The sequence below is a fragment of the Sycon ciliatum genome, chromosome 9, assembly GCF_964019385.1.
Source record: "Sycon ciliatum chromosome 9, ocSycCili1.1, whole genome shotgun sequence".
In the NCBI taxonomy this organism is placed as follows: Eukaryota; Metazoa; Porifera; class Calcarea; order Leucosolenida; family Sycettidae; genus Sycon; species Sycon ciliatum.
This window is the reverse complement of record NC_088651.1, coordinates 24681602-24753429: the sequence shown is the minus strand read 5'-3', so window position 1 is coordinate 24753429 and position 71828 is coordinate 24681602. Positions and strand designations below refer to the sequence as shown.

Sequence of the window (71828 nt, the reverse complement as noted above, 5' to 3'; positions counted from 1 at the left end):
TCAATGGAAGTGCACAGACCTTCACGAACTAAGATTAGAACTCCTCCATATGGGTGTGGGTCACGGCTTGTTGGGCAGGCTGGGTCTGGGTACTACTTGGACTTGTACCTTGTGGTGTTGCAGCATGCTGGGTGCGTACGGTATTACTGTAGGACTTCGCAGCTGGAGGTCCCATGGCCACGTTTTGTTGGGATGTGTACGTGGGTACGGTGTGTGGTAAGGGGTCAGGGATGGAACACTTCTGTTGACGAAGCTCTACTACTTCACGCCTCAGCTCTTGGATTTCCAATTTCAGGGCCAACATTGTGCTGTCTCTATCTTCCCTCGACATAACAATCTCCTTGGACAGGGTTGAAACACATGATACAAGGCTAGACAATTGTTCCAACGTACCGTTTGGACTTGCTGGCTGCGGCAGCACTCCCACGCCCATCTTCCGGAGTTCTTTGACGAGTTCCAGCGAGAAAGGCTTGATGGTTGGTCTACTGATTTCCGCTCGCCCAGGTCAATTAGGTCCTTGAATCCCACCAGGGCTAGGTCTAGATTCTCATCAAGTGACATCGTAAGGTACACAAAGGTTTGGTCACTGCTTAACGGATGCTGTAGGAGTGCCGCTGAGGCTGATCCTCAGAGCACGAAAACCGCCAACCGTCCCCAAAAACTTCAAATTTTGATATGACCGAGTTGACAGTCCAGAAATTGCGTACGCGTGCGACAGCCTGCGAAAGTGCATACTTTGCAACGACCTGATACTTGAAAAATTGACTGAAAAGTTACTGCGTAACCGTTATCTTTATCGGTTAACCGTTAATTCTTCGTAACCGGTCTGCAACCGGTTAATCGGACTAACCGTTTGAGCCCTAATTAAATCGCCCATATGCAAATAGTACTTGCCTGACCAGACCTTAAAAAAAACATTTTTTTATCACATTGCACATACCTACGGAAGAAGGGGAGACAAAACGAAGAAAAACAAAAAACAACAATGGGTGTGCAGGCGCTACATGAACTGCGCTGGTGAGATACAGTGGACTTCCCGACCAAGGGTCTCGGGCCTCATGGCACACGTTTGTGTAGAAGTAATCTCAGTATGAGCACTGCAGATGTGAAGGATGAGGAATAATTCACAGCTGACAAGAATTTTACTCACCTTTGGGTCCGGCATACTGGCAGGTGTCTCCGTAGTGCGAGTCGTAGCATAGACAAATGTAGTTAGTGCCCCCTGCAGGTACGCACTCCCCATGGCCACTGCACGGCTGGCTGCTGCTGCAGCCTAGAGGAATATCAGATATGCATTCACATGTAGCCGGACACATACATGTCAGCATCTTGCCCGCCCCCATGTACGTACACATCAACACAACATACATGTATATCCACACACACAGAAGTGTGTGTAAGGATGAACACCACACAAACACCACATCTTGTTTAGCTGCTAAGCAAGACACAAATTGTTTTTGGGATCTTGGAACTAGTCAACGAAAATATTGAAATTGTCTTCGGCAACGCGTTTACAGCTCCATTGCCTTATGCAAATGGAAGCGTGTTGCCGAGCAGCATAGTTAATATAATGAGAGAGAGAGGAGAGAACTTAGTGGTAGAGCAGCAAGTCTCTATTATTATTATTATTATTATTATTTAAAATCTTGTAGGACGCATCACGCAGCTTCATAAGTAAAAATTGGTTGTGAGCAACACTGGCTCACACTCAAATAACTGCTTTTCACCAGAAAAATACTATATTTCAACGTTTCGGTCATGAAATAACCATCATCAGGAATGAAGTGGGCACACCGGTTAGGATGGGTTAATATATGAGGAGCGCTGCGAACTGATAACAAATCACACCTGCATGCACTATGACGAGAGAGAGAACAAAAGGACAAAACATCACCAAAAAAAAACCAGGTATAGAAATAACGCAATACGCGACAACTCTAAATATGGCACAGGTACAAGCAACAAACAGAATGTACATGTGCACTAGGTGCGTGCAGACATGTAATTGCAGGCGCTAGCAACAACAGTAGTAGTAACAGTGCACTAGTGCAAGGGGTGCAAAAACCACCACTATCCAGGAAGAGCGAGTATCAGGGCCAGAAATATGTACAAGGCGGTACTTCACCAGAGAATTCACAGGAGGTCCCATCCTGCGTTATTGTTTATGCTGGGGCTCGTGTCGCGAATTTGTATTGCTTCGCGTATTCTCCTCCTGGCCCGATCCGACTCAGTGGCAAGGACGCGAACCTCTGTGAATGCCGACTCGCCAAGCGGCAGTACCTCGCCGCCATGGTGAAGTCGGTAGTGCTCGCCCAGGGCTTTTCCAGACGTCTTGTTGCGTGAGTTATCATTGTGTTCTTTTGTTCGCGTTGCTACACTGCGGCCAGTCTCTCCAACATACTTCTCCGAGCACTTGCAGGTCAGACGATAAACCACGTTGCGTCTTGTGCATTCTACCTCGCTCGATTGGCATGCAACGCAGGCGGCTTTAGGCCTTCCTCGTCGCCTCGGGGCAGCGGGATCCACCCACTTACGGCAGCAAGGTCCAGTGAGGCTGGACTTAGTGACGCTGTTGGAAAGCCTTGCATTCTTGTAGATTATCTGTACATTTAGATTGTATTTGTTTAGAAGACGGTGGACCCTGTAGTGGATGGCATCCGTTTTGAATGGTAACTTCAACGTGGATCGATAGTCTTTCTTTTGTTTAGCAGGTCGTCTGGCTCGTTCATGAGCAGTCGCGATAACTTTGTCAGGAAAGTTGTTGAATTTTAATGTGTCAATAACCTTTTGCTCACTTCGCTGGCGGGCTGCAGGATCAGAGGAAAGGCGGGCCGCGCGGAGGAATTCCGAAGACGCGATGGCGAGTTTTTGCTGTTGCGGAACGCACGAGTTGAAGTCTGAGACGAGGCCACTGTGGCAAGCTTTGCGGAACAGCTCGAATGATATTGCGCCCTCGGAGGAGACATGAATAGTCGTGTCCATAAAGTCCACCGACCCAGTTTCCTCCGAAGATTGATACGTGAACTTGATGCTCGCATTGGCGGTATTGAAGTATGCAATCAGCTGGCGGAGAAGCGCGGCCCCCAGTGTCCACAGCATAATGATGTCATCAATATAACGCTTGTAGAGTACGGGAGCACCAGGCGAGTTTAGCAACAGCGAGGTTTCGAGGTCATGCATGAAGATAATCGCAAACGGGGGCGCTAGGTTGTTACCCATGGCGATGCCTTCCCTCTGGTGGTAGACCTTCTCACCAAATCTGAAGTAATTGGATCTTAGAACGAAGGTTAACAGCTCTTCGATCTGCTCCACGCTTAAACCAAATGTGTCAACAGACTCGATGTGCTGCTGCAGGACTCTAGCGACCGCATCCACCCCCTCAGCGATAGGGATACTTGGGTAAAGAGCGACCACGTCCATTGTAACGATGATGGTCCCCGCTGGGGCTTGTAGGTCGGGATACACTTGCCGGATATCCTCCAGTGCTTCCAGCGTGTTTTTAAGATGTGCTGGGACATATTTCAGGCATTGGTTCAGTATACGCTCCAGGACAATAGAAATATTGGTCACCGGGCTATCAACAGCTGACACAACTGGCCGAAGCGGTACCGTGGCTTTGTGGTCTTTAGGTAGGCCATACATCTCCGGAAACCTGTTGTCGCCAGGGAGTATGGCTTGGTACAGGTCCTTCTCTAGTGTACCACCACAGACGCGTTGAAGGATGGTGCGCGTTTGCTTCTCCCAATCATCGATGGTGACATTGACGGGTGTGAACTTTGTCCCATCTGACAGGATAGTCTCGGCCTTATCAAGGTACGTTGCCATCTTCATCGCCACAAACTTATTGCTCTTGTCGGACCTCTTGACGACCACGGAATCATCGTCGCGGAGGTCGGTAAGCCGCTCGCGGTCTGTTCGAGACATGTTAGGCCGGGGAGCTGACGCTGTTCGGTAGATATTCATGACCTCGCGCTTGAAACTGGCCAAGCCGAATTCTTCTTCCCTTGGCAGCTTTGGACCCTGTTCAAAACCGTGGGCTTTGATATGCCAAATTTTGCTGTCGAATGTGTCCGGTTCTGCATTGGCCTGGTTCTGCTGCTCCACATTTGCGTTCGCCCACCACCGTAGCGAATAGGCCATTCTCTCGACTCCAACCTCCACATCCTCCAAGTCTCTCTTCCCCACTCGGCCAGTGGATGGCACAAAGCCAGGGCCGTTCCGCAGCACAGCTACTGTCTCATTGGGTACGCAGTGATCTAAGTCGAGAACGCACGCTGACCGGTCCTGGCCAGCGTCACCCGCTGCTGTCTCCGCCCTAACTCTCCCTGCACGAGTTCTCGTCAAATCAGCTTGCTGCCTTAGCCAGTCCAACTTCCTGGATAGGCGTTGTCTCGAGCTGCGATACTCCTTGTTGCGAACGGCATCACAGAGATGTCGGAGCCAAACGTACTCTTGCTTGGAGTATGGTCGGAGTTCAGCCCGGTAGGTGGTGAAGCTCCCGTAGCAGAGAGCTCTCCAATTGAACTTATCTTCTATGGCATCATTCAGCAGGCTTCGCACATACTTCTCCCGGCGAACCACTCTGGAGTGACGGGTCCCACATGCCAGAGGAATTGAGTGCTGGATGAACACTGGCGTAAGTTGTTCCCTGCGACATTGCAAGAGAAAGTTGAGTTGACATATAGTATATAGTATCCCTATCGCTGAGGGGGTGGATGCGGTCGCTAGAGTCCTGCAGCAGCACATCGAGTCTGTTGACACATTTGGTTTAAGCGTGGAGCAGATCGAAGAGCTGTTAACCTTCGTTCTAAGATCCAATTACTTCAGATTTGGTGAGAAGGTCTACCACCAGAGGGAAGGCATCGCCATGGGTAACAACCTAGCGCCCCCGTTTGCGATTATCTTCATGCATGACCTCGAAACCTCGCTGTTGCTAAACTCGCCTGGTGCTCCCGTACTCTACAAGCGTTATATTGATGACATCATTATGCTGTGGACACTGGGGGCCGCGCTTCTCCGCCAGCTGATTGCATACTTCAATACCGCCAATGCGAGCATCAAGTTCACGTATCAATCTTCGGAGGAAACTGGGTCGGTGGACTTTATGGACACGACTATTCATGTCTCCTCCGAGGGCGCAATATCATTCGAGCTGTTCCGCAAAGCTTGCCACAGTGGCCTCGTCTCAGACTTCAACTCGTGCGTTCCGCAACAGCAAAAACTCGCCATCGCGTCTTCGGAATTCCTCCGCGCGGCCCGCCTTTCCTCTGATCCTGCAGCCCGCCAGCGAAGTGAGCAAAAGGTTATTGACACATTAAAATTCAACAACTTTCCTGACAAAGTTATCGCGACTGCTCATGAACGAGCCAGACGACCTGCTAAACAAAAGAAAGACTATCGATCCACGTTGAAGTTACCATTCAAAACGGATGCCATCCACTACAGGGTCCACCGTCTTCTAAACAAATACAATCTAAATGTACAGATAATCTACAAGAATGCAAGGCTTTCCAACAGCGTCACTAAGTCCAGCCTCACTGGACCTTGCTGCCGTAAGTGGGTGGATCCCGCTGCCCCGAGGCGACGAGGAAGGCCTAAAGCCGCCTGCGTTGCATGCCAATCGAGCGAGGTAGAATGCACAAGACGCAACGTGGTTTATCGTCTGACCTGCAAGTGCTCGGAGAAGTATGTTGGAGAGACTGGCCGCAGTGTAGCAACGCGAACAAAAGAACACAATGATAACTCACGCAACAAGACGTCTGGAAAAGCCCTGGGCGAGCACTACCGACTTCACCATGGCGGCGAGGTACTGCCGCTTGGCGAGTCGGCATTCACAGAGGTTCGCGTCCTTGCCACTGAGTCGGATCGGGCCAGGAGGAGAATACGCGAAGCAATACAAATTCGCGACACGAGCCCCAGCATAAACAATAACGCAGGATGGGACCTCCTGTGAATTCTCTGGTGAAGTACCGCCTTGTACATATTTCTGGCCCTGATACTCGCTCTTCCTGGATAGTGGTGGTTTTTGCACCCCTTGCACTAGTGCACTGTTACTACTACTGTTGTTGCTAGCGCCTGCAATTACATGTCTGCACGCACCTAGTGCACATGTACATTCTGTTTGTTGCTTGTACCTGTGCCATATTTAGAGTTGTCGCGTATTGCGTTATTTCTATACCTGGTTTTTTTTGGTGATGTTTTGTCCTTTTGTTCTCTCTCTCGTCATAGTGCATGCAGGTGTGATTTGTTATCAGTTCGCAGCGCTCCTCATATATTAACCCATCCTAACCGGTGTGCCCACTTCATTCCTGATGATGGTTATTTCATGACCGAAACGTTGAAATATAGTATTTTTCTGGTGAAAAGCAGTTATTGGAGTGTGAGCCAGTGTTGCTCACAACCAATTTTTATTATTATTATTATTATTATTATTATACGCATTCCCGCGGCAGCGTCAACCAAGCAGTTATGCTTGATCCACACGTTCGCTTATGCTGGACATTGAAACAAAGCAGATGTAGATAGCTTCTAGAGAATGGGGCTCTCCAAAACCAACGATCGAAGTTAGTACTTCAGTAACATGGAGCGTCATAAAATTGGTCTCATTGGGAAAAAATGTCATCATTATTGTGTCCTCATGTAGCATCATGGTCAATGGGACCATGGTGCAAGTACCACGCGTAATTTGCCTGGATAAATAGGTCACATGAGTAGGCATTGGCGGACTATCCTCGGCCAATCGTCAAATTATGCTTCTGGTTATGCCACAATTATGCCAACAAATATTTGGAATTATGCTCGGTTCCACTATGTATTCACGCTCTACATAGTGGATTGAGAAACCACGCATACACACATGGCCATGCCCTAAGCATCATTTTTGTCTAAACCGAAAGATTATGCCGACCTTACACGTTGGAATCCATATATTATGCCGGAGCATAATGTTTGGACGAAATCCAAAGATTATGCCAAATATTTTCCCGGCATAATCCGCCAAGGGCTATGACAAGGAGTCGTAACTGGGGTATTTAAAAAATAAACATCTGCAGGCTTTCTGACAAAGTTGTATTATGGCCCTAAGCATAATTTTCGTCTAAACCGAAAGATTTTGGAATCCGTATAATTATTATGCCGGAGCATAATTTTTTGACGAAATCCCAAGATTATGCCAAAATTATTATATTATGCCGGCATAATCCGCCAAGGGCTATGACAAGGAGTCGTAACTGGGGTATATAAAAAAATAAACATCTGCAGGCTTTCTGACAAAGCTGTATTATGTTCCTAAGCATAATTTTTGTCTAAACCGAAAGATTATGCCGACCTTCAACCTTGGAATATTATGCCGGAGCATAATTTGTTGACGAAATCCCAAGAGTATGCCAAATATTATGCGGCATAATCCGCCAAGGGCTACACATGAGTAGCATGTACGGTGTGTACGTGAATCGATGACATATGATCGATTCATGATCGATCCGTAAAACCTTCGTAACTCCATCATTTCTTGTCCGAATTCATGAATCGAAGGGTCTATTTGGTAGCGGAAACTCCCAGCTTTCCAATGCCAATCGCCGAAGAGCTACGATGTACGAACCCAGAGATATCGCGCGCCGTTTTCTTGTCTCGACAAATTCAAATTTTTTATCGATCTCTTCGCCATTTTAGGGGAAAACCCCTTTTCGTGTGCTCTTTGACCAACTCAGCACCTGATAGTGACGTAGTTGGCTGAAGTTTGAATCGCCTCGAAAAGATTTGAGCATTCTGCGATAGAGGAGAGTGGAATGGCGTTCATGGGGAAATTTGCTCGCATATTGGGCTTGGAGACGACGTTGCTGTGTTCCTGCGCCTGATATGTGGCAGCTAGTTGATGGAGCCTGGTATCCTGGCGTTGCTCTCGCCAGGAGATTGAGCCCAAGATTGTGGAAATGAGATATGTTCAGCAAAAATTTCAAAACATACGACATTATTTCGTTCGCTAATCTCCGCTACTCGTCGTCTCACCTGGCTTCAGAAGATGTTACGAGAGATAGGAGAGTCTCCAGCAGGCAGCGCATCCATCTTCGGGAAGTGGAAAGAGCAAACGGCATGGTCCTTGGTTGAGGTAAATGCTGAGCGTTTGATTTGTCCCAACCAAGATTTCAGCACTTGGTTCGTCACGATTTTCGCTTGCCAGCTAACGTCTCCGCACTCCAGCTTTCCCCTGTCGGTGTCACGTCCCAGTACACAACGGAGAGGACTACTAATAAACAGTTCACGGCACTAACAGCCTTGAACACAGTACTTCTTTCACTTCGTGAATACAAGAAGACAACTGAAAATGACACAATTCTTCAGTGATCGACCTTCTCTCTCACGGAGCTAAGCAAAATGTGCGTCATCACCTGTAGTCGCCATGGAAACGGGATCAGGAAATCGGCGATATGGCAAGTTTCCCTTGCCGTACGCAAGCGAGAGATATACCATCGGAACCGATATCCAACTGTCTTTCATCTGAGCCCTACTTGAAAAATCGATGCACTTCCCCTTTAAAGGGGAAGTTAAGGCAAAAAATAAAATTTCACCAGTTGTAGTCTTCGGGGTGCTGAGTCGAATGGTCGTGGTCCGAGGAAGCTGAGACGCTCCCTTCCTACTTGAATCCCAATCGAACTCGCGCACTTCCACCGAAACTGGGTGACTGCGCCCTACTAGATGGGGATTTGTATGCAAAATGTCACTAAAAGCGCCATTTCGTTCTTATAAAAGCACGGATGACCGCGATTGGTCCATATGTTGTAGTCTTTTGGACGCTGAGTCGACTGGTTTTGGTCCGAAAAGGCTGCGATGCAGCGTTCCTCCTTTATTCCCAATCGAACATGGTTGAAGAAGCGGTCACGTGGTCCTGGGTGCCCAAATCACCTGGTCACCACGCCAGCAGGTGACAACTTTCACACCAAGGTTCAACTCGAGTTCAACTCGAGTGACAGGACTGCACCCAAAAAAGGTCAAACAGGCTAGTAAGTTGTACCCTGCAGGCACGGTGACCAGGTGACTGGTGTACGCAGGAGCACGTGACCGCTTCTTCAACCATGTTCGATTGGGAATAAAGGAGGAACGCCGCATCGCAGCCTTTTCGGACCAAAACCAGTCGACTCAGCGTCCAAAAGACTACAACATATGGGCCAATCGCGGTCATCCGTGCTTTTATAAGAACGAAATGGCGCTTTTAGTGAGATTTTGCATACAAATCCCCATCTAGTAGGGCGCAGTCACCCAGTTTCGGTGGAAGTGCGCGAGTTCGATTGGGATTCAAGTAGGAAGGGAGCGTCTCAGCTTCCTCGGACCACTACCATTCGACTCAGCACCCCGAAGACTACAACTGGTGAAATTTTGATTTTTGCCTTAACTTCCCCTTTAATTCGCCAAGTACGGTCAATGCGGATGAACGAAATCAGGCACTTCGCGGTCCACTGACAGCTCAAAGGTCTAGGGCCGCGCTAACTGAAAGCGTTCTTGACACACGAGATCGGATTTCAATGAGCAGCACAGTACATGTGCATGGTAGGTAGGCCTTGACGGATTATGCTAATATTTTCGTGAAATTATGCTTTTCGCATTGCTGAAAAAATGCAGAATTATGCTATTTTTATGCTAAAAGTTATCATATTATGCCACATTATGCTCACATACCTTACTATCTCCAATATAAGCACGGTCCTTTATTTTCAATGTACCTCCGCCCCGTGCTGTTAATGGAGACGTTCCTTTATTGGAGACTGTTCCATTATTATTTCAACCTCATTTCAGAGGCATGTTGCCATGCCAAATTCATGTATGACACACACATTTCAGGGTTTTTTTCGCCGGTACTAGGCCTTGACGGATTATGCTAGCATAATTTTTCGCATAATTCCTACCAAAATCGAATAAGCGCATAATTCGAGGCAAATTGCATACGGATCGCATAAATTGGAATAATCCGACTGTTCGCATCAAATTCCATACAGTTGTACATGTTTTACAAGTACAAGTACAAGTAGACACACCAGGAAGTCGTAGGTTTACGACTCCATTGATAACATGTCCAGTCCACTACAATCAGTGACCCGGGTGACGGTCGTAGCTAGGTCGGACGGTGCGTTGACCCCGTTGAACTTTTGCTACTACAGTACAACGCCCTCTACAAAAAAATTCCCCTGTTATTTTGCACAGAACCATCATATACATTAGCAGCATATGTGAGCATGATGCGCATAATATGATAACTTTTAGCATAAAAATAGCATAATTCTGCCATTTTTTCAGCAATGCGAAAAGCATAATTTCACGAAAATATTAGCATAATCCGTCAAGGCCTAGCCGGTACAGATAATGAATTTACACAGTGTGCTTATAATGGAGACCGAGCACTTTATTTTTTGAATGCCGCCCCAAGGTGTTCTATTATTGAAGACGTGCTATTATTGGAGACTGTGTTTATATATTAGAGATAATACGGTATGCTGCTAATGTATATTATGGTTCTGTGCAAAATAACAGGGGAATTTTTTTGTAGAGGGCGTAGTACTGTATTAGAACAAGTTCAATGGGATCAACGCACAATCCGACCTAGCTACGACCGTCACTGATTGTACTTCCCGGTGTATCTACTTGTACTTCTAGAACATGTACAAATGTATGGAATTTGATGCGAACAGGCGGATTTTTCCAATTTGTGCGATTCGTATGCAATTTGCATCGAATTATGCGATTATTCGATTTTGGTAGGAGTTATCCGAAATAATAATATTATTATTATGCTAGCATAATCCGTCAAGGGCCCAATGCAGTAATGGTAGGTCTACACCCGCGCAGTGCAGTTCACAGTCGCTGTAGATCCTCATTCTTGACTACCAGTAATGCAGTATCCGGAGTCCTGTACTGTACTATGGAGATCTAAAGCGCTCTTTCGAAAGTCCGTACATCTAGCAGAGTTTTACGGATGCAACTGATGCATGCCTTCCACCTTGACAGCGACATGTCACACCGTGACATACATGTATTCATACTACTTCTCTGCCTGGAAAAGTGCAAATTGTGACGCAAACCTGTGCGTCATCCTTCAAGTATTTTTAGCCTAGGGCAGATATTGTGGACATCAATCATCAGGCTTGCTTTGCAGCCCCTACTCTACCTGCTGTTTGTGATTGTATACTCTGTTGTCTTCTCTAGGCATATGCGGATACTGCCGGCAGAAAATTGGCAGAATTCGGTACTTTTTCTGGTAAGTTTCATGCACGTTTGGTATGTGGATAAAGAAATGGAACACAATTCGAGGAGTTGCCCGCCATAAGGTTTGTATGGTTCTGCCATTTTCACTGCTTTTCGAGCAGAATCTGCCACCTTTTCGAGCATTATCCGCACATCCCTAGACTCGCCTCCCCTTCTGACGAGTAGTGAGACCTGTCCTTAGTGTTTTTTTAAATCGCCTGAGTTACAGGTACATGACATTGTACGCATGTCTGCAGGACACACAGCAAGTCAGTGAAACTACGTGCATGCCAGCGCATAGTGATGCACATGTATAATCCATTCTTATAAATTAAGGATAGCGTCACGAGCATTGCACTCCAATACAATCATGGTCAAGTGCTGTCAGTGAAAGAGCCGTGTGTGTGTGTGTGTGTGTGTGTGTGTGTGTGTGTATGTGTGTGTGTGTGTGTCCCATATGGTGCAGTGGTATGTGCAGCGATTTCCAATCGATAGATTGCGGGTTCGATTCCCGACGATTATGGTCACACACGTCTTTCTTCTCTTTCTCAGACTCTTCCTGACTTTTCTTTCATTCTCCTGGGTGGTTACCAACAGCCAGTGCATGCCGGAGTATGTGGTGTGATGTGTGTGCGGGAAAAAAAAAGAAAAAAAAGAAAAAAATGAAAAAGACCAAAAAAGGGATTCACTGGCCAGAAAATGTCACTCCAAATAGCTGTATGGTGTAGACCAGGCTGAATAGTGACGGTCAATTCTTCAGCCTTGCAAGCTGTTGAATGGTGTAATCCCAGCACAAGTTGCTATGGCTTCTGCCGTAGCATTGCTATCATCGCCTCCGGCGATGGGCGTCAAAGGTCAAAGGTGTGTGTGCGTGTGTGCGGTGTGTGTGTGTGCGGTGTGTGTGTGTGTGCATGTGTGTGTGTGTGTGTGTGTGCGGTGTGTGTGTGTGTGTGTGTACGTGTGTGTGTGTGTGTGTGTGTGTGTGTGTGTGTGTGTGTGTGGGTGTGGGTGTGGGTGTGGGTGTGGGTGTGGGTGTGGGTGTGGGTGTGGGTGTGGGTGTGGGTGTGTGTCTGTGTGGGTGTGTCCGTCAGCTTTGCAAGACGTTAAAGGGTGTAATCCCAGCACAAGTTGCCATGTCTAGCATAGCTTGTTCGCTATCATCGCTTCAGCAATGGGCAGGAGAATGAATATGAGTTTGTGTCCAATGACCTGCAAACACCTCCATCGCCGAACAAACTCTCGGCTGCACTAAAACAATACAGTACTGCCAACATTTCGCCCATTGGGCATTATCAGAGCGAGCTTTAGGGACACGTTTAATTCCCGTAGCTATGCAGAAGACCTTTACTTCAGTAACGTCTGGCGCTAGCCAGGGTCCACACAGCTTTAATTTGGTATTTGTTTGTTTGTGTGTTTGTGTCACGCCTGGCGCTATCCGTATCTGACGGATAGAAGGCATAGGATGTTATAAATTTTTCAATTCTCCAATTTTTGTTCAGGCCTACATGCATTCCCCCATACACTTCGCATTCATACCCATTCTTCCAAGTTGCTTCACGTTATTATCTTGCGTTTGAAAGCCCTATTTGAATATTGCGGGCAGCTAGAAGGTGTCGTATTACCCTCGATCGTACCTGTCCCGTACCTCCTGTCCCGTACCTATCCCCTACCGTACCGTGCCATCAAAGACGGCTGGCCACAATGCATATTCAAATAGGGCTTTCAAATGCAAGATCACAATGTGAAACAACTTGGAAGAATTAAAAAAAAGGATTTTTTTAAAGAATTTATAACATCCCTATGCTTTTTTTTGTCTAGGTCATCAAGGCAAAAAAGCGAAGCGTAGGGCCCTGAGCTTCCAAGCTCTCTCGTTCATGACTTCCTAACTCATCGTGTAGGAATGAACGGTATTAGTAAGAAAAATGGTGAGGAAAGCAGTGAGAAGTGATGAGGAGTACAGTGATCTGCACTTGTCATGACCGCATGGCAATACTTGGCTTGTAATATTAAAAATGTACTTAAAAATTGCTGACATTGTTGATAATAATACTGCAAGCGTCATATTCTGGAAAGATATTATCTTGGTGGCTTCTATCGAAAGCAGATACATGTAGATATGAAGAAAACGTGTTTAAAATAATGAAATAGTTAAAGGATAATCAGCAGCATTCGGCACAGGTTTGTCATCAACCACCATGCCGCAAATGCGCTCTCCAGTCACCTTCGACACGACGTTGAAATGGGTAAGTATGCGTGCGCATGAAGTATAAAGAAACAAACGTAGAATACAAGGCGATGAATTCTCTCGCAGGCCATGGAGTAAAACTGTCCACTTGCCATTAAGTCTATAACAATGACAAAAGCTATCGCGCACAATTGCAAGCGTTTGTAGTAAATAAAAAACCGGTTGAGGTACGGTACAATACTAAAAATGTAACACTGAGTAGACACAGTGCCCATATTGTGAAGCATGCAGAAAACTCCAGACTGATCTGGTGGTCAGTTTGCAGAGTACCGGATCTATGGACACAAATAACAGACTAAAACGTGACTGGCTAGTTGTGACTGTGAGTTGTTGACCCCAAGGCAACTAATATCCACTAAGCACAGCCAGAAATGTGTGTGAATCGTAAATTGTGTGTGCCACTGCATGCAGTATGATTGAAAAACAAAAACCTATGAAGTAGCCGTGCGGTTGTGATCTCTGTCAAGACAATCACTCTAGTGCAATTCAGTAGACAGTCTAACGTTTTGGGTGAGGTCAGGTTCTCACACATCAGGACACAGCGCGAGGGTGTCCGAGTAGGGGGGTGGTTCGGGCAGGCCTGCGTCTGGGTCGGCTGGGGCTGTCGGCATGACACGTGGCTGGGGCAGACCTGCTTTCGAGTCGGCTGAGGCCGTCGGCATGACACAGGGCTGGGGCAGACCTGCTTCCGGGTCGGCTGAGGCTGTAGGCATGCCGGGTGGAGAATCGTAGGTGGGTGTGTATGGTGGAGGACTGAGAGGTAGTTGGGTCAGTGTGTCCGCTGCGCACACAGTTGGACTTCTCTGGGTCGGTGCATTCAGGGGCGTCATGGTGTGCATGATACCAGGTGCCACGGCTGCAGTCACCACCACCGTCGAGGTCGGGCGGGCAGCGCTGCGGGCCGGATTGCACTGAGCCACGGCCACCACGTGGCAACGCCTGGTCGCTCTCGCCGTAGTTCTAGCGCCAGCCGGACGGCCTGCGGACACAGTGTGCACGCGACGATATTGATTGTACCTGTACCGGCGCGCGGCTACCATGCAGGGAAATATGAGGACAAAGAAGACTACAGAGGCGACGATGCCTCCCACACTGCCGCCGGAGAGACTGTCACTGTCACTGTCGTCGGAATTGTAATCGTAACCATTGTCTGCACAGAGCAACACAGCAACGACAGGTAGAGAAAATCAAATGTTAAACCCATGTGGCAAGGAGTCCAGGCCTGGCGTCTGGGTGCAACCCTTGGGTGTTGCAGTGCAGGGCGTGCAGTGGTACGAGGAATGACAAAACTAGTGTAATAACTTCTCAGCGTCAGGGTGGGGACAGAACATTTACGTTTCTCAAAATTTGAACCTGATACAACCTCGACGTAGTGTATCATGAATACACGGATCATATTAATTATTAGAATTACATGTACTTGTACAGTTTTGCTTTTCATTGGGCCATAAGAATTCCAATCTCTCCTTATTTACGGCGAAGCAAGAGTGATTGTTGTATAAATGCATTTAGAATTAAGGTTGAAAGTTTGCACTGAGATCTCGAGTTTCGGTTCTCTGGTTTTCTCCGATCGAATATTTGAGTATTTGAGAATTTTTCTTCTTCTCCTAAAAATGTACACCAAGGGCCTTTAAAACCACATGATACAACCCTGATCGAACCTATTGACAGTCATGTTTCTCGGGTATACTGGTTGGTGGGTCATTTGGGCTCTCTCTACACATGTACAACCGTTCACAATCCGCATATTAAGATCTGATCACTGCTGCTCTGAAACTGCAGATTTCTGTTGCAAACGCGTGTACGATGTATGAACGGATACTCTAATCTATTCCGAGTATGATCATTTTTTTTTAAATCGAGCAAGTGCTCGAATATTCGGCATAATGGCCCGTATATAATGCAGTACAGAGAGTACCCGATGTTCAGTATCTGATGGCTCTGTGATATTAGGTAAAAAAATCTAAAATCTAAATGAGCCAGGGACGATAGAAACCGCCCTACAGCGTTTGATAACAAAATCAATTTATGACGTTTCAAAGTCACGTGACTCAACGTTACACGAAGCGCAGAACTCGTCACTTTTGTTTTGACAAGACTCAAGAGCTGTCCTCTTGTTATTTTGATTCGGTGTTCAGTGAAGACAATAGGATTCCGAGCGACTGTGGAGTAACTCAAGAGGCTCCACTTTCTTTGATTGATTATGGCTACAGCATCTAGGAGACGACGCAGCTCGATTCTTCAGTTCGAAAACGAAAACGAAAAAGTGCTCCAAGCAGTTTGTTCTGGGCGCACTGATTGGAAGTATGCGAAAGTCGATGACTGGTGGTGGTGATCGATTTTATTTCCGCTTTCATGTACGTGATTACGAGTTGTGCAAAGACGTGTTCATTGCAGTTAATGCTGTTGGAAGTCATGTAATGAAGCGCCTTCAAAAAAAGGCAAACAAAGGAGTCGGTCAACTGGCACACCATGGCTTGACTGGAGAACACCAGAGCACTTAGCCATTTCAGCAGACATAGAGCAGGATGTAGTGCAGTTTATTTATTCATATGCTAACATGTACGGTCTACATCAACCTGCAGCGGAGCGAGGTCGTGCTGAGGGCCCTCCAGTATACTTACCAGCATCCAAGAACAAGAAGTCTGCATACAACATCTATACCAAGGCCGTCACACAGTATCACCTGTTCATTACAGTTCATTTTGCCGCATTTGGAGGAGACAGGCAGCACACATCAAAGTGATGAAGCCAAGGACAGACGTATGCGCACTGTGTGACAAGCTGCGGGACAAAATTCGTGTCGACCATACAGAGGAAGAGACGGGATGCAGTGTCCAGGCCCTGTGTTCGCACACATCACTTGCACAAGAGGAACGGCAGTACTCCGGAGATTTAGTGGACGGCACGAAGGCGTCACTGGATGAAGCTTGGGGCATAGTTCACTATACATTTGAACTGCCTAACTAGCAAGAATGAAGACATACAAAGAACATTACAAACTGTGTACATAAATTTGCTCTATATCGCTCAATTTACATGACATTATTAAATAGGTGGTTAGGCACATTTTACCATCGCAGATCAACTTGAAATTTTGTTTGAGCACATAACCATACCATACCAACATTTTGAGAGAAAACATTTTTTTCCGCCAAAAGTGCCATAGGCTGGTTTCTGTAGTCCCTGGCTAAAATATTAAAAATATGCTGCACACAGTAGCTCACCATCCGTGAACTGACACTGGCTCCCGTAGTAAGCCGCATTGCATGCACATGTTGCGTCTCCCGATGTATCCGTACTGCAGACGCCGTTGTAGTTACAATAGCCAGGCGTGCAGGCTACATAATAAACACAGGACAAGCATCATCACCAAAAATATTATGGCAGGCAAGGAATTATCAGAAAAAGGGCAAGAGTGCAATTGTAGTCATCGTCTGCACAGGGCAAGACACTACCAAGAAGTACAGACATCAACGGTTGAAGACATGTGGCAAGATTACAGGCCTGGTGTCTGGGTAAACCCCTTGGGTGGTGCACTGCAGGGTGTGCACATCAAGTACAGTTCATACTTGCAGACCTAGATGAGCCAACATCACATCATCATCAAATCAGATCCGTCACAAGGAACAAAGGGCGAAGTCGACGCGATCACTTTGAGGGCAAGAATGACGGCATACTCACCGTCGCTAGAGACGTAACCATTGTATGCACATTGGTCACCCGAATAGCCGGAATAACAGGCACATGTCTGGTCTCCCATTAAATCATAACTGCAATCACCATTGAAGTTACAGTAGTCGTTGGAAGTACATGCTGCAGACAAACAGACCAATGCCAGGAGAGGGTGGTATAACAAACTGTGTGAGAATGGGGGGGGGGGGTAGTCAGCATTATTAGAACTCCTTGAGGCTGGCTCTGACAAAGCGTTTAAGTCGTCTATTAGCAAAGAGAATGATCTAAGGCAACAGGATACTGAGTAGGCTCTGAGTACTCCATTCCTGAGGAACACGTTGATGATGGGAACATTGACTACCCATATGGTATGGGACTAACGAAGCAGGTGAAGATTCAAGGTGTCAAGGACCTCGAGATTTCCCACGATCGTGATGGACCAGAATTCCACGCCACTCATAATAATAATAATAATAATAATAATAATACGTATTCGCATGCAACGACGCAAATCCACACAATTCAGTAGACACTTTTTCTATCAAACGTTCTCTATATAGTTATGTGTATATAGTTCTCTATATAGTTCTCTATATAGAGAACTATATAGTTCTCTATATAGTTATGTGTTTTTCTAATTTCCAACATTCCCTGTACTATCCTGAAGAGAAGGGAAAGAAAACGTTTGATAGAAAAAGTGTATATAGTTCTCTATATAGTTCTATATAGTTCTCTATATAGTTATGTGTTTTTCTAATTTCCAACATTCCCTGTACTATCCTGAAGAGAAGGGAAAGAAAACGTTTGATAGAAAAAGTGTCTACTGAATTGTGTGGATTTGCGTCGTTGCATGCGAATACGTATTACGAAACTGTTTTTCCCACCGCCTCCAAACTACTGTTTGAATAATAATAATAATAATAATAATAATAATAATAATAATAATAATAATAATAATAATAATACGAAGTAGTGGTTGCGACTTCGGCAATGCTTTGTAAGAAAGGGTTTGCTCCCCACACCGGAGTTCGCGCTATTCCGCCGGGAGTGGTGCTTTCTTGCAGGTTTGCCGAGTCGAAGGTTCGATGGACTTCTCGTGTGCTCTGGATGGCAGTCGTGAGTCAGTCAAGTGTCAAGTAAAGTCGGCGGAATAGCGCGAGCTCCGGTGTGGGGAGCAAACCCTTTCTTACAAATAATAATAATAACTTTATTTGGATGACCCAAAGGCTGACCGCCTATCGTGGTCATGTCTAAGGGTAAAAGGAGGCATCCATGAAATATGTTATGCGTCGCTCCTGCCCAGTCTGCCAGCTGTCGTGTGGTGACTTGTTATCCTTTTGGATAGAAGGGACAGTTTAGGAGTGCTGTTCTGTGTGCAACACTGTTCAGTACAGAATAATGTAGAAGTAGAATGAAATTTTGTTTTTCCTCTGGGTTTTTTTCCACTCACCCGTGTGCCTATCCCAGGAAATGTTTACAAATATAGTCACACATTTTGTTGCCCTGTTCGCAATGACTCCTCCCTAGTTATGGAGCTCATGAACGGCCACACAAGCTGTGCGCGAGACTCGACAAGTATGTTGTGTGATCGGAACAGTTAAAAATTGGGGACAGGCTGCAGAACCTTTACCCAGGGATACACAATGCCCCCTTGTTGGCCGAAGCTTGCCATAAAAAGTTCACTCACGGCGACTATAAGTTGTGCAAAAATCTCCCGTGTAGCCGGTGTAGCACGAACATGTCCGCGGTCCAAACTCCGAACTGCAAGCACCGTTGAAGTTACAGTAGCTGGAAGTGCATGCTGCAATCAACGGAAAAGCAAATGGAGGAGACAAGATGAGGGTAAACAGTGACACAAAAGACGGAGAGCTTGAAATCAACAACCACAATAGACATGGGAAGTTATGAAGTTTGAAGGTACAGGAAGGTATGGCAGGGGGCAAAGATTAACGAAAGTGAGAGTTCAGTGCAAGAACATCCAGCAGTGTTACCATGGTTACTACAAGCACCATGTCGAAAGCTGGTCTTCAATGTAGTGTTTCGTGATTTAGAGTCGGATGTGCACAGAAACTCAATCGTACTCGATGTAGGACCGTCAGGCATTTCGACACCGCAGACAATTGGCATGGGCCCATTTCTACCCATCGCATTCTTACATGTCGAGGTGTCGGTGAGGGATTCACATAGATCACCCGTGTATCCGGAGTAGCAAGAACAAGTCGCCAATCCAAACTCGTAACTGCAATCCCCATGGTTGTTACAGGTACTAGAAGTGCAGGCTATAAGGTAAAGACAAACGAAGAAGAAAGACATTATACACAGCAGCACCACTGATGCCAGAGAAGACACACACACACACACACACACACACACACACACACACACACACACACACACACACACACACACACACACACACACACACACACATACACACGCACACACACACACACACACACACTAGCTGCACGGGCCAAAAACGTGACACAAATGTCACAAACAAAGCTCACGCACTGTACCAATGTCAGGTACCTTCTCCTGTATCCTTTTCCTGTTGGCCTACAATCACCTCTTCTTCCATTGGCCTGGATAGCTACTTACGTGCCAATAATTACCATAGCTACCCAGGCCCTTTATGTAACACTTGTTCTCTCTCTCTCTCTCTCTCTCTCTCTCTCTCTCTCTTTCGTCATCAACATGTAGTGTTTCGTTTTGTCTCTCCTCTATCCTAATAAAAGTCGTCTTTTCACCTGCCTGTCCCTTGTCTCGTGGCGAGATGGAATTATGGGTGAGTTTAGTTTTCAACACCGGCCCTCGAATCATCCGTACTCCCTCCCATCGTAACCCACCCCGGGTGCAGGCACGGTATGAGGACACTGTCTGTTGGGGTGGGAAGTCCAATCCAGCACCCCTGCCTTTCCAGGACAGTGCCCTACCGATTAGGCTACCGGGGATCACACACACACACACACACACACACACACTCACTCACACACGCACACACGCGCGTGCGCGCTCGCACACACACACACACACACACATACTACTACTACTACTACTGACAGCTGCCAGAAATGGCCCCGCCGCTCCCCAAAGGGAGGTACTGTCAGAGAGGTTAGGGGAGAGGTAGGCAGTGCTGCAAATGGTGCTCCAGGTCCTGTCGCCTCCGAAACTGGCGTTGATTACAGACTCGGCAATGATGTCCAAAGTGCTGGCGATCAGTCACTGTAGGGCGCTTCGGGCGGGGTCCACAGCGATGGCGCTTGAGGCCAGCAGTAGACTTGAAAGTACGCTGGCAGGCAGTACACACCGGGACCTCGGCAACAGGAGGAGCATCAAAAGGCGGTCGGTCGTCACAGTTGTCACTCCCTAGGCACTTATGCACTGCAAGCCCACCCCTGCTCCGGAGCCATCAACTGCAGGCAGGACACTGCACCGACCCAGGCTGCTGTGATACGGGGAGCTGTCGGACTGCTGTGCACTTGTGCCGGTCCATGTCGGCGCGCCGACGAAACAGGCGGCCGCAAACGTGGCACACAATTGTCTTCGGGGCAGGCTCCTTCACCCCCGCTGCTGCCGACATTATGTCACGCCGCTCTCCGCGATCGTTGGCTGATTGGAACCAATTGTGCACACCGGGCACAGTCAGATCAGCCTGGACAACGTCCTTCCAGCGATGTCGGAGGCCGCAAAACGGGCACACCCATACACACACACACACCCGTGGCTCCTTCTTGCTACACTACTCACCAACAGGCGGTGTCGTCACACCGTACCATGGGTCGTGTTGCTATTTACCGTGTTTAACAAACAAACACATACGAGTCGTAACATGCGGCAAGCTGCCATGATTCACCGAGGTACTATTCACTCACTTGTCGAGTCTGTAGTGTATTCGCAAGTATCCCCTGTGTACCCTTGGTAACATGTGCACTCTATGGAGTTGTAGAGGCCCGAGACCTCCGTGCACGTTCCCCGGGAATTGCACGGGGCAGGGTCAGAGCAACCTGTAAGAATAACACATGATACACATGATCACACATGATCACACATGAGCACACATAATCCCGCATGATCATACACGAGAACACATGATCAGATCACACATACGACTAATCACACACGATCCCACAATATCGCACATTGTCACTCATTGTCACACATAATCAGACGAGTTCACACATAGTCACACCTAACCACAGATGAAAATCACGAATAAACACTCTTTCGAAATAAATTGCATGAATCGTACTAACTGAGGCCTTTGTGGAGGAAGAACCTGAGTTTTAAATATAATATCCGAAGGTCTAAACCATTCCCAATATCATATTATCTTCTTCCCTCGCTTTCTCTCTCTCTCCCTCTCCCCTCTCTCTCTCTCTCTCTCTCTCTCTCTCTCTCTCTCTCTCTCTCTCTCTCTCTCTCTCTCTCTCTCTCTCTCTCTCTCCTTCTCTTTCTCTCTCTCTCTCTCTCTCTCTTTCTCTCTCAGGAGGAGCAGAAACGGAGATGACGACTCAGGTCACTCTGTCGACGGAACTGACGGTTGCAGCGAGAACAGCGAACACCATATGACGCTCTATCAGACTCGGTTGCTCGATGGCCACGGTCGCACTTGTGACGTCTGAAACCAGGCACTGACTTGAATTGCCGATTGCATGTCACACACAAGAGAGAAGCTGGGACGTTGAGCGGAATAGGTGATGTCGGCGCGGACGCTTCCGATGGTTCCAGGGGAAAACAATGATGTACACGCAAGCCACCACGAGAGTGAAACCACCTCCTGCATGTGTCACACTGCACAGCACCACAATGATCCTGGATGGCGCTACACTTGTGTCTTGCTTTGTCACCTGGCCGATGAAAGGAACTTTGGCAGATAAGACAGTTCACCGGTTGAGATTGGTCATGGGAAGGACCGCCAAGGCTCGGCTCAACGGCAGACACCCGCCATGCAGACCGATCCTGAGCAATCCCATACCAAGCCGGATGGTCAATGCCGATGTGCCGAAGATCAGCCGAAATCACATCCCTCCCACGACGACGGGGACCACACACAGGCCGAGGCGACGGTAGGAAGCCAAACAACAGCTGCCTGGGCACACGAACATCCGGCATGCGGGCCACATGGCCAAGCCATTCAAGCCTCCGCTTCCGAAGCCGGGAGGATAATAGCGATGGATCACCCCACATCTCTCGGAGCTGCCCATTGGTGATGCGTTCCTCCCACTGTTGTGTTCGCGAAACACACAAGATGCTACGTATGCGTTGGTGGTGGAAGCTATCGAGGCGCACACACACACACACACATACTTCCTCTGCGCCATTAAGAAAGTCGCTTCGCACATCGCAATGGTTCTGACTTGCTCGTCTTAGTCAGATTGTCGGAGTCCCTGTTTTCTGTATTCGAACATTGGTGGTCTCAGAGCTCTCGTCCACACCAAACAATTCATCGCACTCCTCACTATTTCGCACCTGAGCACGTATCGGTTTTGAGGAGTTTCTTCCGTCCCACATCGTTCGCCTGGACTTTTATCAAGACGGCAAGCTCGGGTATAAGAATCCTGGTATCTCGCCTGAATTGTTTCCACGGCCGCGCTCCTTTTCCAATCGGTTTCACAGTTTACACAAGAACGAAAGCGTTTTGGAAACGTTTCAGATTAGTTTCAAGTGCGTTTCCATTTCGTTCCGTTTCGGTTGCGTTTTTGAGAGTTGTCATGTAAATGATAGTAGCAAACGCAACGATTTCGTTCCGTTTCAGTCGTACTTTGTTGTCATGTGAACTCAGATCGTTGTCGTGTAAACGCAGCCTGAGGGTGACAACTAATGCGGTAGTAAGCATCATCCAGAATTTGGCTCAACAAGAGCTGGACGTTCGCTGACCATGATCAACCTCCACATCAATTTATAATAATAATAATAATAATATCTTTATTAGGATGACCCAGAGGCTTGTCGCCTATCAAGGGGTTTACCGCTTTGAAGGGTGTACATGTACATGTATGAGCTAAAGTGAAAGTAGTGGAAAGTAAAAGTTGTGCAGCGTGAATGCGTTGGGGAGCACACAAGGGGGGTTACGTATGTAATGGGTAGCCGAGTGGTAGGCGCGGTGTAATCAACAATAATTATCTTTTATTCTATTTCTTTCAGGTACACACCTGAGATATACATATTAGTGAAAGAAGAAGCGGCAAATAAATAACTTTCTCTCCGGTGCTCACCTAGAGGCTGATTTCTTCTTCTTCGAGTTAGCTTTCGTTGCTATCTAATCTAATCTTCCTCAAAAAAGAAATGCGCAGCCGCTTTAATGCAGCAGACGCCGTACGCTTACATACGGAGATACACTAAATATACATCAGGCAAAGCTCCGTATTAGTTCCGTACTACTTCCGTATTGGTCGGGCAGGGATACTACACGTACATGGCGTGGGCATACCGGAGAGCGAAGCACTACATGTATGTTTGCAAGTGAGTTTGCGAAGCTCATTCTTGAAAACAATAATGGATGGTTCTGCAGTTAGTCTTGGTGGGAGGCAGTTCCATAAGAGGGAGGTTTGGAAGAGAAACAACGATTTTGATGTGGTCTTTGCTTTAGGGAGAATAATTTTGTTTGGGCGTCTCGCACTCTGTGTGATATTGAAATGGAATGAAGCCAGGCAACGTCGATACTTGAAAATAAATTTGTGCATGGTAACTAAGCTTATAAACTGCCTGCGGTAAAGAAGAGATTTAATGTTAGCTTTTTTATTAAGATCCTGCTTGGGTGTATTAAAGTCGATTTGGATTTTGCGTTTATGATGGCTGTTGCTGCTTTTTCTATTTTCCTTGCCACGTATCGCGGGTCAGTGGCAAATGGTGTGCATCATGTGGATGGGCTGAAGGCATGACTATACATATGCGGGGAAGTAATGACCCCTTCCCCTTGATTATGGAATTCCCTGCGCCCCTGAACAATCGTGCTCCCTAACATGCATGTGGATACGTGCTCGACAAAGCGCGCACACACACACGTACACATGTCTCTCTAGCTCAAACACATACCGGTATCCATACGCTACAGCATTATTGGATTTCAGCTGCACAAGTCTGCATGCACTCAAGAATGTCAATTTTTTATGGTCGGACTCAGTGAAATGTCAAAAGCTACTCCACCGGAGCAGTATTGAATAACAAATAGGCATACTGCAGTTCATACTTACTTGCACCACGGGATCCACTTAGCGCTGACATTAGCAGGAGCACCGCAAAGGCTAGAGAGTGGGACCTATCCATCTTTCTGCAAAGTCAAACAACTTTTTTCAGGCTAGGGAAGACGCGAGATGCTCGGCAACAAAATTCAGAAGGAACACGGCTCAGTCGTTCAGCTGACAAACAACCGGCGACTACTAGCCGCGACAATGAATGTCCGAACAAAGCTATTAGAAGCTGGAGAGCCACGGGCCAAGCGCTAGCTAAAAAAAGGTCACGGACCATCAAGGCATCATTCCCTCCTCATCCTGCTATTCCTGAAATTCCAAGTCAGTGCATAGCGGAGTGCACTCGGTGTTGATCCGCACCGCACTACTCATCGACAGACTAGAACCCAGCAGGTAAGAATCTTTCCTGACGACGATGACGGCATGTCACGAGACTGAGGATTTGGCAGAGCCAGAACTCAGAAGTGTTCAAATGATGCACCATAATTATCATGTAAAGACTAAGTCATCAAGACTAGTCATAATCATACTCAAAACAGCCAACCGGGTGGGCACCACATGGATTCACAGGAAGCATGCGCTTCGAAGTTTGAACACACTGAGGAGCATGTAATGACTTTGTCTTTGTTGAACAGTCTGCCACGCTTACAGTCCATTTCAAAACTATAGACGCGCAGGGTTTTTGAAATATTTCAAATTTGGCTTGAACTTTTTGAGAATAGTTTTCGGAATATTGCTCAGGTCCGCTCCACAATTACTCTCATTATAGTTTCTAAACGATTGGATAACAGACGCCCAATTTGGAAAAATTTATGCACAAAGTGATCACAGATTTTATGTGGTATAGATGCTGGCATAACGGTTTTTGCCTAGGTACGCGTCTATAGTTTTGAAATGGACAGTAGGCTTTCCCCAAATCGGCCGGCCGAAAAATTCGCCGAGAACGAGACTTATCGAAAAATCGCTAAGCCTTTCGCCGATTTGGGAGGGTTCCCTTGAGAATCGCCGAAAATCTACCAAAAGTAGAAATAGAGCGGTTGTCAGTTGACAAACCCCCTTATATGTTTTGTTCAAAAAGTGGTGGACATCACGCGACATTCTGTGGAATGAAATCCAAAATCGGAGCGATTTTGCAGCGTCTTAGCGCAAATTGTTTCGAGTTTTCCACAAGGACACAAGCTTTCCAACTCTGTTCGGCCGTTGGAAAGCGTACCGTCTTACCCCGGTACGCCCGAAGTGAGTTCCACTGCGTTCCCGTAGAATTTAGGAATCTCCAGCGCAACGCAGTTGGTATTACCAAGAGTGTATAAACAAGAGTATGCAACTGTGGTTATGGCCCAGTGCGCGGCCGCTGCCTTCATTACGTAACTTGCCTTCATCACGCTCTGAAAGCATGCATTCAAACTCACATTTTCTCGTAGGAGCCCATCCGTTTTTGCTCGATTCGTTCCAGTACCTACGCGATCTCTGAATTCTGGCGCGTGAACTCCAGTTCCGTACGAAAGTTCATTTCAAACCAGAGGGAAAGTGCGGTGTTTGATTTTCCGCAGTGCGCGGACTGCAGCTGAATGATGTAATGAAGGCAGCGCGACGCGCATCTGGCCCATAGAAAAGAGATCACAGTTGCATACTCTTGTTTATGGACTCTTGGTATTACATGTACATGTAATCTAGGTACATGTCATGGTACTTAAGTGCTGTGTATCAAGATTTCTATTGTATAAAAAACACCACCAGTTACTTTACAATAAGCTCATGCGATAACATTGCACGACACTGACCGACGGTACTTACGTTCTACAACTAACTGGCTAACAGCTCTAGCACATCTCGGATACGCATTCCAACAGCCTTCCAACTTGGAAGGTTCCAAGTAGTTATAATGATAACATAGGAGGGGGAGGTGAGCGCAACCCAGACAAGCACGAGCTGAAAGTCTCAGCTGTGAAGGACGTTGGCGGATGTTCATGAGCGTAGATGATTTGTTCCTTTTTCTTTTCTATACATGTATTCTTGGCTCTCCAGCCGAGTCCATAAATTTCAGAAGTAATGATAGACATTGAGGAAGGCTTCAATAATTTGTCCGCTTTGTGACAGGCCTAACACACGCACACACACACGGTTTTATTTGTTACTCCTTTTCACCGTTAGCAGTAAAACTTGCTGTCAACGTGCGATAAACAGGTTTAAAAAACCTCTCTTGACCAAATTGACAGCGTATGCAGATGCCAGCGCACGGCTTACCCCGCAGTGTGTAGTTCTCCATTGAGAAATGAAGGCATGCTCTTAGTAAGGATAAAACGGAAATCTTGACAATACACACAGCACCGAAGTACTATGACATGCACGTAGATTACATGTTTGTTTGTTTGTTTGTTTGTTTTTTGGCTATTATTCACAAACCCAACTCGTAAAACAAATAATTATATGGACAAAAACAAACAGCTACTGAGTAGGGGCTGCACTGGGCAGCAGTGATGGTGAGGTACCAGGGGCTCCACCGACCAAAGGTTTCGGCTTCAATGCCACAAGCATGTAAATGTACATGTAATACCAACTGCGTTCACGTCGCGATCATAATATCAGGCTGGTTGAATGACGTGTCTCATCGCTGGTGATTCCTAAAATTCTAGGGGAACGCACTGAAACTCATTTCGTGCGTACCCGGGTAAGACGTACACCTGCATGGGGCCGCATGAGTCAATTTTGGATAAGAAGTACTTAGAATACTACAGTGTTGGCAACTAAAATCCGACCCCTGGACAGTGCATTCATATTCTGGCAGTCTCTATTTCCTAGCTTTACAATCCCCCGTCGGGTCTTTGCGATGTGAGCGCACCGCTCAGTGGTCGGATTTCAGTTGCCAGCACTGTATTTTTTCCACTCCACAGCAGTACGCCTTATCCGAGTTCCACAAAACCATAAAGGGCGATTGAGATCAAGCAGTCCTTCAAGATTGTCGTGACCGCTAAATGTCACAGCCTGACAGTAATTTGATAGGACAGGACGCGTGGTTGTCACTGTGCCGAAGTTGTTGTTTAGGTTTTCAAGTTGGCACTGCCATTGCACCTCATGCAACTATTACTTGAGGTGCCAAACCATGAGTTGGACAGGAACAATTACTGCATTATGTTAGCAGCATGAACAGTGCTGGCAACTGAAATCCGACCCCCTGAGCGGTGCGCTCACATCGCAAAGACTGTGAACCCACCGCTCAGGGGGTCGGATTTCAGTTGCCATGACTGTATTACTATAAGTCAACAAGATTCGGCGCATATTTCATTTTCGGTTATTCTCGGCCTGGTCATGTTCGGCGGAAAATTTGTTGCGGCCGAAATTTGGTTTTGCATGGTTTAGGGTGACAGTGTATACAGGCGGCAGGAGTACAGGCCGACAATTTGATGCGACCCAGAATGGGTTTTGGCCCTGGGAGGCCAAAATTCGAATGGGCCGAACATTTGTAGACTCACGGTGCAGGCATGTACACTGTAAAGGCGCTGAGATTGGCATGAGCACATTGTCACAGTCTAATCAAGATGCCACTATAAGGTTATCCATTCTACTCTGAGCCTGCAGTACTATCTAGTGTGTGAAATTCATTGTCTCGGTAACAGTGCATGACTTTTACACAAGCATGCGACGTTCTCTGTCGTGCCTGTTACTATTACTAACGTGCGGACCTTGTATGTGAACATAGCTTAGGCTCATCACACAGCACTGGCCATGACGCCACCATGGCAATAATGGGTTACTGGGTGTTGATTAGACGTCGGCGGATAATGCTGGAAAATCACACGGATTCTGCTTCTCAGTATGCTGGAAATATGCTCTGAAAATCACTAAATTATGCACTAATTATGCTTCATGACACCGTGCTCTTTCATGTTTATTATGTCACTAACTTGTACAGAATGTGTACACAGGATCAAATATGGACTTCCGGAGAAAACTGCATGGAAGAAGGTCTAGTCTCAGCTATGGAGAAGAAACCAGGATACAGCAATAGGCACTGCAACATCAATAGAAGCATTATTATGTACAGAAAAAAATAGAATAGGATGCATACTCACTGCAGTGACTTATGCCTGACACTGCATTGACAACATCACTTCAGATATGCATTTTGGGAGTAAAATGTGCAAGAAAGAGCCATGCGTGTGTGTGTGTGTGTGTGTTTGTGTGTGTGCGCGCGCGTCTGTGTCTATGTGTGTGTCCATCAGTCTTGCAAACTGTTGAACGGTGTAAACCCAGCACAAGTTGCCATGTCTAACATAGCTTGTTCGCTATCATCTCTTCAGCATTGGGCAGGAGTATCCCCAAACAAACTCTCAGCTACACAAAAACAATAGTTGTGCCAACATTTCGCCCATGTAGCATCATCAGAGCGAACCTTAAAGTGGCAGACTACCCCAAAATTCGCTGAATAATCGAATTTGTAAACTCATATCGAGTGCTACGTCAGTTGAAAGAGCATGAATAGGTGCAGAATCTCGGAACATTTTGTCTCGAACTGACCAGCCGTTCAAGAGTTATGGCCGAAATTGTGCCGTTGCAAGGAAAGAATTTTTTTATTGACCGCTGTCATTTGTTGGCAGCACTGTATTTGACCGTGCGCAACTTGTCGTATCATGGAAACACGCGAAAGTGTGCAGAATGTTGCTCCAAGTCCAAAAAAATCACGTTAAAAAAACACGTATTGGGCTGCATGCACGGCGCCGTGCAGTAGGACTTTTGCCAGCACCCTCGTGACGTTGCAGATACATGTACATGTATGTGGCTTGATTGTTGTAGTTGCCGTTGATTTTAGGCCTTGACAGATTATGCTAATATTGTCGTGAAATTATGCTTTTGCATTGCTGAAAAAATTGCAGAATTATGCCATCTTTATGCTAAAAGTTATCATATTATGCTGCATTATGCTCACATATGCTGCTAATGTATAATGGTTCTGTGCAAAATAACAGGGGAATTTTTTTGTAGAGGGCGTTGTACTGTAGTAGCAAACGTTTAACGGGGTCAACGCACCGTCCGACCTAGCTACGACCGTCACTGATTGTAGTGGACTGGACATTAGGCATCGGCGGCTAATGCTAGCATTATACATGTACATGTACATGTAACTAGCATTATGGGTGTTTTGAAGAAGTAGCAGTGCTCGGCATTAGGTGGCATGTTTTTGGCTGGAGAAAGCATTATCAGTTCTATTTTGGTACAATACAAGACTTTTTACACGTCTTTTCACATGACAAGAGGCTTGTACAGACAGTGTACCGACACTCTTGCAGCAGGTACATGTATGATGTATCTGTCTAGTGTGGTCATGCATATACAACTACACTTCCTTATCTCAGTATGAGCCAATTGTGGATACATTTCTTTTCCATGTGCATATTTGCCCAAGATAGCTCGAAAATGTACATATCACTCTAGCATTATAGTGTGACTGGAGCATTATAACAGGCATTATGCCGTGAAATATCGAGCACTGCCAAAAGCATTATACTGTGACAAAACGAGCATTAGCCGCCGAGGCCTACTGGACATGTTATCAAGGGAGTCGTAAACCTACAACTTCCTGGTGCATCTACTTGTACTTGTACTTGTAGAACATGGAATTTGATGCGAATATGCGGATTATTCCCGATTTTACGCGATTCGTATGCAATTTGCCTCGAATTATGCGACTATTCGATTTTTGTAGGAATTATGCGAAAAATTATGCTAGCATAATCTGTCAAGGCCTAGTTGATTTAGTGACTTTGGCAAGTTTGAGTCGTGTCAAGAAGTCAAGTAGGATTCAGTACTAGGCAGTAGTGGAACATGAGTGGTAGTCTTTGCCGATTTTTGAGGGTATCCTGGATTTGGCGGGCAGCGCTGTGGAAATGGCTTGCTGTGGAGATCCCAGCACTGAATGTTGTAACAAAGGTACGACCTCTTAGCACACCCTAAACCTAAACAAATTCAAAAATTGACTTCGGTCTGTAGGATTCTGTGAGAGAACGCCCACTCGTGCCAGTGTGATAGATTCCAGGGCCACCGGCGTTGAGGGGCCACCACCCCCCCCAGGGCTGCTTCTGGAATTGTTTTAGGTTTGGATCCGGCGCACGGACAGAATGGGCAAAAAAATGTGAAAAAAATTGTAAATGCATTTTTTTGGCTCCTGAGTGGCTCGCACACCGTGGCACTATGCCGGGATTTTGAGATTTTCAAGCCTGTCAGTGAGGCGCAAGAACTTTTAAAGGGAAACTGAACGCCAAAAATAAGTATGGCTTATCCGAAGGAGAATTGGGCACTGATTCCGATGAGCTATGTCTCGAGCCGATCAGAGAAGAGGAACTGTGTCAAATTTCATAAATAACACCTCCCATATTTGGAAATTGGCCTTGATGACGTGCGTACTGCTTAGCTGTCACCATGCTGTGCATGTTCAGCAGTGTAATTGAATGGAAGAAAACAATTACTTTGGTGTTTTGCAGCTCTGTTTCGTTCCCTGACGGTAACCAAATCTAGATGTAGGAATCTGTTGAGCAGGAGAGTGACACATGTCTTCCCGAAGGCTGTCCAGGCTGCAGTGGTGATGAAGAAGACACGATCATCACCCGAGATCGATCGTAGCGAATTGGAAAACTCAAGGTGAATTTGCTTCCACTCCAAGGCAATGTCGAGGTATGAAGGGTGCTTGTACTGCCTTCCAAAGTGAAGAGGAGATGAACATGGCTTTGCATAGCTGTTGTTCTATGCCAACTTACCTACTCTTGCTGGTACCGTAGTGGCATATTGCAAATTTCGTGGACGAACAACTCTAGTCACTAGTGGCTAGTGAGCAACACTAACAGGTGAGATTTTTCAATTCGACAAAAATTGTTTTTGTTTGAGAACTGGCAGTGGCAGTCATTAGACTCAGTAGGTGTCTTTGCTGCTTCTTTCCCTTCATTCGTAGGGTTGTGCTTGAATAGTACAAGTGCTTGAAGTAAAATAAAATAAATAGAACATGTGGAACATAAATCTAATCAAGCATCAGTACATGTATTGCGAATTTCAACTTCAAAGCACATGAAATCACAATGATCACGAAGTTTATGTAATCAGGAGTACACCCTGTGTTCAACGAACACATACACACATGCTGTATTGCGCACACACATGTACACATGTGCGTGCAGCCCCACCCCATCCCACAGACACACGCATGCAGCGCGCACATCCATACACATGTGCGTGTACCCCCCCCCCCCCACACACACACACATTCCTACCCATACACATGTGCGTCCCCCCCCCCCCCCCACACACACGTGTGCACATACAGATACACAAACACACACGCACGAACACACACACACAAGATACGTGTAAGTGTACATGGTCTTCCTGGTGCAGATGCTGAGCCAGCACAATGGAAAATACCTCCATCAAGATGCTTGATCAAGTGTTGTGATAATGGCACTGTTAGTTTGTTTTTACAAAGAAGTGTGGGAAAGACTACAATGCATTATAATTCATAATTGTTCTTTGCCTTGTACTGTGCAGACCAGGATGCTTCGCTATCAACTCCTGGCTTTCCATCGGCATGGTGTTCAGCTGCAGCGGCATCTGGTCCGGGGAGTTCAAGTTGCTGGATGGCTGCACTGACACAGGATGGGTTTGCGTTGGCAATGCGATACGGCAGTCATCCCACATCACGAGCTACATGTTTATGTAATTTATATTGTCGCTCGTCCAGCAACGTCAAGGCTCTGCATGTAAACACAGGAGAACACCATAATACTACTCAGGGGATAATAATTTTGGATATCAATTTCGTGACAATTATTAGATTCACACAATATTCACAACGTATGCAACACGATGCTGTCTATTGACACTACTTCAAACTGAAGTGCTCACTACTCCTCTCCCGTTTTCATCTCCCTCTACCTTATGAATACTCTGCATTACTGGTTTCGTTTCTACCTTTTCCATTGCTGCCAGCTCCCAGTTTTTTTCAATGCACAGCACCACCTTGACAGTCATTTTTGTGATTTGATGTACACATACTTTGAAGTTCAAATTCGAATTACATGATCAGATTTTTGTTCCACATTTTCTATTTATTTTTACTTCAAGCACAACCCTACCGATGAAGGGAAAGAAGCAGCAGAGAGACACCTACTGAGTCTAATGACTGCCACTGTCAATTCTCAAACAAAAACATTTTTTGTCGAATTGAAAAATCAGTATTTAGTTCTCTACAGTGGTGTAAATTACCGGTGTGTATTTTTCTAGAAAATGCAGTGAATATACACTGGCCGAGGCTCTGAGTGATGAATTGAAGTGTACATCATGGTACTAGGTATAACACTGAGTAAATACACAGTGCCCATATAGAAGCGTGCCGAAATCTCATGACTGATCTGGCACAAAGTGTTCAGAGGATCGGAACTGTTGACACAAATAACGGACTAGAAAGTGCCTAGGTAGTTGTGACTGGCGGTTGAATGCCTTAAGGCAATCCTTAGACAACTGATATTCACTAAGCGCAGCCAGAATTGTGCGTGTGAATCGTGAATTGTGTGTGCTACTGCATGCAAAATGATTTACAAAACGAAGACCTATGAATTAGCCGTGCGGTTGTGATCTCTGTCATGACAATCAATCACTCTAGTGCAATTCAGTAAACAGTCTAAGGTTTTGGATGAAGACAGGTTCTCACACATCAGGACACAGCGCGAGGGTTTCCGAATAGGACGGTGGCTCCGGCAGGCCTGCCTCTGCGTCGGCTGGGGCTGCCGCCATGAAACGTGGCTCGGCAGGACCTTCTGTCGGCTCGGCTGAGGCTGTCGACATGACACGTGGCTGGGGAAGACCTGCTTCCGGGTCGGCCAAGGCTGTCGGCATGCCGGGTGGAGAATCGTAGGTGGATGTGTATGGTGGAGGACTGAGAGGTAGTGGGGTCAGTGTGTCCGCTGCGCGCGCAGTTGAACTTGTCTGGGTGGGTGCGTTCAGGGGCGACACGGTGTGCATGATACCAGGTGCCACGGCTGCAGTCACCACCACCGTCGAGGTCGGGCGGGCAGCGCTGCGGGCCGGATTGCACTGAGCCACGGCCACCACATGGCAACGCCTGGTCGCTCTCGCCGCGGTTCTAGCGCCAGCCGGACGGCCTGCGGACACAGAGTGCACGCGACGATATTGATTGTACCTGTACCGGCGCGCGGCTACCATGCAGGGAAATACGACGACAAGGAAGAGTATGCCTATGACGATGCCTCCCACACTGCCGCCGGAGAGACTGTCACTGTCACTATCGTCGGAAGTGTAATCGTAATCATCGCCTGCACAGAGCAACACAGCACCGACAGGTAGAGGAAATCAAAATGTTAAACACATGTGGTAAGGAGTACAGGCCTGGCGTCAGCGCACAACCCTTGGGTGTTGCAGCGCAGGGCGTGCAGTGGTACGAGGAATGACAAAACAAGTGCAATAACTGCTCATCGTCGGGGCGGGGACAGAACATTTACGTTTTTCTAAATTTGAACCTGAGACATCCTCGACGTAGTGTTTCATGAATACACGGATCATATTACTTATTTGAATGGCAAGTACAGGTTTGCTCGGCATTGGGCCATATGAATACCAATCGCTCCACATCTACGGCGGAGCAAGAGTGATTGTTGTATAAATGCATTCAGAATTAGGCGTGAAAGATGGCACGGAGAGCCCGAATTCGAGTTCTCTGATCTTCTCCGATCGAATATTCGAGTATACGAGTATTCTTCTTCATCTCCTAAAAAATGTACACCAAGGGCCTTTAAAACCACATGATACAACCCTGATCGAACCTATTGACAGTCATGTTTCTCGGGTATACTGGTTGGTGGGTCTTTTGGGCTCTCTCTACTCGGGTACAACCGTTCCACACACAGTCTGCACATCAATGTCTGCCGATTGCTGCTCTGAAACTGCAGATTTCTGTTGAAAATGTGTGTACGATGTATGAACGGACACTCCGAACTATTCCGAGTATGATTATTTTTGAAAAAAAACAGATCGAGTACTCGAATATTCGGCATAATTGTTTCACGCCTGTTTAGAATGCAATACAGAGAATACAACCTGTGCAGCATCTGATGGCTCTGCGATATTATGAAGAAGAGGTTGGTGCGACTTCGGCAATAATTGGAGAAAAAATTGTGTGCTCTGGATGGCAGTCGTGAGTCAGTCCAGTGAGAATTCAAGTTGGCAGGAATAGCACAAGCTCCCACATAGGAAGTAACACACAGTTCTGTGATATTAGGTAAAAAATAAAAATATCAGAAAGATGCTGCACACAGTTGCTCACCATCCGTGAACTGACACTGGCTCCCGTAGTAAGCCGCATTGCATGAACATGTTGCGTCTCCCAATGTATCCGTACAGACGCCGTTGTAGTTACAATAGCCAGGCGTGCAGGCTATATATAAAACACAGGACAAGCATCATCACCAAAGGTTTATGTCAGGCATGGAAATATCAGAAAAACGATGACAGGGATGAGAGTGTAATCGCAGTCATCGTCTGCACGGGGCTAGACAGTACGGGCAAGTAGAGAAATCAACGGTTGAAGACACGTGGCAAGATTACATGCCTGGTGTCCGGGTTAGCCCCTTGGGTGGTGCACTGCAGGGTGTGCACATTGAGTACAATTCATACATGCATACCTATATGAGCCAACATCACATCGTCATTAAATCAGATCCGCCACAAGGAAGTCGAACTCGACGGCGATAGCTTTGAGGGCAAGAATGACGGCATACTCACCGGCGCCAGAGACGTAACTATTGTATTCACATTGGTCACCCGTATAGCCCGAATAACAGGTACATGTCTTGTCTCCCAGTGAATCATAACTGCAATCGCCATTGTAGCTACAGTAGTTGTTTGAAGTACAGGCTGCAGACCAACACACCAATGAAAACGAAAACACTTAGGCGTACAAGCCATTCAACTACGAAGTGGGCTGGAAAGCAATGAAGTCAGAAGTCAAAATCGGACGATAAATACCAACTTTTATACCCAGTGGTATACAGGTTTACGATATGGAGGATGGAACCTTGTGCCATGCGTCGGGGTGTGATTCTTCTGTAGCAGGAATGGTAAGGCTATACACAGTCCAGAAACTATCGGTGCTTGCGTAACTTTGATGTGAAGGAAAACCACCGTGACGTGTATGAATCTACTTTCTTCGCGTCATTAAATTCATCGCTTCGCATATCACAATGTTTGTGACTTGCTCGTCTTGGTCAGACTGTCAGAATCACTGTTTTCTGTGTTCGAATTTTCGCTCTGACCATTCCTGCGCAAAGTGTATCGTTTTCGGGATTTCGTGCCGCCCCACATCGTTCGCGTGGGCATTGATCAAGACTGCAAGCTCGGGTATATGAATCCTGGTATCTCTCCTGAATTCGAAATGCTGAAGTTGACGATGGCAAGAACAAAGTGTTCTAAAATTCCTATAATGCGCTACGTGTGGCGCATGCTGATGCGAAGGTAGCAAATCTGAAAACAGCAACACCACCAGTTAAGCACTTGCCAGGGAAAGAAGGTGCGGAACTCCTTACCCTATCCCGCTGGAAGAGCGTTACAGTGTAAGTGCAAAAATGATTGAAGGCTGTGGCTTTAGTGAAAAAAATGCTAGTTATCCATCCTTGCCTAGCCCCTTGAGGCATGGATCGCTTGAAAACGAAGTTTCCTGACCTGAATATGAACGCACATTTAGTTCAGCGTATTGTTGAGTGCTGAAGGGTCTGCCTCAAACTCCGATGAAGACTTCGACCTTAGCTGCAAGTGCTGCGAAGCGGGAGGCCACAAACAAAAGCTTTTTTTATGTTATGTTTTTACTGCATGCCACAGAACCATCAGATGCTGCACAGCGGGAGGAGGTGGCATATTGGATGGAAGTGGGGGCGGGGCAAAAGTAACTCCTCCGACCAAAGGTCTCGGAATCATCGTTACTCCTGCGCGCCGATACATTGGAGAAAAGAAACATGTGCACCAAAGAGGGCAACACCGGCTTTGGAAATGATAATGGGGAGAATTTGAGATTGAGATAGGACATAACAATAGTAAAAGCAGTGCACCGTAGGAAGATGGAGAGAAATGATAATCGCATATGAAGGCTTGGTCCGTCGACAATGCTCTGCCCCAATTTCTAGCTGATTTCTTTGCCCTTCGAGTGGGCGAAATGAAGTTCAAATCGCTCTGGGAAGAGACAATTGTGATGACGTGGAGGAAGTATGCATGGATCCAATAGTCCAACAGCAATTACACAAGCAATTTTTTCTCCGTCGTTACTCGGGGTTTTGTTTTTAAAGACACTCATCTTACGGAAGTGAAGGACTTGGTTGTGTCATATCGACTTTGTCCACCACACATAGACCACTATGCACAGGATCTTAGAAAACTATCTAAACTAGATCCAAGAAACAAAAGTCAGCATTATTATAACTCTTTAGGGCTGACTGGGAAATAGCGCTTTTAATTCAAGGCCTCCATTACTAAAGGTTATAGTCTATGCAACAGACTAATGCCCAGAACTTCTGAAAAAAAAAGGTGTGTTTCGCTTATCGATAAAATTAATGACATACTCACTTTCACCGTCAATATAGGAATCACATAATTCACCCGTGTAGCCGGAGTAGCATGAACATGTCTGTTGTCCAAACCCGGAAAGGCAATCACCGTTGTTATTACAGTAGCTTGAAGAACAAGCTGGAAATCAACACAACAATCAACACGATCAAGAAAGGTGATTCTGTAATGACGATAAGTCATACATGCAGCATATAGAAGCGAGCATAGACCACAATACACACTGGTATTAGAGAGGTTGCGCACAAAGAATATTCGTGGCGACGTAACGAATATTTTTTAACGAAAAATACTAGCGAATACCCAGCATCCCTGTTTTGTGAACAAAAGAAAAAAAAGTTCCCGAAGTCCGTAGTATGGGGAACCTTTGCCGAGGGCTGTAATATGGCGCTGTCTCCTGCCCACTGGGCTTCAACCTGCTACAAAAGGCATACTCACTGACAGTGTCTTGATAGTCATCGCAGAACTCGCCGAAGTAGTGCGAGTAGCATGAACATGTCTGCATTCCAAACTCCAAACTGCAATCACCGTTGAAGTTACAGTAGCTGGAAGTGCATGCTGCAATCAACGGAAAAGCAAATGGCGGAGAGAAGATGACGGTAAACAGTGACACAAAGGACAAAGAGCTTGAAATCAACAAGCACAGTAAACATGGAAAGTTATGAAGTTTGAAGGTATAGAAAGGCATGGCAGGGGGTCAAAATTAACGAAAGTGAGAGTTCAGTGCAAAAACATCCAGCAGTGTTGCCATGGTTACTACAAGTACCATGTCGAAAGCTAGTCTTCAATGTAGTGTTTCATGATTTAGAGTCGGATGTGAACAGAAACTCAATGGTACTCGTTTTAGGACCGTCAGGCATTTCGACACCACACACCATTGGCATGAGCCCATTACTACCCATCGCATTCTTACATGTCGAGGTGTCGGTGAGGGATTCACATAGATCACCCGTGTATCCGGAGTAGCAAGAACAAGTCGCCAATCCAAACTCGTAACTGCAATCCCCATGGTTGTTACAGGTACTAGAAGTGCAGGCTATAAGGTAAAAACAAACGAAGAAGAAAGACATTATACACAGCAGCACCACTGATGCCAGAGAAGACACACACACACACACACACACACACACACACACACGCACACACACACACACACACACACACACCCACGCCTTTTCTCTCTCTCTCTCTCTCTCTCTCTCTCTCTCTCTCTCTCTCTCTCTCTCTCTCTCTCTCTCTTTCGTCATCAACATGTAATCTTTCGTTTCGTCTCTCGTCGATCGTAATAGATGTCGTCTTTTCATCTCCCTGTCCCTTGTCTCGTGGCGAGATGGAATTAGGGGAGAGTTAAGTTTTCAATATCGGCACTCGAATCAGCCGTACCCCTGGCATCATAGCCCCCCCCCCCCCCACGTGTAGATGCGGTATGAGGGCACATCTTGTTGAATGGGCCAGGGGAGTGGTGTAGCAAGAAGGATCGACGAGCGGGAGTCCAACCCAGCACCCCTAACTTTTCAGGACTGGTCCGTACCGATAAGCCTACCGGGGATCACACACACACACACACGCATGCACACACGAGCGCACACACACATACACACATACAAACCCAAACACACACACACACACACACACACACCCGTGGCTCTGTCTTGCTACATTGCTCACCAACAGGCGGTGTCGTCACACCGTACTTACTCACGGGGTACCATGGGTCGTGTTGCTATTTACCGTGTTTAACAAACAAACACATATGAGACCTAACATGCGGCAAGCTGCCATGATTCATCGAGGTACTTTTCACTCACTCGTCGAGTCCGTAGTGAATTCGCACGTATCCCCAGTGTAACCTAGGTAACATGTGCACTCTATGGAGTTGTAGAGGCCCGAGACCTCCGTGCACGTTCCCCGGGAGTTGCACGGGGCAGGGTCAGAGCAACCTGTAAGAATCACACATGATACACATGATCACGCATGATCACACATGAGCACACATAATCCCGCATGGTCACACACGAGGACACTTGATCAGATCACACATACGAGTAATCACACAAAATCACACAATACAACACGTAATTACTCATGATCACACAAAATTACACATAATCACACATAATCACGCATAATCAAACATAATCACACATTACCACAGATGAAAATTACGACTAAACACTCTTTCGAAAAAAATTGCATGAATAGTGCCAACTGAGGGCCTTGTGGAGGAAGAACCTGAGTTATAAACATGATATCCGAAGGTCTAAGCGATTCCCAATATCATGTCATCTTCTCCCCTCGCGCTCTCTCTCTCTTTCGCACTCTCTCTCTCTCTCTCTCTCTCTCTCTCTCTCTCTCTTTGTGTTCCTCAAACTCTTACATGCCCAGCGACACTAACACACAGACGGGCGCACCTACACATGCAGACATATAACCTGGCAACACACACTTTGGGGATATACACACACACACACACACACACACACACACACAAACACACACACACACATACTTCCTCTGCGCCATTAAGAAAGTCGCTTCGCACATCGCAAAGTTTCTGACTTGCTTAGTCAGACTGTCGGAATCGCAGTTTTCTGTATTCAAACATTGGCGGTCTCGGAGCTCTCTTCCGCACCAAACAATTCATCGCACTCCTCACTATATCGCCCCAGAGCACGTATCGGTTTTGACGAGTTTCTTCCATCCCATATCGTTCGCCTGGACTTTTATCAAGAATGCAAGCTTGGGTATAAGAATCCTGGTATCTCTCCTGAATTGTTTGCATGGCCGCGCTCCTTTTCCAATCGTTTTCACAGTTTACACGAGAACGAAAGCGTTTTGGAAACGTTTCAGAATAGTTTGAAGTGCGTTTCCATTTCGTTCCGTTTCGGTTGCGTTTTTGTGAGTTGTCATGTAAATGATAGTAGCAAACGCAAATCGTTGTCGTGTAAACGCAGCCTGAGGGTGACAACTACTGCAGCAAAAAGCACCATCCAGAATTTGGCTCAACAAGAGCTGGACGCTCGCTGACTATGATCAACCTCCACATCAATTATGATGGCTGTTGCTGCTTCTTCTATTTTCCTTGCCACATATCTCGGGTCAGTGGAAGATGGTTTGCATCATGTGGGTGGGCTGAAGGCATGACTATACATCTGCGGGGAAGTAATGACCCCTTCGCCTAGATTATGATATTCCCTCCGCCCCTGAACAATCGTGCTCTCTAACATGCATGTCGACACGTGTTGGACAACACACACGCAAACGTACACATGTCTCCCTACCTCAAACACATATCCATACCCTACAGCATTATTGTACTGTCGTGGACATGGAAATCCGGTCGCACGCCTAGCAGCGCCAAGGCGCTGGCCATGCAGCCGTAGGTAAGCAGTTACACACATGCATGCACCGGTCAATCGAATGGATTTCCATGTCCACGACAGTATTTCAGCTGCACAAGTCTGCATCCACTCATTCAAGAATGTCAATTCTTTTTTATGGTCGGACTCAGTGAAAGCTACTCCACCCGAGCAGTATTGAATGGCAAGAAGACAATACTGCACTTCGTACTTACTTGCACTATGGGATCCACTTAGCACTGACATTAGCAGGAGAACCGCAAAGGCTAGATAAAGAGAGTTGGAACTATCCATCTCTCGGCAACGTCAAAAAACTTTTTTTCAGGCTAGAGAAGACGCGAAGGGCTCGGCAATAAAATTCAGAAGGAACACGGCACAGTCGTTCAGCTGACACACAACCGGCGACTACTAGCCGAGACAATGAATATCAGAACAAAGCTATTACTTAGAAGGTGGAGAGTCACGGGCCAAGCGCTAGCTAAAAAAGATCACGGACCATCAAGGCATCATTCCCTCCTCATCCTGCTACTCCTGAAATTCCAAGTCAGTGCATAGTGGAGTGCACTGGGTGTTGATCCGCTGCTACACTTGTGCACCGCACTACTCATCGACAGACGAGAACCCAGCGGTACAGTTTTGATGGAGATTCTGCATGCAGTGCAGAGTTTCCGTCTAGATGGCCTCAACTACAAAAATATTTTGGCAGTTCCAGATTATGGCGTGAACGCGTGCCATTCGTTTCTAGTAGATCTGCTACTGTCGTGGACATGGCCATCCGGTCGCACGTCTAGCGACCCCAGGCCCATGGCGCTGGCCATGCAGCCGCTGACAAGCTGTAGCCTGTACACTAGGGCTCAAACGATTAGTCCGATTAACCGGTTGCAGACCGGTTACGAAGAATTAACGGTTAGCCGATAAAGATAACGGTTACGCAGTAACTTTTCAGTCAATTTTTCAAGTATCAGGTCGTTGCAAAGTGTGCACTTTCGCGGGCTGTCGCACGCGTACGCAATTTCTGGGCTGTCAACTCCGTCATATCTGGTCTCTTGGTGTGAGAGTATGTATGAATGAGCATGCAAGAGAATGTACAAGTGTGCGTTGTACTGAATAGGGTACATTTTTTGAATGAGTATAGTCAAATATACGGTTAAAAAAGAGTCCGCAGGATTGCCGTGGCTTATAGGTTATAACCGGTTAACCGACCGTTAGCTTAGCAGTTAACCGTCAGGGGTAAAACCGTGACCGTTTGAGCCCTACAGTGTACACACATGCACTTATGGCATGCGCTGCAGCGCGCTGGTCGCATCGGATTCAACATGTGCACTGCACGCAGCGTTCTCGCCGGAGGGCGCCGGCCCCGGTCAAGCGACTGGATTTCCATTTCAAACATATCACGTGCTTGTTGCCATCCGACGGCCAATCAGCATCGACTTGTACCAGGGCAGAAATTGTGTGTATTGCCTAGGCTACGGCATGGCAATGCCCTGCGCAGCTGCATGCATGCTACGGAGTACGGTCTCCCTACATCAGATTCTGTACAATCATGTATGCATAATGACATCCAATGCCCTGCATGCCGCTATGCAAATGCCAGGCTATGGTGCCATCTATCTATCAGCTTAGCCCGGCAAGGGTCTGCGGCACTGGCAGTTTTTCGTTGTCAGCTCAGTTCGCATGTCACATTCGACTGTGAACTGACGTTACTTGCTCTGGTTTGCGAAATAAAAGAGCATGCACCTATCTATCTGCTCTGAACTTAGCAAGCCAAAATAAGTAAAGTGGCAATCACCGGGGTCAGTTTTCCATGTTCGGATTCCATGGACGGTCTCGGGCAAGCTCTCGATATTACGGAGCTGAAACTCAGAAGCTGAATCCACCACGTCCCCGACCACCACCCCAAAAGAAGTGTCTTGCTTTCATACCTAAGAGGCTAAGTCTTCATGGCGGCTGAAACTCACAAACTGAAGTTCCAGCTCCGTGCGCTCTCGGGCAAGCCGTCGAGCGCACGGCTGAAGTTTCGTTCTGAAGTTTCAGCTCACAAAGTATCAGCTCCGTATGCTCTCGGGCAAACTCATAAGCTGAAGTTTCGTTCTGGAGTCTCAGCTCCGTACGCTGAAGGGCTTGGGAGCTGAAACTCACAAGCTGAAGTTCCAGCTCCGTGCGCTCTCGAGCGCACGGTACGGCTGAAGTTTCGTTCTGAAGTTTCATCTCAAGCAATGTGAAGTTTCAGCTGAAGCAAGGTGAAGTTTCGTTCTGAAGTAACCGTTAGTTTCATCTCGAGCAAGGTGAAGTTTCGTTCTGAAGTAACCGTTAGTTTCATCTCGAGCAAGGTGAAGTCTCGGGCAAGCCCTCGAGCGTACGGAGCTGAAACTCACAAGCTGAGTAACCGTTAGTTTCATCTCGAGCAAGGTGAAGTTTCAGCTCCGTACGCTCTCGGGCAAGCCCTCGAGCGTACGGAGCTGAAACTAACAAGCTGACTAACCTTTAGTTTCATTTCGAGCAAGGTGAAGTTTCAGCTCGGTACGCTCTCGGGTCGGGCAAGCCCTCGAGCGTACGGAGCTGAAACTAACAAGCTGGTACGCTCTCGGGTCGGGCAAGCCCTCGAGCGTACGGAGCTGAAACTAACAAGCTGAGTAACCGTTAATTTCATTTCGAGCAAGGTGAAGTTTCAGCTCGGTACGCTCTCGGGTCGGGCAAGCCCTCGAGCGTACGGAGCTGAAACTAACAAGCTGGTACGCTCTCGTGTCGGGCAAGCCCTCGAGCGTACGGAGCTGAAACTAACAAGCTGAGTAACCGTTAGTTTCATTTCGAGCAAGGTGAAGTTTCAGCTCGGTACGCTCTCGGGTCGGGCAAGCCCTCGAGCGTACGGAGCTGAAACTAACAAGCTGAATCCTCCACGTCCCCGACCACCACCGCTAGAGGAGTCTCGCTTTTCTCCGGACGCTCTCGGGACATGCTGATCGGTGATTGGTGTTTGCTTGTTGATGTATGCAGTATGTTTCAAATACAATCAAGCATGGTAGGAAGGTCTTGATGGAAAATGTGTGCCCTCGTGCGTAGCCCTCGGGCACACCATGCCCTTGTGTGTACGAATTTTCCACCAAGCCCTTCCTTCCATGCTTGATTCTATACGTCCGCTAGTACTAGTAGTAGTGCTAAGAATCTTTCCTGATGACGATGACGGCGTGTCACGAGGCTGAAAATTTGGCAGAGCCAGAACTCAGCCATGTTCAAATGATGTACCATAAATAGTAAAGTCATCAAGACCATAATCATACAAGTACCCAAAACAGCTAACCGGGTGGGCACCACATGGATTCTCAGGAAGCACGCGTTTCGAAGTCTGAACACACTGAAGAACATGTTGAACTGTCTGCCAGGATGCATGACGAATAACAAAATGCATAGTTTAGACGGCGGTGCCATTCTTCTCGTTTTCGAATCCTTCAAATTTATTCATGTATATCATTATTATGATGTAACAGTTTACAATCAACATGAACATGTACGTGCGTTGTCATTATTTTTTACAAAAGTCTAGGCTTGCACTGGCTGTTGGTAACCTCCCAACAGAATGAAAGGAAAGTCAGGAGGAGTCTGATAAAGAGAAGAAAGACGTTTGTGACCATAATCGTCGGGAATCGAACCCGCAACCTATGGATTGAAATCGCTGCACATACCACGGCACCATACGGGACACACACACACATACGCACACACTCACACACGCACACACACACACACACAAATCCATACACGCGTATATACATGTACCTACGCAGAAAGCCGCGAGTACAAGCGCAAAAGCCCACACAGACAAAAAGCGTGAATCTGATAATACGCACAGCACCGAAGTAATCATGTTTTTTATTTTTGTTTTGAATGGCTGTAAATACAGTCTAATGTAAACGAGAGAGCTTGGAAGCTCAGGGCCCTGCGCTATGCTTTGTTGCCAAGCTCATCGTGCATGTTGTTAGAACTAATGGAAATGCTTTTTACTTTGATTAGCTACATCATTGTATTGCAAAAACGTTTCAATGAGATACTGAAGTAACGTCTTCTGCATAGCTATGGGACCGGCGCTGACTCTGCCGATCACGGGCTTTCTGGAGCCGACGGGATGTCTGTCCTGACGTTTCCTGGGACCGGCGCTGACTCTGCTGATCAGGGGCGTTCTTCTTCTCATTATTATACTGACGGCAACTAACATACATTCTGATTGCATTTACTCGTCTCCCTACTTCGTATTTCCTTCCAGAAAATCTCCCCATACAGCAGGGAGTCGTTTACATAATATGACTCCTTGCTATACATCTACATGACCCATCTACATGACTGTATATACGTTATAATTATTATGCTATCGGCCTATACGCGATTCCCGGGCTGGTCGACAAGCGGCCCAGCCAGCCTGCTAGTTGGATCTCGGGCTCGCACACAAATCCACACAAAATGTTACTGCACTGAATGCATTCCCCCGATACTCTTCGCATTTATGCTCATTCTCTTGATGGTGCCGTACTCTTGATGGTACGGGACAGGTACGGGATAGCGCCAGGCATGTCGATGGCACAAACAACAAAAATATTGTGGCCAGCTGTCTTTGCTGGTACGGTACAGTGCGGGACAGATACGGGAAGATACGGGATAGCGCCAGGCGTGACACAAACAAACAAACAAACAAACACCAAATTAAAGCTGTGTGGACCCTGGCTAGCGCCAGACGTTACTGAAGTAACGTCTTCTGCATAGCTACGGGAATAATAACAATTGTAATTCCAAATTTACAACTACGATGTACTTAGTACAGTCATGTCAAAAACCGGCCTTGAACACCGAACACAACCGCCTCAGGATCGGAAGTAATCATGACATGCACGTAGACTACGTGTAATTCCAACTGCGTGCACGCACGTCGCGATTGAACATGTACAATACAGGGACTCCCCTAGTCAAATAATAAATACTACTACTACTACTACTATGTACAAGTAATATCAGGCTGGTTGAATGACGTGTCTCATTAGTGATGACTACTAAATTAATTCCACCGGAACGCAGTGGAACTCACTTCGTGCGTACCGGGGTAAGGCGTTCAGCTGCTGGGACCGCACAAGTCAGTCAACATGGATAAGAAGTCCCACGGATACTAAGTACCTTCTTACACTCCCGAGGAGTACGCCTTATCCGAGTTCCACAAAACCGTACTGGGCGATTTAGATCAAGCCGTCCTTCATGATGTTGGTGGCTGCTATTATGTCACAGCGTGACAGTAATTTGCAAGGGTATGACGCGTGCTTGTCTGACTAATGTCACTGTCCAGAAGTTGTTGTTCAGCTTTTCAAGTTGGCACTGCGATTGCACCTCATGCAACTATTACTTGAGGTGCCAAACCATGAGCTGGACAGGAACAAACTGCATTATGTTAGCAGCATGGACATGTACTGTAACTCAACAAGTATTCGGCGCATATTTATTTTCGGTTATTATCGGCCTGGTCATATTTGGCAGAAAATTTGCTGCGGACGAAATTTGGTATGACGCGTGCTTGTCTGTCTAATGTCACTGTTCAAAGGTTGGTGGTTTGCTTTCCAAGTTGGCACTGCGATTGCACCTCGCGCCACTTGCGGCGTCAGGGCATGAGCTGGACAGGAAAAAACTGCAATAATTCTGTGTTGCCATTGTGTTAGCAGCACGTACATGTACATGTACCTGTATATCATGTACAATGAAAGTGCGCTGAGACTGGCACGAGCACATTGTCATAGCCTAATCAAGATGGCACTATAACGCGTTAGGTCTCTGAGCATACATTACTTCTTTTTTTTTAACAATGCAACATCAATAAGAGACAAGATCAAAAGGAAAGCTTTATAATAATTTAAACAATCCACGAGGAGACAGTAGTCGTAAAATGGCAATAAATACGATAACTTGTGCACTCATAACAACATCAAAAAATTAAGAAAGTTAATAGGGGGCAATCCACTTGTCCAGGCAAGAAGGCAGCAATGCCTGTTCATTCTGGCGAAGTAAAATAAAATACACCAACCAACCAACAATAGTGCGGGGTCCCATTTCGAAAAAGAGTCATATTTTAGACGTTTCGTGGCAAGTAGGAGCTCACAAATGTTTTAGAGCTGTTCCTGACGAAGTGGTGGCTGCTGAAGACGATAAAAGTATCGGCAAGTCTGTACAGTAGTCCGTTTGTTAGATATGGCGATCTTCCGCTGCATACGGAAATTGTACATGTACTCGAACCCAGTCATTCCAGGGTATAGTGGGTTTCTGCATACAGAGTCCGTCAAGTAGCTAGCCTGTAGACGTTTGAAGAAAAGATTGCTCTACATGTAGAGTGTTTTGGAGCTGAATCAGGCAGGCAGACCCGAAGCGGAACAGGCACGATCTGAGCAAGTGTGCGGTGTACCAGGATTATGAACCTGACGCGCAGAACAGGCGCTTTTCAGAGAAATTTACTCAGTGCGCCACATACTACGCAGAGTTTAGTCTGCTCGATGCTGCTCGTACACGCAGCCACGCTAGAATATTGAACGAACTTGAAAATCCGGATGGTATAGCGAATGAGATCAAGTATCACCGTAGCTGTTTTTCACTGTACCTAAACAAGAAGTCTCTGAAACGTCTTGCTAATGATGCAGTGGATTCTGATCTGGCCCGGAATGGCGATATGAAGGCGCAGGCTTTCATGAAATTGTGTGAGTGGTTTGAAATTAGTGTCCTGACTCAGAGTAACTCCGCAACAGATAAATATGACTGAAGTATGTAAACGTTACAGTCGATTCCTGGACGAACTACTTTGAAGTACGATTGATTGGTGGTTGGCTATCCCGGTTCTCGAGAACACCGTGCCGGTAGAACTGGCTGCATCTAGCCCTTTCCCAAAGGTGCTCGCCCTTTTTTCATTTTTGGTGAATATCGCCCTTATTGAGCTTTACTAGCTGAAAAAGTGCTAAACTCTGTTTGCTCATGCATGCGATCACAGTTTCCGAGTGCTCCATGGGCCTTGGCACGCCGCTTTTTTTTAGGGGGGGGGCAACAAGTAGAAGTACCGTACTGGCAATATATGTTGCCGCGTAACGCGTAACGCAGGGGGGTGCGGCGTAACGCGCGACCAGGCTAGTGCGACAAATTTTCGTTGAGTTCGTAACGCGCGTCCGGCGGGGTGCGGCGATCTTTTCACTCAAAATGAGGCAAAAGCAAAAGCAAAAATATGATGCAGCAATAGCAAAAAAGTGATGCGGCAATAACAAAAAAAGGCCTGGGGCAATATAGAAACCTGTGTAACGGCTCCTGTGCAACTTTGCATGTAACGCCCTGCGTGCGGCAAACATGTGCCAATGTAACGCTTCATGGCCTCACTGCGGCAACATAATATATTGCCAGTACGGTAGTAGTAGTGGAGTCCCAACAGGCGTTGCCTTTTTACTGGGCACCCTAAGTGAATTTTACCATGTTTACATACAGAGTAAGAGACGGGGCCTGACGGCAGTCAGTGGGAACAGCATTCCATCTGTCTGCCGCCAGGAAATAAACAGAACGCATGCCATATTGCGTAGAAACAGGCGGAAGAACTAATGCACGCTGTGCCTGGCGGCGCCTGGGAGCCTGGTGTCCAGGCACAGCAGCCCTAAGCTCGAACAAGGATTGGAGAAGGGGACTAGCAAGATGTGGGGTCAAGCAGCTGTACACGAAAACATAGAGTTTAAGATTTATGCGCTGTTCAAAAGAATAGAGATATTTTGCGGAGATCAATTTCAGTAGACATCATACGGTCAAACCCAAAAACTTTCTTCATTGCTATGTGACTGACCGTCACGATCTTATTGAACAGGGTGGCGCTGAGACAGTGCAGATAAGCGTTACTGGCATAGTCGAGAGTCGATTGCACAATGGATAAATAGAACGTCCTCTTCGCTTCAGGTGTTTTTTTCGGCCATGTCTGAAGGCGGCAATCTTGCCGAACACCGCACCGCAGACCTTCTCGACTTGCGGCTGGAAGGTGAGATGCTCGCACACAACAACAAGTTGGTGAAGCTTACACCCGGTGCACACAATGCTGTAAAAAGTGGGGTTTTTGAACTTTACCGTTCCTGTTTTGCCTTTCGTGGACCCATAAATGGAAGAGTGCGTATTCATTTCTCAGCTTGGGTTCATATCTGAACATGTATCATGGCTACGGTTCACTGAAAAAAAGAGCACTTTCTGCCTGTTTTCACTGAAAAAGACCACTTTTTCAGCATATTTTGAGGGACACGAAAAGCACTAAGTGCGAATTAAAAGAGCACCTTTGGGAAAGTGGCACTGATGTAGCACACGATATGAATTTCCAAATTTGATTTTCCACCTAATTTTTGGGTAGGCTGCTACGTTAAGCATAACTAAGTTACTTCAGCCCTCTTGTAACTAGGCAATAAGCAGGATGTTGCTTGTAAAGCCATGGTTTAGTCTCAGGCGAAACCCGTTTGTTTCACACCAGACCAAATCGCCAACGAATCACAAGCTCTCACACTACTTTGAATTGTCTATGCACTAATAGATAAAGCCGAGATAACTCCGTTGCACTAGCACAGGAGCCACATGCCTAGCAATCTAAACGGACCAGAAGACAATAACAATTAAAATAAGACAAGAAGACACACAATACGACAGTAACAACACAGATTACTAACGACCACGGCAATAATTGAAGTACAATGTTTTTTTTGTCGGAAAAGTGAAATGAGAGCCAATGAGTGCTGATATGTTTTATCGTATTTTGTATTTTCCTATAAAATCGGACAGCATCCCCAGCCTGAGCGAGCCTCAGCTGTGTTGTCCTGGAGCACTCGAACACGCTCGACTTTCAACCGTTGATACTGTTCGCGTGCTGAACCTATCTGGGAACGACGGAGAGCTAAGATAAGATGGAGCTTGGTAGTGGAGTCGTCATCACGCCTAGCGATTCCTTTGAAATGCACATAGAACAAATCCCCTGAACGGTAGCAGACGGCCATATGCAAACTTGTCGCATCAATGCTGGAGAATCCGGTTGTAGTTGCGACAGTCCCCGTGCAATAGTTCCAGTAGCAAACACGGTATGTTCCGTCATCCTCGTTGTCCCCTAGCTCAGCATTCATGGTTGCAGGATCTAAGTAGCGCCCAGCCAGCATCCAACGCTGATGTGTTGGAATTCTCCTTGCGTGACGGTTATGGGGCAAATCCGTGTCCGTATCTGGAAGTTCTCCATTGATGAAGGCACCGACACAGAATAGTTCCGAGGCCAACTTAATGATAGGTTTCTCAAAACCAGCGTAGGTGACCGGGTGTGGGGGTGGAATTAATTGGTATTCTTCATCGATGGATCGCTCTGGTGAAGGCGGAGGGTCCCCGTGTGCTCTGGCCCAGCCGTCAAGTAACAACACACATCCTGGAACTCCACCGTCGCCGCTATGAAACGTTGCTCCAGCCACGCCAGCTGCGGCAGCCCGAACCGGCGGCGGCTCTGAATTTTCGACTTCCTCTAAAGGTTCTTGACCACCAGCTTCAGGAGCTGGACCGGGCAGTGCCGGTATCTCTTCATACATAGGGTTTTCAAAAGAGGGTAAATTATTCTGTTCATTGTAATGTGGTTCATTGCGATATAAACGTTCATTGTCATGTAGCACATTCTCATATGTAGGGTCGTTGTCATGTTGCAAATTCTCATATGGACGCTCATTGCCATATGATACTTGTTCATACTCGTGTGGCTTTGGCCCCAATTCGTCGTCCTCTAAATTATCCAGGCCACCAGCTTCAGGAGCCGGAACAGGCTGGAGCTCCAATTTGTCATCTTGTAAAGGTTCAAGACCGACAACTGCAGGAGTTGAAACCGGCGGTGACTCTAAATCCTCTCCTTCTTCTTCTTCTATAGTCTCAAGACCATAAGGGTCCGGAGATCGAACGAGCGGTGGCTCTAATTCCGCATATACGGGGTCAGGTCTAGAATCAAGACTACCGATATCGCGTGTGTCTTCGATCGCTTGTTGCTCGCGACTTCCTTCTATGTCGCTGGAGGGATTTTCGATAACAGCATCTACCTTAATCGCTTCCTGTTCTGGCGGTATATTGGCAGATGGTACAATCCCGAACTGATTCTTCGTTCCGAATTCCATCGGCCGACTTGAATCAGCTGCAGTTTCGTGTTCACTATCAGCCGACAGTGCTTGAGGTTGACTTTCCTCCATTTCCACTCTTCTAGCAACAACGACCGTGGCCGAACTAGCTTCCATCTTGCTGACGCCTTCTTGTATTTCCATGCTTTCTATATTATTGTCTGTCGCCGTCTCCTGAACACTAGTCACCGTCAGACCACTTGTCGTCTCCTCACCACTCGCCATCCCTTCGACACTCACTACCGCCTGGGGCGCTGGGTGTCTCCTGACAACTCACTGTTGCTTGACTACTTGCCGTCTCCTGGGTACTCGCTGTTACCTCCTGGCCACTTGAAGTCAGCTCGCCACTCGCCGTCTCCTGTACACTCGCCGTACCGTCTTCGGACGTGACACGTTTCCCTGCAACAGACGTATAGACACTAATGACTATACATCACGTCAGACAACAACCGAGAAACTGAATGCAGATGGGTTCTTTGGCGGTGTTTTATGTTATGGATTTCTCTACTACGCTTGCCATGACAATCCTCCTAATCCTTGCAGTATACCTGGGAGCTGACACTCTGCATGGCTCGAAAATGGGGTAGAAATCTAGCACATTTGCAGGCTGGTGCTTAGTCTGCTGCACTAGCTGTGTCGGAGGCCTGAGTTCCGATCAAAATTCATGGATTTCACTGATATTTTTTTTAGGAAGTTAACTTATTTATGCTGTTGCCTCTTGTGTGCGGCTGGTTGGGTTCTTTTTATTTGCTTTGAGTTCTTTTCATTAGCTTCGATTTCATTAGATTTTTAAAATTGTTTTGGGTTCTAGTTGCATTTCCATTTTTTTATCAAGATGGTATTTTTGCCCGTACCAGAGGTTAGAGCAATAAAACAAAAATTAGCACGGAAATATAAACTGTAGAAAGTCATCTGGGAACATTATCACGACACGAGCGCTGAACACAAGCTTTTAGCGTGATCTGCACTCGGATCTCTGCTGAGCCTGACGCGAGGGTGTGAGTTTGTCAAAGTGTATTGATACTGGCTTCATAGGCGATTCACACAACAAGCACTTGCACGTTTTACAAGGAGTGATTTACGAGAAAGGTGACTGTGTGGATTCACACTAGGGCTCAAGCAGTAAATTAAAACTGAAAGATAAAGGTAAACCGGTTGTAATGTGTACAGGTTACGCGGGTACTTCTCGAGTTTTCGAAGTACGCATTTTTACCGAGTTTTGGCAGTTTTACAACTTCTCGTGTATGTGCCCATGCATACATGCACACTACATAGTACCATCCGTGACAATTTGAACCAATTTCATGCCATCTGTAATGTTTCTGGTCTGTGAATAGGCGTGAATGCGCATGACAACATGTGCTGCATGGAATAGTACTTAGTAGTAAGTCTGCACAGTACATTTTTAACCAAGCATATTGTTCAATAATGAAATCACAATTATAAAAATAATATGGTACAATACATCTACTGTCAAACTAGCTACGCCCCAGACTGCAGCAGCTTATAAGGTAAATTATCGTATCCGTTCCCGAAGGGAACTCACGACGGCCGCTAACACCCGATAAACCCTAGCGGCAGATGCAGCGCCTAACGGTGGGGGTGAGTGGGCAAGTCTCACAACCACTGACACAAGTGCCGAAAACGACCCCATTAGCTGCATCCATGTACCCCTTGTGCCTGGCCACAAGTTCCCAATTGACTGTGGGTAGCAGCACGGCTGGAAACACCGCTCCCAGGCAGGACTTGAACCAGGTACCTCTCGTATCTCAATCATGGTCTTTGACCAAACCACTGACCAGGCAGGCACAGCTTATAGGTTATAACCAATAAACCGACCGTTAGTGTAGCAGTTAACCGTAAAGGTGAAAACCGTAGCCGTTTGAACCCTAATTCACACGGCTGCACTTGACAACAGGCACATTTGCATTTCAGAATGTTTCACCCACCAGTAGCAAAGGGTATTTCAAATTTCAAACCACACATACACTAATTATCAATAATTATCATGTTGAAAAAATCAAGTCTTGTTTCGCGCTTGTTTGGTGTAAATGTACTCGTGCACGCCACAGTTATCGTGGAAGTGGGGCCCCAGCTCGCTTGCACTTTTCAGCAACTTTTCTCGTTCACAGGTATGATACAATGGCAACGTTCCGGTGCACGTGGATTTGCCTGTCGAGTAAATCTCCTATTACCGCTTCTCACTTGAGTAAAGTGTGGAATTCACGGTCCCAAACTAAGCCGTAATCAGAGATGTGATTCGCTTTGCATCCATTTCCCGCTACAGGTACAAGGTGTTGGTTGACAGCATATTACACCGCGGATGACCACTGTATGTGTTCGGAAACAGTCACCTTACTACCACCATCCGTGGGTGGTAGAGCCCTGGCCTTGCGAGCATCCGAACAGTATAGGTGCTAGAGCTTCGGGTGGTCGCGATACCGGGGCTGTGCCAAGGTCACTGTTTCCGAACACGACGGTCCTCCGCCATGTAACATGTGGCCAACCAACAACGTGGTTTTAACAAAACAACATTTTATCTAATTTAGAAGTTGCGACTTCGGCGGTATTAGTCATGCAGATTTGCGGAGCGGAAGGTGCGACATGCTCCTTGTGTGCTCCGGATGGCAGTCGTGAGTCAGTCAAGTGTCAAGTTCGGCAAAAAGCGTGTGCTCCTCGTTGGAGCAACAAACTTCATAACGTTTATCTAGCACCAGGTACAAAGTGGTACAAGGTGAAGAGGTTAGCGTGTCGTGCAGTACAATCATCGCTCCGACGAACTGGATGACTATCCATTTTGATTCTATTACGTATTTTGAGTATTGTCGCAGGCAATTGTTCGTGCCAAACGCCAGCGGATTAACGGCAAGACAGGATAGATATCCTACGTCCTGAATCTCAGCACCTACTATCAACGCCCAAATGTACTGGGTGAATAATTATATCTCTTGGTTCCCTGCGTATTTTGAGCATTTTAGTGAGCAATTGATCGCGCCGAGCGTCAGCAGATAGATGGCAAGGCATATAAAGACCCTACGTCCCGAATCCTAGCACCAACTATAAACGCCCAAATGTACTGGGTGAATATATCTCTTGATTCCCTGCCTATTTGGAGCATTATAGCGAGCAATTATTAGCGCCGAGCGTCAGTAGATAGACGGCAAGACATGTAAAGACCCTATGTCCCGAATCCTAGCACCAACTATCAACGCCCAAACGTACTGGGTGAATATATCTCTGGTTTCTCTGCTTATGTTGACCATTTTTGTATGCAATTGATCGTGGCAAACGTTTAGCGGATTAACGCCAAGACACGTGTAGATTCTACGTTGCCTAGAAACGATTATGACCGTTGTGCCATAGCAGCTTTTAAGTTGCCCACATCAAGCAGCTGGCATGGACCGTGAATAAGCGATACCAGAGGGATTGCGGAAAGATGTATCTGACTGGGACGTGTCACGTGCCGGTGGGTACAGGAGACGATGAGGAAAACGCAGAGAATTCCGGCACACTATCCAGGAGGGTGAGTTCAGACACTGAGCAGGCAGGAACACCTACTCCTCCAGTTGCACACGGGTCGGAATCAAACCATGTTGACGGCGAACAGCCACCACCACAAGACCAGTTCGCCGAACGACTGCAGCCGACACAGGAGCAGCGGGAACAGCAGGGCAAAAGGCAGCTTGAGCAACACTTCCAGAGGTCCGCGGAGCGACACGACCCGAGGCCGGAGGAGCAACACGACCCGAGGCCGGAGGAGCAACACGACCCGAGGCCGGAGGAGCAACACAGCCCGAGGTCCGCGGAGCAACATAACCATAGTGCGGAGCAGCAACACGACCCGAGGTCCGCGGGCCAACACAACCATAGTGCGGAGCAGCAACACAACCCGAGGTCGGATGACCAGCAGGTGGAGAGGCACCATACCTTGCAGCGCCAGCTGTCTTTTGTCATGACAGCGGGACTATTCCGGTATTGGGCTGGAAAAATCTTTTGCGAGCAATTTCTTGGGCGGGTATTCCTTCGGGATTGCATCGTTTTCCGTTCCGACCATCAAAGCATCATTTGGCCGAAGCACTTTCTGTGTCAACGTACTGTGGTGGAGGTAACAGCGGAAGGAACACTGCAGACACTTCAATGCTCAATTCCAGAGGAGAACCACAAAGCGTACCGTATAGTCCGTGACGTGGGAACTCTAGTGGATGGGACCTGGGATAACCTGCCACCTACGCTGGACGAGAATTCCAACTCTAAAATGGCGACATCCATAGGTCAGTACCGCCGCGCTGGCTTCACGCGAACCTTTCGGCTGAGGATGAGAGTCACAGCAGAACACACACCCGGAACGAGAGTTTTTAAACTAAAGCCTTCTTTCCTTGGACTTGAAGAGATCGATGAACAGAATCGCAGATGCCCCAAATGTACTATACTCTGAGCGGATGTTGGAAAGTACAATGCCCAATAAAAACCAAATTTCTATACTATTTTCTGTACTTGGTCATTGTTTTGCGTGCATGTCTGCAACCATTATTTTTCTTCCTATGGTGCCTGTGTCATGTCCATGTTATATCAGCTTCCGTTAATCAGGTTGTTTTTTTGGTAACCTGTCCGACCGAAAAACAAATCGGCGATAAACATCACATAATTGTTTCGTTTGCATTGAACAAAATAATGATTGACGTTCTAGATTCTACTTTCGCTCCTTTTCTCCAGTTATAAGTCAATATATTTTTCTGCTATTAATGATCAGATCTCCTGGGTCGAGTGATCACCGGGCTCTAATTCTTATTTGAACGTCTACAGAACCGCAACATGCTATTTGGTGGTGAGGTGTAGCCTCCAGGCGAAAGAGTGTTCCCAGGCTAGAGATATGTGCTAAGCCGTTAGTCGTGATTAGAGTTAGGAAAAAGTTTGATAAACCAAGGGTGAAACAGTGCTGTCCGCAGATTGAATAAACAAACACTAAGCTAATTTTTCCTTCAGCACACACAATCTCTTGTGATAGCCACCTAAGTTCCTGAGTAGATTTCGGCTATATCCAACAAATCGAAGTGCAATTCTGCACTTTGTCCGTCTCTCTGAGAAAATTCACGTTTACATGATTATGCTATGGAAATCAACTTAGAAACACCGCAATAGAGATTGCAAGCAGTACGCGTAAGCGTGGCGGGAAGCCAAACGCCTGGCTGTACAGTTTTTGCTTTGGTAATGTCGTTTTTGACAGATCGTGCTATACATTGAATAGGACGTGTAGGATAGCCTCCAAAACAGTGCCCAGACCTTACATCTGCCTGATGGCAGTACACTAGCGGCTTTTTCATAACGTTACCACGGGAACAGCGTAGAAAAAGATGTGTAATTCTTTTTTAGGCCACTGTGCAATCGTTGGAACAACCTGCGAGTTTTAGTAACATGGGATCATCCCCATGAGTACATTGGACAATGCGCTGGGTCACAAGCACTTTCGCCCAATATTTATGATGGCGTCGACATTAGATTTAGCACATCGTTTCACGACGTTTGTTACACGAAACTAGCGCTCATCTCTATTTAGACCAGAGAGAGAAGAGCCATCTCCACAGAGTGGCCAACAACAGCCGTCTAGCTCCAGCTTTTGCGCCTGAAGCCTCAGCAGCTACCGCCAAGCCCATCAGATCAACCGAGAGTTTAACAAGCGTATCATGCAGCAAGAACGGGAACTGGAGCGAAGACTTTTTAACGCATCATCAATCGGCATCATTCGGCACCAAGAGCAGTAGCCCACGGTAATGAGCCAACCGGAGCTTCAAAGCTGTTCAACATCATCATGCCAGCAATAACCAAACCGATACATCCAAGCGAAGATGATAAGCCGAACTTGCAAGTAGGACTGCCCCAGGAACTTGCAGATGATGTCAATGATGACTCACCACCCGAAGAACAAGAGGCACTGGCGGCCGAACCAATTCAGGAGAATCCTCTCATAGCACAAGCCCAAGATGACGAGCCGAATGTGCAGGTTGAAATGCCCGAGAAACTTTCAGATGAAGTGAGTGAGGAATCACCACCCGAACACCCGGGAGCACTGGCCGATGCAGCGGTTCAAGCGAATCATCCCATAGCACAAGACCAAGATGAAGAGCCGACTACTCAATCAGAAATGTCCCAGCAAGTAGCAGCTGAGGTCTGTGAACAATCACCATCCGAACAACATCGAGCACTGGCCGGGAAATCGGTTCCGCATAATGCCCCAACAGCAAGTGCCCAAGATCCAGTGAACATAAAGGACTCTGAAAAGCCATTACTGCCAACCGGAACGTCGCACCAATCTCCGGAGTTGACCGTGCACTCTCCACCCGAGCAACAGGACACAATGAATCTGACGGATGATTCTGCTCAGCGCATTTGGAAAGGCGACCAGCATCCAGTACGTGTGAAGAATGCGCGCCATGTCGTCACGCCAGAAGATGTCACCCGTCAAGGTCCGGGTGTGACTGTGCAACAACCCGCCCAACAGCAAGATGCAGTCGCCGCTCACACGGCCAGATGGAAATCTTTCATATGGGGAGACGGACAAGAAGGAACACATCCACAGGTTTCTGAGCAGATTAGTGGTCACAGCCAGACACGGCACGTTCACCCAACAACCCATCGACAAGACCCAGTAGTGGAACAACACGCTCAACCGCCTGGATTCTCTCGTGGAAGGATGGCGATTTCTAGTTCTCCACCATTGTATGCTGAGGAAAACAGAGAAAGGGATAATCAAATAGCAAGAAATGATCTTTTTGCCTCTAATACTGGCACAGGACAAGATAGCCGCCAAGAACCACGGCGGAAAGTAGGATTTCATCAGGATCCATCAGCTATGGGGGCTGGAGGACGACAGAGGCGGAGAAGCCGGAGGCGGTATCGAGAAGATGTCATTTTAGAAGAGCCAGAACCGGAACCTGAACCCGAACCTGAGCCCGAGCCCGAACCTGAACCCGAACCCGTCATTAGTCCTTTGAATGTATTGTTGAGCAAAGCCGGCGAGACGTTCTGCAAGCAGATCATAGGCAGGAATGAACGCAGGGAGATTTGGATAGTGCGTCATAACAGCACAACGTACAAATGGAGTAGAGATTTCTTGCACCCGGAGGCCCAGATCGATATCTTCACTCAAGGAGCTGTAGAAACATTAACTCTGCCAGCTGCTGCAAGACGCGCCTACGCATTCTTCAGTTTCGGCATGGGACGTGTCGTGGAGGACACTTGGAAGAACACGGACCGGTCTTTCATGCCGACCTTCGATCCTACACAAGCGTCCATGTCAGTTGGACAGTATAGTATGGATCACGTGACGCCCAGAATGCTGTGGGTAACCCTGGAACTTGACGGCACATCGATGCAAGTAGAAGGCGACGCATGCACCGTGCTCGTGCGTGCCAGGTACGTACGGGTACGCGCCGATCCAACGGAACGACCAAACATGGAACCGTTAGTGTCACGTGATGGTACTCGCCCCAGGCCACTACGCATACGTACGCGACGGTCAAGATTCAAGTGCTGCGTCATGTGACATCATGTGACGTAATCGATCATAACTGTATCGCCATGCCCAAAAATTCTTAAGTCGGCGCTTTCTCCACAATCCGCGATGTATTCGATAATATGTTCACGTCCTAGTATGACCTTATATGTATTCAATTATCTGTTTAGTCACTCCTAACCCTTCCTACTCAGTCCCTTGTAAACCATGCAACTTGTCCATAAATCGTAGAACTGTGCATGCGTTCAATATACCAAACTCATGCCTACGTTTCTTGGTCTGAGAAGCATAAAGTGTAATGCTTTAACTATACAAAAGTTTAGCTTGAATAACACCCATTGGTTTTGATTGCAGAATATGAACAGAATTTGGTGATATGCTGATGCAGGTTTGTAACGGAGAAAACATAGAATTCGTTTCTCATCGCACTTTATGAAGTTTACGCCAATCAGCAGACAAAGGTTTTAGCCTGGTAAAAATTAATGATTGTGTGGATTTGCATCTGTGATATCCTGCTAGACCCCATCAGTCAATCCGTCGAATTCCTGAATTTAACCCTCTCCCGTTCAGTCTCCAACCTGGCCAACTTTCTGGAAGAAAGAGGCTTAATACTAAATCCCTCCAAAACCCACGTTCTAGCCCTTCATGCGTCTCGCAGGCAGCCCTTGTTACTTAACATAGAATGCAATGGAAATCCCCTAGCTCAGACCACAAATGCTCGATATCTAGGTCTACATCTCGACACCCAGCTTCGGTGGGAGACTCAAGTTGCAGCTATTACACGGAAGACCTCCCAGAAACTGACGGCGCTGCGAGCCATTCGCTCCTGCTTAACTGAGCAACAAGCCTTGCTATTTTACAGATCGTTAATACTACCGGACATGTTGTATGGATCTAATGCCTTCTTCTCGGTTCTCTCTGCGCACCAACGGCATCAGCTTTCGGTCCTCGACAAGCGATGTATCCGCTGCGTTGCCAACCAGCCATTCCCCTCCCACACGGATCCCATCTACACCCGTCTAGGCCTCATCCCCATCATCCAAAACGCCCACTGTAAACTCCGCCTCCTCATGCTTCGTATCCACACCACCAGAATTAGTAATCTCCTGTCCAAGCGCCTACGTCGCCAGACTGAAGGCGTCACTCGGATCAACGATCCAAATGCGTATGTTGTCCCTGCCACCAGGCGAGTCTCTGGTGAGTGTCGGCCGCTCGTTTCTGCTGTTAAATTATGGAACGCCCTGCCCCAAGAGTTCAAGTCCCTCGCCTGCCATAGATCATTCAAGAGACTTTTAAAGGTTTATTTTTATGGTTAGCCAGCATCTAGGCTTGGACTTGGAGTCGTGACTCAACTGTGACTCAACTGTGCTTCAACTGTGACTCAACTGTGCTTCCTTCTTCTTTCTTTTTCTTTTGTTCCCTTTCTCTTTTTCTTTTTGAGTATTTGCAGTCTGTGTTTTCTGTGTTTTTCTCTCTTTCGTGGAGGCTTGCTTGTTGTATCCTTGGCTCTCGGCCGTTACTTTATCGCCATCATAATATTGGGCACCATTGCCCGTTTGGTCTGCGATACAAAACAAAATTTCAACAACAGCAACAACAACGTATCGATTGCGAAACTTGTAAAAGGAGCAAACATTTCTCTTGCAGCAAGCATTTTATTATTACCAAAACGTGAATGCTTTGTTGTTATGCTAACCGTTACGCTAGGTTCGACCCCTAACTCTTAGCTCCGCAGACGAAATCTAGCAAGACCGAAACAGATATCTGTGCCGAGATTGAGAAACAAAATAGCTTGTGTCGGTATCCTGATAAACTGTTTTTGGCAGGAACTGAGACAGCAGGATACATGCTATTTGAGACAAGACTAGTTTAACGTCACACTGAGTTACTGTGCAGTACAGGTAGGCGAAACTCCGCAATTGCCATCAGCAATATGTACAACGAGAGCGCTTGGAAGCTCAGGGCCCTACGCTATGCTTTTTTGCCTTGATGACTTAGACAAAAAAGCATAGGGATGTTATAAATTCTAATAAATGTCTACTTTTTGTTTTAGACATAACCTGGGATTCGAACCCGCACTATCGCCCTGCATGCATCCCCCGATACACTTCGCATACATCACCACCTTCATCATTTTGCGAGAACTGTGGCAATACGCCCAGTGAGAAGGCAGATTTTGCCTGTGCTTCTGGTGAAGTAAAATAAAGCTAAACAAACAAACAATACATACTAATTCTTCCAAGTTGCTTCACGTTATGATCTTGTATTTGAAAGCCTGATTTAAATATGCATTGTGACCAGCCGTCTTTGATTGTACGGTATGGTACGGGACAGTTACGGGACAGTTACGGGACAGGTACGGTAGAGGGTAGTACGACACCATCTACCGCCTTGATGACGGCAAAAAAAGAATAGGGATGTTATAAATTTTTCAATTCACCTATTTTTTCAGGCATTACCTGGGATTCGAACCCGCACTATCGCCCTACATGCATTCTCCAATACACTTCGCAGTCATACTCCTTCTTCAAAGTTGCTTCACGTTATGATCTTGCGTTTGAAAGCCCTATTTGAATAGTGCGGCCAGCTGTATGTGGCCAGCTGTGTTTCACGGTACGGTACGGTACGGGACAGATACGGGAAAGCGCCAGGCGTGACACAAACACACAAACACCAAACGAGAGAGCTTGGAAGCTCAGGGCCCTACGCTTTGCGTTTTTGCCTTGATGACCTAGACAAAAAAAGCATAGGGATGGTATAAAGTCATAAAAAATGCCTTTTTTTAAGACATAACCTGGGATTCGAACCCGCACTATTGCGCGCCCTGCATGCATTCCCCGATACACTTCACATACATACTAATTCTTCCAAGTTGCTTCACGTTATGATCTTGCATTTGAAAGCCCTATTTGAATATGCATTGTGGCCAGCCGTCCTTGATGGCACGGTACGGGATAGGTGCGGGACAGGTACGATCGAGGGTAATACGACACCGTCTACCGCCTTAATGACGGCAATAAAAAGCATAGGGATGTTATAAATTTTGCAATTCTCCTATTTTTTCTGGCATATCCTGGGATTCGAACCCGCACTAACGCCCTACATGCATTCCCCCATACACTTCGCATTCATACCCATTCTTCCAAGTTGCTTCACGTTATGATCTTGCGTTTGAATTTTTTTTTGAAAGCCCTATTGGAATATTGCGGCCAGCTGTATGTGGCCAGCTGTGTTTGATGGTACGGTACGGTGCGGGACAGATACGGTATAGTGCCAGGCGTGACACAAACAAACCAACACACAAATACCAAAGGAGAGAGCTTGGAAGCTCAGGGCCCTACGCTATGCTTTTTTGCCTTGATGACCTAGACAAAAAAAAAGCATAGGGATGTTATAAATTCTTTAACAAAATCCTTTTTTTTAAGACAACCTGGGATTCGAACCCGCACTATCGCGCGCCCTGCATGCATCCCCCGATACACTTCGCATACATACTAATTCCAAGTTGTTTCACATTGTGATCTTGCATTTGAAAGCCCTATTTGAATATGCATTGTGGCCATCCGTCTTTGATGGCACGGTACGGTAGGGGATAGGTACGGGACAGGTACGATCGAGGGTAATACGACACCGTCTCCCGTACCGTACCATACCATCAAACACAGCTGGCCACATACAGCTGCCCGCAATATTCAAATAGGGCTTTCAAACGCAAGATAATAACGTGAAGCAACTTCGAAGAATGGGTATAAATGCGAAGTGTATGGGGGAATGCATGTAGGGCGATAGTGCGGGTTCGAATCCCAGGATATGCCTGAAAAAAAGGAGAATTGAAAAATTTATAACATCCTATGCTTTTTTGCCGTCAGATACGGATAGCGCCAGGCGTGACACAAACAAACAAACAAACAAACACACAAATACCAAACGAGAGAGCTTGGAAGCTCAGGGCCCTACGCTATGCTTTGTTACTTAGCTCATCGTGCATGTTGTGGGAACTGATGGAAATGTTTCCTGGGAAGGCGCTGACTCTGCCGAGCACGCGCGTTCTGGAGTCGATGGGATCACTCTGCCGACGTTTCCTGTGACCGGCGCTGACTCGCCCGTTCACGCCTATTTTGGAGACGACGGGATCTCTCTTCCAAAGTATGTTTTTGCTGACGCATCCTATCACCTATTCGGCAACTAACATCCATTCTAATTTCTTTTCCTCCTCGTCTCCCTATTTCTTTCCAGAAAGTCTCTCTATACATCAGGGAGTCGTAATTTATTGGCAGCTACCCTAACGGGTCACGCCGCCCACCACCCAAGCATGGGTATGATGAGGGACAGTGGAAAACAAAACACAGAAAAAACAGCAAGCAGGGAGAGAAAGCAAGAGAAAGACGGCGATAGTAGTACATCTGGTGTGCGACGTATAGAAAAGAGAGATGACAAGAGATGCGCACAAAATAGGAAATAATAATTATTTTTGCAGTTCCGAAACAATCAACCAGGTGATGGAGTGTGGGCACCCGAAGTCCCACCTGGACTCCACTGGAAGAACATCCCACGCAGGGATATCAGCGATAGGCCAAGCGTTGAAAAACAGCCATGAGGACACATCGTCTAGAAGTCCACCGCGCTCGAACTGAAATTTCAGGTTCAAACAATTTCCCACGCGGCGTCAGGCAGCGTAACTCTTCTCCCTGCATCACCATCCATCTCCAGCAACCGTCTCCACTCACAGCTCATGCCTCTGCCACCACTGTACTCCTCCGAGCTTCGCAGTTTGAAACCATTCGGGGGTCAGCTACACCACCGCGAATGGAGAGACGAGGACGACAACGATCGTGACTGAAAGGACACTGCCTTGGCGACCGCGTCGCGGAACCCTCGCCCCAGCAAATTCAGAAATACTCCAGGGGCAACTCTGGTGGACCCAGAGCCACCCCCTTGGCAAGACTAGTAAGAGGAACGACTGAAAACTCAGATAAAACGGAGCTACAAAAAGTGCAACCGTCCCCTTCAAGCACATGTGCAACACACAGGGAGTCGTATACATGTACATAATATTGTGGCCAGCTGTTTGTAGCCAGCTGTGTTTGATGGTACGGTACGGTACGGGACAGATACCGGAGCCAGCAAATGGCCAGCTGTGCGATACGGTACGGGACAGATACGGGATAGCGCCAGGCGTGACACAAACAAACAAACAAACAAACCAACAAACACCAAATTAAAGCTGTGTGGACCCTGGCTAGCGCCAGACGTTACTGAAGTAACGTCTTCTGCATAGCTACGGGAATTAAAGCTGTGTGGACCCTGGCTAGCGCCAGACGTTACTGAAGTAACGTCTTCTGCATAGCTACGCGAATTAAAGCTGTGTGGACCCTGGTTAGCGCCAGACGTTACTGAAGTAACGTCTTCTGCATAGCTACGGGAATTAAAGCTGTGTGGACCCTGGCTAGCGCCAGACGTTACTGAAGTAACGTCTTCTGCATAGCTACGGGAATTAAAGCTGTGTGGACCCTGGCTAGCGCCAGACGTTACTGAAGTAACGTCTTCTGCATAGCTACGGGAATTAAAGCTGTGTGGACCCTGGCTAGCGCCAGACGTTACTGAAGTAACGTCTTCTGCATAGCTACGGGAATTAAAGCTGTGTGGACCCTGGCTGGCGCCAGACGTTACTGAAGTAACGTATTCTGCATAGCTACGGGAATTAAAGCTGTGTGGACCCTGGCTAGCGCCAGACGTTACTGAAGTAACGTCTTCTGCAAAGCTACGGGAACGAGAGAGCTTGGAAGCTCAGGGCCCTGCGCTATGCTTTGTTGACTAGCTCATCGTGCATGTTGTTAGAACTGATGGAAATGTTTTTTTCCTTTGATTAGCTACATCATTCTATTGCAAAAACGTTTCAATGAGTTACTGAAGTAACGTCTTCTGCATAGCTATGGGACCGGCGCTGACTCTGCCGATCACGGGCGTTCTGGAGTCGACGGGATGTCTGTCCTGACGCTTCCAGGGACCGGCGCTGACTCTGCCGATCACGGGCGTTGTTATTCTTCTTCTTATTATTATATTGACGTCAACTACCATCCATTCTAATAATTATTGCATTTACTCGTCTCCCTACTTCGTATTTCTTTCCAGAAAATCTCCCCATACAGCAGGGAGTCGTTTACATGATATGCCTCCCTGCTATACATGTACACCTACATGACTGTAAACACGTTATAATTATTATGCTATCGGCCCGGGCCTACATGCGATTCCCGGGCTGGTCGACAGGCGGCCCAGCCCGCCTGCTAGTGGGATCTCGGCCTCGCACACAAATCCACACAAAATGTTACTGCACTGAATGCATTCCCCTGATACACTTCGCATTATACTCATTCTCTTGATGGTACGAGATCGGTACGGGATAGCGTCAGGCATGCCGATGGCACAAACAAACTAAAATATTGTGACCAGCTGTTTTTGGTTGGATCTGTACGGTACGGTACGGGACAGATACGGGATAGCGCCAGGCGTGACACAAACAAACAAACAAACAAACACCAAATTAAAGCTGTGTGGACCCTGGCTAGCGCCAGACGTTACTGAAGTAACGTCTTCTGCATAGCTACGGGAATTAAAGCTGTGTGGACCCTGGCTAGCGCCAGACGTTACTGAAGTAACGTCTTCTGCATAGCTTGGTGCGTGTTTTTGGCCGTGATGCCGAGACCTCAGGTCGGCAGAGCCATTAATGCCCCACCATCACTGCTGCGTCTCGCTGCAGCCCCTGCTCAATAGTTGTCACGTTCGTCCTAGTCTCAGTATGATTGTCTTTCTTATTATTTTCGAGCTGGGAATGTGAACATAGTAAAAAAAAAAAAAAAAAAATAGCTACGGGAATTAAGCTGTGTGGACCCTGGCTAGCGCCATACGTTACTGAAGTAACGTCTTCTGCATAGCTACGGGAATAAATCTCACTGTTCCATTCCTATGTACAATAAATCTCACTGTTCCATTCCATCCCCTTGAACATACTAACATGGAGTGCATCCTTGGTAGAGAGACTAGACCTGACAGGCTGTGGCGTTGTAAGGAAGAAATAAAGGGTGCAAAGTTCACAAGCGTCAGATGTTTCTTTTGATTTTCTTTTTTGTATTCATTGTATTGGATGTGGCAAATCGGGTTTAGGCCTTTTGCCTATGGTTGATGGATCTGATCTATCCTCCTCCACCGTTTAGGACCCGCATCTGACGCCTGATCATGGGGTGGTGGCGTCCCACGGAAGCGGAACGGTGGTTCTTGACCAGGGAGTTGTACGAATCCTTGTTCTTGACCTGCCCTGTACGCGAACCCGTCGAATTGTTTTTGTATTTCAAGGATTATACAGAGGCTCTAGGTCTGTTCAGGGGATCTCGTACTCCGACAAATTTCAGAATTCGGTAAAAAAGACTAGTATAGGTACAAACGGAGAAAGAAAACAACGAAAAGAAGCGATATACCTTTTTTGGGAATCCAGTGCTACAGGGGCAGTCGTGGCTTTTACCCCGAGTTGCAACAATATGTTTCACCACTCTTTCTTTGAAACAGGATTCCGAGCCATGAATGCAGTTAGGGAGGAAAACAGTGAAAAAGCAAGGCCACTTCATCAGAGATTACGGTACTCCTACGATCGTAGTTACAAAACATCGCGTACATACCATTAACAGCGTTATCACTAGTACTACTTAAATGTGAGGAAACTAACAAGGGCTGTGGGGGAAGGTGTAACGACGTTAGGCTTCCGCAAAACTTCACAGCAATGCACATTGGCGATTGTGACTGGATTTGGACAAGGCATGTCATACCATTGAACGGTGCTTTCTAACTAATTGAACTCCGAAAACAGTCTGCCAGCAGACTTGGGTCTGCATAAACATGTAACAAAAGTGGCTGGTTATAGTTCTGACTTGCAGTTACCTCAAGGGAAAAGAAAAATGGAGGCGGTTATAGTTCGAACATGATGTGATGCAAACCTGTTCTTTCACAGACCCTTTGGAGTGACAGTTCAATGTTGATCTCTAACTCTTTACTCGATTTGTTAGGCGAGAGATCGTGGACCGAAGTGATATTCTCCAAGTAGATACATGCCATGAAACGGGGTTTGTACGTTCGATGGACTTCTCAGTGTTTTTTTTACAAAGACCACTTAAATGCCAAACATGAGATGCAGCTAGGGGAGGCACGCACAACCTGAATCGTGGCAGTGGTGGTGAGGTTTAGGGAGCTCCGCCGACCTAGGGTCTCGACTTCATTGCCACCTAGACGCACAAGTGTGCTCTGGAAGGCAGTCATGAGTCAGTCACGTGTCAAGTCAAGTCGGCCGAACAGCGCGAGCTAGCAAAACCATTTCAAACAAATTGGCATCGCCGAAGTTGCAATCACTATTTCGTAGATACATGTAGGTGATAATTATAAATTATTGTCGACGTACAAATGCATTATATTACAGCTGCATGTGTATATTAAGATCGGACACAATTAGCTAAGTCCACTAATTACCACACTCGGCTGGCAGTTACATTACCTTGCGAAACCACTACCGTTTGCTGAATAGTTCGGTGCTAACATTGTTTCTAAACGTGACCCGTCGTTACTAGCGATTTAGTAAGGTCGTGCCCACTGCACGGTTTGGTTTGCAATGGCTAGTAATGAAAGAACCTCTTTGCTACCTGAAGACAATAGCTCATCTGATGGCGAGCGAACAGCTCCTGCCAGTGGCCAGAGGGACACAGAAGCAGATGGCCACTGGGAAGGTGACCCCAATCCCATGACCGTCTCTGAGCCAGCAGACCAGGTGGCTGCTTTGACGATTTCCAGTCAGCCGCGTATCAGCAACACGCAGGATGAGTTATTGAAACGTCCTGTTTCTACATATGGGCACAGTGAATGGGTGTGTACTTTGGAAGGCAAGGCAATATCCGGCAATGACCCAGTTCCCACATCGTTCAGTTGGGAAGAAGACGTCAACAAGATCTCACAGGAGTGTCCCATGAGCGCCGTTAGTGAAGTTGCTGTCAAAGAGGCCACATTCACCTACTGCCATTTTGCGTTCTGTAACAGATCTTATGAAGGGTATGAGGTTCTGTTAGATGTATGGTTCGAACGCTGGACGCTGGGTGGAAAGTTCATGCCCAACGAAGATGACAGAGTGATGATGCCTGGGGGACCTTACTATCGACTCATTTACTGGAATCATGTGAAGGCGCAGATCGTAGGGAAAAGCGGACTCGAGAACTTGGAGTCGGAAACGTGGAGGATGCTCGAGTGTTATAAAACTACAACTGATAAGATCATTACTTGTTCTTCTATCATTTATCGTTCCCATACTGGAGCCATGATTCCACTGCGTATTAAGTTAACCTTTAACCATGCACGCCCCGAAGAAGGTAGTTCTGCTCATTGGCTTTTTGTACAGCACTTTCGCGTCATGCAAGAAGTGGAAGAAGAGTTTTGGGACTTTGGTGCATTAGAAAATGTTTGTGGTTGTACCATATCATGAACTGGCATTAAGTAATGTCAATGCGAGTATGAAAACTATCGCTCATTTTATGATCTAAGTCTTTCACAGTGTTTCCTACTGCACTCAACCCCATTACAGGTATTAACTATTGCTCTACTGTTTTCGATACTCCCGTGATGTACGTACATGTGCCTACTGAGTCTGAACACTGTTCGTCGCACTCTAACTCAGAGCAGCAAGTGTTTTTGTATATACGGCCTTCCCTCATGAGGAGAAAGAGGCCCTTGTCGGAGCCCGCCATAAGCTTGCGAATATAATTATCGTGTGAACTGTGCAGTAGACATTTCAGCCAACATCTCGTTCATTTTCCTTTGTTGTGCAAGTGATGTACATAAGCGGAGAATCAGCTTGAAATGAAGACACTCACATTAAGTCGTTGGTATACTTTATCAGTATGTTGTATAGCACTTTTTGAACATGTTTCATTATCTCTCTACTAGTCAGTATATCTTTTTATCTCTCTTATTATTATTATTATTATTTCACAATCACGATGACATAGTGCCAATAAGCATGTGATGCGGGCGATTTTAACCAGCTATGGTGGGGACAACTGAGAAAAAGAAGGAGAAGAAAAATAGAAAAGAAAACAAAACAAAAGGAGTACTATAGGAACCTGGAGAGAGCAGTATGAAGATTAGGCTAGCAATGGAAAACAACGAATTCAATTCAATTCAACTTAGGCGCGGGCAGAATGGAACAAAATGCAGCGAAGGTGTCACGAGACTTTACCTCCTGCGGAAGCCGAGACCAATGAGAATAGGACTTGAACAGAGGGGATTTTAAAAGGATCGATGACCTGGCAAGTGGGAAATGGAGAGAACATCTAGTACGCGAGCTATTATTGAACCAGCTTAAATGCGCAAGTGCATGAGGAGGAGCAAGTTGAAGCTTAATACGGTGAATGAATTTGCATGCCGAGTGGGGAAAGCGTTCTGAGAGAGGGGAAGAGGAAGCCAAAATGTATAGCGTCTGAGAGGAGGTCAGAGGGGGCATGCGAAATATTAATCGAAGTAATTTACGGTGGGTGACTTCTAACCGATGCATAAGAGCGGAGGATAGACCGGAGGACCAAACGAGAGAGCAGTAATCAAACAAAGGAAGAACATAAGAGTGATAAATTTGTATTCGACAACCATGGTGTAGATGGGAGATGTGAGGAGAAATGCAGCCTATCGCGGAGCAAACTCGCTTTCAATATAGGTTACGTGCGAATCCCAGGACAAGTGTTCATCAAGAAATATACCAAGGTGTTTGTGATTTTTAACAATGTTGATAGCAATGGGATCATCAGGGAAAGTAAAAAGCCGAGTCGTAAGGAGGGTGAGGTCACTGGAGGGTCGTGGGGGGATACAAAGGATTGCCGTTTTCGACACATTGGGGCGGAGTTTCCACTTCGACATCCAGCGCACAACTTGATTAATGTGATACTGTAGCGAGTCGCAGGCTTGCAATAAGCCTGGCTCGGTTATATGGAGCGCTGTATCGTCCGCGTAGAGTGAGGTATGATCCAAACCTGCCAAATCATTAACGTATACGATGAACAATAGAGGCCCCAAGATAGAGCCCTGGGGCACTCCAGAGTGGACTGTTAGAGGGGCGGACAGGGCATGTCCAATTCGGACACTCTGTCGACGTTCAGTGAGATAGCTGGTGAGCCACTGCAGACACGTCCCGGCTACGCCAAACGCTGCTAACTTATGGAGGAGACCCCTTGTCCAGACAGTTTCAAATGCTTTGCTGAGGTCGAAAAAACATAGGAGGCTAAATTGCTTCTGATCCTTGCATTCATATAGCTTCTGCACAAGCCTCAGCAACTGCCAGGCGGTCGAATCGCCTCGCCGAAATCCAGACTGTGACGGGTCAATGACCGGGTTCACATGTTGGTATAAGTGGCCAAATGCCACACGTTCACAGAGCTTTGAAATGGTGGAAAGGAGTGAAATCGGCCGGTAATTGGATGCAGACAGTTTACTGCCTTTATTCTTGTAAATAGGCACAACCACAGCTGCCTTCCAGACATCAGGGAAGATTCCGGTGGCGAAGGACTGGTTGAAAACTAGGCTGAGAGGGATAGCTATACTAGGAGACAGGGCTTTTAGCAGTTCATGGGATATGCCATCTGCACCTGCCGCCTTCTTGGGCTTTAGGCGACCGATGTGTTGGGCAATGGCGGTGGGAGTAGTGCTAAAAGAGGGTAGTGCTGGGAGCCCGTGGTGTGGAATACCAGGGAGAGACCATGCAGGATCATCCGGTGTTCCAAAGCTGATGAATTGGCGATTCAGAGCATTGGCAATCTGGGTAGGGTCGTTGTGTACTGTGTTATTTTCATGGAGTTCAGTGATGATAGGGTTTCCAACAGGGGTCGGCGAACGAAGCTGCTTAACAAACTTGAACAAACTAGGGGTGGATGCAATAATGGATGAGGGGTTAGTGCTAATGGAGGACACATACTGGCGGTGAGCCTCTCTAGATAGGATTCGTGCTCTGTTACGTTCGCACTTGTAATGCTCGTGATTGCTAGGGGTAGGATACTTGCGATACAAGCTGTACGAGTCTCGCTTCCTCTTCAGCTGAGCTTTAACAGCACGTGTCAGCCACGGGGCACTTGGTGTACGTCGTCTAGGGGCTGAAGAGCGCGACCGGGTGGGTAGGAAAGCGGAGCATAGACTATGAAGGATGTCATAAAATGCTGGAGCAGTACGGTTTGGATCTCCAAGCTTCAACTGGAGAGCAGCATGCCAGTTCAAATTAGCAATGGATTCATTTAGAGCAACTAGGTGAGTGGGAAGAATGGAGGAGATGTCAAACTGACTGAAGTCAGGTATCTGGAAGGAATGGGAGGGCAGTGTAGTGTTGGGTGCAGGTGGTGATGCGGTACATGTCGGGATGCACAAACGGCCGAGAACAATTGAGTGGTCCGACTGACCGAGAGGGGCTGAGGGGCGCGGATCGCAGATGCTGGCTGCAGTGTCAGTGATCATCAGGTCCAGAGCAGCCTCATTGCCTTTGTGGGAGCGGTGGGTCGAGAATGTGACGTGTTGCTGCAAGGCAAACATGTCAAGAAGACATGAAAGGTGGTGGCCTGCAGTGTCTGTTGTTGTTCCATACCAGGTGGAACATTTAGCATTGAAATCTCCCATGATGAGGACTGGCGAGCCAGGGGTCCGTATTTTAGTCAAGCAGCTTTGAAACGAGGCGTAAAAGTTATCAATCACCGACGGGTCGGTGGACGGTGGGCGGTAGACAGCCGCAATTTGGATGGGCTGCTGGCGCGTGGGGCAAGCAGAGGTTCCAGTGGATGGCGATATCTCTACCCAGGTAGCTTCGAATTGCGGAAGATGTAGGTCTGTACGGTGGGTAATAGGACCAAATGCACTTGATTTTACTAAGATAGCAACACCGCCATAGGCCAGGAAGTCGTTGGTGTTAATTTTATTCTCGGAGGTGGGTCGATCCCTTCGAAAACATTCATAGCCTGGGAAGGAGAGGGAAATTTGTGGACACAACCAGGTTTCAGTTATGCAAACAACAAGGGGACAGCTGGTCGTGAGAAAGTCGGATAGCTCAGCAGATTTGTTTCTAAGGGAACGTGCATTGATACAGGCTACGGGAAAGGAGGCTAGGGGCGTTGAAGGATAGAAGGGTGTTGCGTTAGGGTCAAGTTGAGGTGTTGGTTTACTCATTGTTCAGATTCAGCCTGGTCAGTGTGGAACCTCCATTTCCGGATACTAATTTTGTCAGGCCAGAAACCAGGCCCTTGGATCTTGTCTACACAGTTCTCTCCCACAACCAGGTGGGCATAAGCTGTACCAAAGTACCGTGATTCTGAGATTGAGCAGTGAAAAACTTCGACATCTTTCTTTTTACACCACAGTTCAATTGAGGCAGCATCGCATCCAAGGTCTACATTGCCAAGGTAGAAAGCCGTGCGCTTCACCCGCTCCACGCCCTGAAGGTCAGTGCGTTTGGTACGGGCTGGCTCTTTTGTGAACTGGCTTGTGATAGTGCGTTTCAGTGGACTACCGGTAGTGTTGGTGTCGGCTTGTGCAGGGCGGCGGCGGTGTGGGTTTTGCCACCCATTGTCGCTTGTGCTTGTATCTTGCGTTTGAGGTTTGGCGGGCAGGTCAGGTCTGGCCGTTGGGGTACTACTTCTTGTAGTAGTACGTGTACTACCGTCCGTGCTGGTGTGTGTGCCTGTTGGTGAGGCAGCTTTCCTTGCAGTGCTACTGTACAATTTCTCTTGGTCAGTGCAAGCTGGGGACGCTACGGGTACGGGATTTGTGGACTGCATTCTCTCTACTACTCCCTTC

At 46.9% G+C, this 71828-nt stretch overlaps 4 protein-coding genes and 1 long non-coding RNA gene across 6 annotated transcripts; 3 read left to right on the top strand and 2 right to left on the bottom strand.

The window, feature by feature from the left end:
• The first annotated feature begins 4870 nt into the window (after positions 1-4870).
• LOC135824383 (uncharacterized) lies at positions 4871-5956 on the top strand. The gene has a single exon (XM_065337114.1). The coding sequence runs from the start codon at positions 4871-4873 to the stop codon at positions 5954-5956; it is 1086 nt and encodes a 361-aa protein (XP_065193186.1).
• A 7035-nt stretch (positions 5957-12991) lies between these two features.
• On the bottom strand, positions 12992-24689 carry LOC135825312 (fibropellin-3-like). The gene is made up of 7 exons (XM_065338051.1): positions 24352-24689; positions 21031-21162; positions 19312-19434; positions 18843-18956; positions 17165-17296; positions 16708-16821; positions 12992-14630 (listed from the first exon to the last, which is right to left on the bottom strand). Exons 1-7 carry the CDS (start codon positions 24422-24424, stop codon positions 14005-14007), a joined length of 1314 nt encoding a protein of 437 aa, XP_065194123.1. The 5' UTR covers positions 24425-24689; the 3' UTR covers positions 12992-14004.
• A 6125-nt stretch (positions 24690-30814) lies between these two features.
• Positions 30815-32481, top strand: LOC135825311 (uncharacterized). The gene is made up of 2 exons (XR_010555053.1): positions 30815-31184; positions 31879-32481. It is a non-coding gene; the product is annotated as an uncharacterized LOC135825311 (long non-coding RNA).
• Positions 32482-32834: 353 nt separating this feature from the next.
• On the bottom strand, positions 32835-40902 carry LOC135825309 (neurogenic locus Notch protein-like). 2 transcript variants are annotated; one of them, XM_065338049.1, is made up of 8 exons: positions 40532-40902; positions 38766-38897; positions 37871-37993; positions 37396-37515; positions 36958-37077; positions 35128-35259; positions 34670-34780; positions 32835-33662 (listed from the first exon to the last, which is right to left on the bottom strand). In XM_065338049.1, the coding sequence occupies exons 1-8, from the start codon at positions 40608-40610 to the stop codon at positions 33037-33039; spliced, it is 1443 nt and encodes a 480-aa protein (XP_065194121.1). In that variant the 5' UTR covers positions 40611-40902; the 3' UTR covers positions 32835-33036. The 2 variants fall into 2 exon arrangements, with proteins under 2 accessions (XP_065194121.1, XP_065194122.1); XM_065338050.1 differs by having other exon boundaries at positions 35128-35260; positions 36962-37077.
• Positions 40903-53906: 13004 nt separating this feature from the next.
• Positions 53907-55053, top strand: LOC135824382 (nuclear transcription factor Y subunit beta-like). The gene is made up of 2 exons (XM_065337113.1): positions 53907-54442; positions 55044-55053. The coding sequence occupies exons 1-2, from the start codon at positions 53907-53909 to the stop codon at positions 55051-55053; spliced, it is 546 nt and encodes a 181-aa protein (XP_065193185.1).
• Positions 55054-71828: the final 16775 nt, after the last annotated feature.

Coding starts and splice junctions, on each gene's coding strand:
- LOC135824383 (XM_065337114.1), top strand. CDS start 4,871: ATGGGTAACAACCTAGCGCCCCCGTTTGCGATTATCTTCATGCATGAC.
- LOC135825309 (XM_065338049.1), bottom strand. CDS start 40,610: ATGGATAGTTCCAACTCTCTTTATCTAGCCTTTGCGGTTCTCCTGCTA. Junction 38,898..40,531: donor AAGTGGATCCCATAGTGCAA/GTAAGTACGAAG, acceptor TGATTCTTACAG/GTTGCTCTGACCCTGCCCCG. Junction 37,078..37,395: donor TGACTATCAAGACACTGTCA/GTGAGTATGCCT, acceptor GTTGATTTCCAG/CTTGTTCTTCAAGCTACTGT.
- LOC135825312 (XM_065338051.1), bottom strand. CDS start 24,424: ATGGATAGGTCCCACTCTCTAGCCTTTGCGGTGCTCCTGCTAATGTCA. Junction 18,957..19,311: donor CCTCACCGACACCTCGACAT/GTAAGAATGCGA, acceptor CGTTGATTGCAG/CATGCACTTCCAGCTACTGT. Junction 16,822..17,164: donor TGGTTACGTCTCTAGCGACG/GTGAGTATGCCG, acceptor TTTATTATGTAG/CCTGCACGCCTGGCTATTGT.
- LOC135824382 (XM_065337113.1), top strand. CDS start 53,907: ATGTATCTGACTGGGACGTGTCACGTGCCGGTGGGTACAGGAGACGAT.